Source organism: Ptychodera flava, chromosome 1 (assembly GCF_041260155.1).
Source record: "Ptychodera flava strain L36383 chromosome 1, AS_Pfla_20210202, whole genome shotgun sequence".
Taxonomy (NCBI): Eukaryota; Metazoa; Hemichordata; class Enteropneusta; family Ptychoderidae; genus Ptychodera; species Ptychodera flava.
The window spans coordinates 57,381,063-57,453,151 of NC_091928.1; the positions used below are offsets into that span (position 1 = coordinate 57,381,063).

Genomic DNA, 72,089 nt, shown 5'->3' on the forward strand with positions numbered 1-72,089 from the left:
TGCCAAATGTAGCCCCGTCTTCTCTCGCAATGCCAGCTGTTTTACCGATCGAATTTCAGTAAAAGTAATATTCGCCTTCTTTTGCTGTGCCATTCAATCCTACATCGAACTCACCTTTTACGCTACCACCTACAGAACCATCGTAAAGATATCCTAATTAACAGGTCTACAATCCCTACTTGTCAATAAGCCGAATTTGCCATATTACGTATAAAGTCAAGTTCTATTTGGAAAACCACCATATAAACGAACATTTTATCAGAAACCTATGTATCAACAAGAATTCAACATGAACAACTTTGTTTATTATCAAGATTATAACTTCTCATCCAGGAGCATGTTACAAGAATCCATTCCACGAGTATAAGTTTCACATTTGCCGCCACTGCAATCCCCATCACTACTATCCCCACAACCAAAACAGCCATCCAACTAAAACAACTGGATTGTCATTGAAAAAGTTACTATGCCATAAACTTTTGTACGACAGACTACTGCCGATACATTTGGTTTGAATATTCTAGTTTTGAATTCAACAAAGCACGGAAGATACTATTGCTGTCTATGATCATCGAGTCATGCGTCTTTTGTTCAGGTTTCAATAGTCAACTGCTCCACGTGTGTTTCTTCAAATAACGTTGTTTTAACTAGTATGGTAGTTGAATTTTTTCCTCATGAAAATATCATTGAATACTCATAGAAATGTTCCATTTCCTTTATTACAATAGTTATATTAAAAGTTATAGTAGTGCCATCGATCTTCTGTTTGTGAAAAAATAAAAAGAATCGTGCTTGCTTTGTATGGTGCATTTCAAAGGATTTCACATTAAATTGTCTTTCCTGAAATCTATTTATAGTGTATGCTTTTAGTTCCGAGCTAAGATTTGGCTTCAAAAAGTTTGACGTTGTTTCTGCACGTATCAGACGGTACAACTATTTTGTTAAAATTTGTAATCACTGTTCAGAACAGTCTCTCCGCGCAGCTGAGTCCGTTTGCATCGTACTTTGAAAGAGGGAATTTCATTCCGAAAGAGAGGTTCCGGTCGGAGACCACGCCAAAAACACCGACTGAACATCGATTTTAAGGCAAAAAGGATAGTAGGTTGGCCGCCCTACACACTGCTTCAATCAATATAGCAAGGTTGCTCCAGTGTGGGTCGCCCAACCTAGTCACTCCTGCAGTGCATGTTGGACCCCCGTCATAGTTGCTTTTGACTGGAAGCAAGGTCTACCTCAATTGTACGCAGACTTGACTTCGTGCTTACTACTTGATCACTACTCGACTTCAATATGAGAAAGAATACTTATAAATGTTACTTCATGACGTTTTCTCTGGGATCCATGAGTACAATTGTATGTCATGCTTGATTCGGAAATGAATTCGATCGTATACTACTCGATAATCCGTCTTCGAGACATTAATTCAATTTTTATTAAAAATATATTACGTAAATACTGAATAGTTTTCTGATATTATGAGTAAATAAATAATGATTTCTACCACATGTAATGGAAATACCAGCGAATGGAGCAAAGTTGGCATGATGGGTTGAGGCCGATAGGCCGTGACACACCGCTACCACACACTGCTAAATATATATGCAACAATTTTTTTTTTGACACTGAACCATGTCCTACGATCTGGTTGGCGGCTATATTGCGTTAGTTTCGTACATGTCGCTGTTCATAACCAAAAATGGATCGAGACAGCAGAATAGGGGCACAGATTGAGAGTGCATAATGCGAGTGCAGATTGATAGTGCGGAACGGGAGTGTAGATTGATAGCGCAGATTGAAATACGCTAGCGCAGATTGGGGCGCAGACTATCAATTTCTGATGTCTTACATACCTGAAAAGCCGGTAGGGAGAATACGATTGTGCGTGACAAGCCGAAGGCAAAAAGAGTCTCAAGCCTTTCAGTGTCAAAATGAGTCGTGGACCAACTAAGGCCGATGTATGCTTTAGTTGGTTTGATCAGTGTCCACTGCGATGTCCACGTTGTAGCCAAGCTCTCCGTTCTCTAAGTCCATGATTCTAGCAGGGAACTGTATGTTAGGTTGAGCTGTAGATGTGACAATCGCAACTTACAAAATAAATGGCCAACGAGTAGCTGTGATGAGCACCGATATAAGACAAGGGAAATGTCATTTAGAAAATACCAATACTGATTGGGGTCTTGGTAATTACGATGAATTTAAATGATACTGTGTATGTTCATCATGGAAGCATTAACATGAAGTACAGAAAAGTTCTCTTCTTCCTCTGTGAATTAACAAAACAGACATGTTTCGAACAAATCGCTTGTCCTTCATCAGTGTCAACACTTGATCTGACAGAAATCCAAATGCAGGCATTTAAACAGCTGGAGGTGTGAACAAACTTGAGGTGTAATAATATGAGAAAATATGAGATCCCGTCCATCTATGGTGACATCCTGAGAGTTAGTGGACAGTTCAATGTCCACACTTAACACATTTTCTGTGACAATGGAACGTTTTCACACCTCCAGCTGTTTAAATGCCTGCAGTTGGGTCTTTGTGTCAGATCAAGTGTGGACACTGATAAAGGACATGTTCGAAACATGTTTTGTTAATTCACAGTGGAAGAAGAGAACTTTTCTGTACTTCATTGAATTTAAATGATTCCTGAACAGTCAAAAAACTTTACTGTTACCATTAAGTAACAGGAGGACCACGCCTTTTGGTTTCTATGTATATTACGCCTTGTTTTGACATCCTCAGAGGTCAAAGTACACATCACAATCAATGACCATCTGCCAATCTCAATCATAGCTATCTTTGAAAGTTGATAATTCAAGATAGAATGGCCAGAAACCTGTTACATCTCACGAAGTCTTTCTGAAATATAATATTAGAGAACATCAAACATTTACAAGTGCAATATGTTCATGGCAATAATCAAAGAGTCTCTTTTTTCATAAGACTGCGTGTTAAGATTGCACACCGGGATCTCCGTCCTTAGCGATATTAGCATAAATTTGCATAATCAATTTTCCGTTGGGAATTAAAACATCACGTTATCGCGAGAAAGGCGTTCTAACGTGTGCATGCCCACTATTGTAAACATTCTGAACGGGACCACAACCGGGTAATATAACAACTTTGTTTTTATGTTCTCCTATGCATTCTACACCAATCTGCTTGCTTGCTCGATCAATGCAATTGTTATTCAAATTCATACTCTTCTGTCAGGTATTTGACTGTCATATTTGGAGCCATTTACCGAAAATTCGCCAATTTTACGAGCTAATGTGCGGTGCCATGATCCTTTATTTTTTATCCTATGCCTTTTTCAAACGCTGCGCCGGATGGTGCCGACATCGTGACATGCATCGCTTTTACTTTATTGATGTACAAAAATAGACTATTTGTGTACATCCATTGTACTTTGTAGAAGTCTATGTTGTATACGTAAGTGGTAAATGCTTCACAGGATACGTGGCTTCAGATTCGACTATAGAGAGTTAGAAAGAGTGATAACGTTATAGATTTTCCTCGAAACTTGAATCAAAAAGAGATCTGCCGAAGTAGATGGATTATTCTGATTACTCACCTTTCCCGCTGGTACCGTACATCACATAACTCTACTAATCGCCTTCATCGAAGCCTCACCCTACCCCCGTTGCTCTGTGACTTCGTGAAATTGATGGCATGCCCATTTGTGACACTTACATTGGTTAACATAGCAGATGATGGCTCGGTTGTGCCCCACTTCGCGATCATTATTACAAGATGGTGCATGAAAGAACCGTCCACCGTGTGTCAAATGTTTTTTCCGTGATTATACCATGGTGTTTTTTCAATTTTTTTTTGGCCACAAACTATGTAATATATATTTGATGTTTCATTTACTAAAATTTGAGATGAACACGGAGTCAAATTACTAATCACATTTTCCTCATCACCGCGGCTGTGAATTCCAAGCGCTTAAAGTAGCAACAAGCATGTTGTTTAGCTTCCTGGTCATGTCGTACCAGGACGCACAGAAAATAAACTGATCTTTTGTAATATATAGACATTGTAGCAGTCTTTTGATAGGGGTGAATTTTTCTTCAAAGCTAGAAAAAACTATATAAGCAAATTTGTATTTGACATGCATTATAAGCATTGTTTTGAAATATCTCTCTCTTTCCAGAAAAGTTACATGTTACATGATCCAGAGGTCAATCTTTAGATTCACTTCACTCCTTATTTCATAAGATGTCCTTTCTCCCTCTAATAGCAATTCAAATTTACTTCCACATACATTTTTTTCTTTCAATTCCTTCTATTCAATTTTTATGAATCCTGAAATTCAGCGTTTGAATACCTCTATGAACGAGGCATCTATTTTAGTAAAACTTAATAAAGGTGAAAATATTTTCTTTGTTTTTTCTCCTATAATAGTATTTGCTAATGTTAACTGGTCACTGAGTATTATCATTTATGTTTTGCATCATAACTGTCTACAAGAACTTTCACTTTGAAGAAGTCTATCCTCAGAAAAACATTGACATGTTTAAGAATGGAGATAAACAAAACTCATTTCCACAAACTATCTACTTCAGGCCATACAAAACTGAGGAAGGTGACTAGTTTGAATGGAGAATGCTTTATTCACACTATAATATTAACAGACTTTAAAAAATTGTACCTGTGTGTGTACTGTTGTAGCACTCAAACATAAATAGTTTACATCCACATTGAGTAAGCTTATGGCAACGACAGGCTCTGTCACAAATATTGTTCCCTTGAGTAATCGGTACCTTACTTATTTATTTACAATTGCCTCTCAAACATTCAGATAGAATGTGCTTTTGGAATTACAAAATAAAGCAAAATAATAAAAAGCATAGACCCTCGAGTCTATCTATGTTTCAAAGCAACAATATAAATATATCTTATGGAGCATTTGGTAGGCTGACCGGTTTGAAAAAGAGCTGAAGCTACCTGATAAGGATATTAGGGAGACGATTTTGATACTCCTGCATATTTCAAGGTTAACTCCAATATGCATCATATATCTGCAAAATAATGTCAGCAAACATTCTTGATGAGGACAACGTTCACACCCTTTGTCCATGTTTCCATATTTTACTGAATCCTTTTAAAGTTTTTTGGCAATGTTTAGTATCCTAGTTTGAAAACCTTCAAATACTCACAAATTTACGTACACCTCTTTCCATCAGTGGAAATTAAAATAATCATAGATTCACAATCTATTGTAGTATCATTGCTTTCGAAATATAAATTTCAGAAACCGTAACTCAGAATATCTGTAGCTGAATTTAATTTTTTTTCTTTTTGCAGTTGATTCAATTCAAAGTTACTGCAGGAACTGTAGGATCTTAAATATGTTGAATACAATTGGACAAATCAATATATCATATTATAATAAGCATAGAGCATAACACAAGAAAGTCCAGCAATTATTTGTACGATGTTGGTAATAGACATCAAATCAGGTCCAATAATCGTTATCATTCAAGGTAAACTATGAAATTTACCAGGTCCAAGGAACATATAGATGATGACAAAGGCAATGGGGCCATCTTGAACCACGAAATAGTGGTGGTACCAGGTGTCCGGAATGGGTAAGCGTACCCTGCCCGCTAGCCGCACCCGTCAAGATTGACCCAAAGCGACAAATTCATTGTTATTTGGTGAATTCACCAAATTACTTTTGTGAGTCAAAATTTGGTATGCTGTCACTCATCATTTGAGAAACAGACAGGTCATATTTTGATACAACATCTCCGTATCTACCGTAGAGCTTCTTAAATGATTTCACTAATCTACTTTCTGAGAATCCTTGCCTCGCTAACTTTTGAGCTAATAGGCTGTCTAACTCGAAAGTCTTCATATGAAATTTGAAAGAAATTTCACTTTTATACCAAGAAATATAAAATATGTGAAACTTACAGGTATCATTTTCTTCTGCAGCTGTGATATAATGACCTTCATCATCAGAAATATAAGCCCTGTGCATCTGAAATGTGTATAAAACACACAAGATTAATGCAGACACTTACTATATGACTTGGTAAACACAATCACTACCATCACAATCATTTGACTTGTGTACTCATTGATGTTTTCATACGATCGTGTGTGTAGGAGTGCACATTCTTAAAAAATGCAGCTTTCAGATCGATATGATTGTACAAATATTAGAATTCAACATAACTACAATTCAATATCATTTGTCATTTTGTATTAAAGATTTCTGACCTTTACATATTTTGACCTTGCTGAATATTGAACATATACTTTTTTTAAAGAAGAAAAGTCCATATTATTATATTTTGTTCACTCAGATTTGGTCAATATAAGGTAATTCATCTCCGCTTACGACCAACCATCCTCATAACAATGCTCATCAGCTCAGCACACGTCACAGCCATGGCTCCGAGTCCTCATCCGGCCCAGGTGATTCGGATAATCAACGATCCTTGAGTTGACCTCACCGCGGCAACGGAGTTATATTATACAACAGCATACAATACCAGATATGAACTGAAAATGCTCACGTGTTTCATTATATATTGCATTTATGTGCAAGTTTGAACCTTTGCTACATGCTTTGCTACATTTAAAGTGTTATGATCAACACAATGAATTTCACCACAGATCAATTCTAAAGGTCATTAAGTATTCAAATATGTAATTAGCTGAAATAAAAATAACTAATTTCTTTGAGTACTGTCATTGTATCACAATATAGCATGTGTAATTACCTTTGGTCAAGTCCTTCAAGCTCTATATGCCAAACCGTGAAAGCTTGTTAGCTATTTATGCAAATTATGAATTAGCTGACATGAAAATGCAAAATGACTTTCAATACTGTTATAACCTGGTATAATGATCAATGTACACAGCATGTTTCGCCAAATTTTATCAAGTAAATGCCAGTGTATATCCCTAATTTGGAAGGTTCATTAAATATGCATATTGGGAATTGGCTGAAAAAAATGTCAAATGACTTTCAATAATCTTGTATCATAGTATCTTTAATGTACATAGCTAGTTTTGCCAACTTTGGTCAAGTCAAACAGATAAATATCGCTAATAAATGCGGGATATCGGACCGCAGGCGGGCGAAGATTGCATTATAAGCGCGCCACCCAAACTCACTGCATGGACATCACATTTACGAAATCGAAGTCCAAAGTCAACTACGTCATTGTTAGAATAAGAGAGGTTTTCCATCACACGGGAGCATACTACCACAATTTTGCACAGATGGCGTTGCACTGGCATTGAAAAAGGGTGCATGGGAGCATGGGAACGCGGGCAGTTTCCCTCGCTGTGGGTAGGAAATGCATTGAGCAAGACACACTTCCGGGTTCGCAAAAAAACGAGGATCCCATTTACGGGGCGCTCAAATATAACTATTTGCTGTGATACATAGCAGAGAATAACATCAGTAAATAAATGACGGGTTTTAAAAGTTGACGTTTTTTGCGATGAAACAGACTTCTGAAGATAGCTCGCTTGGGGAACACGTCATCCCGGCCGCTGTCCGCTTTGACCCCAGTAATTCACACTGGTTTTGGTCGGCCCCAGGTACCCAAGTCACTTCGACCCCGTCACACTTTTGCCTACATGTCCACGGAGACGATTCAACATGTTCCACAACAAAGCCAAGACAAAAATTGAAATATCAATAAAATGGCTTCACAAAGGCTGAAATACACGATACTCGATGAAGTATGAAGTTTATGAAATGAAATCAAAATGACAACACAAGTGTTTGTCTCGGGTAATACCACTTGAAGTTGTTTTTTCCATACAGTGCAGTATTTGTCAGTGACAAATTAATCTTTGCAATACATTTTTTTGCGATGAGCTGGAAATTTGATTAATATCGAGTTAATGTACATAAATATTCCGTTATTTACTGGGACACGTTTATTTTCTCGATCCGCTATCTGCGGACTACGTGCTGAAGTACATTGACTGTTCATATCAACGATCGTTTCTCCCTCTGCAGAGTTTCTGTATCCCGTTCAACAACGCTGTACCTCGATCACACGATAGTGACGCTATGTAGCTGTGCAGTATTGAAACTTATCATAAAATGGCCACCTCGTCTAACAGTAACACGTATTGTCGGGATTATCGTACGGAAAAAAGACTGCAAAAGTAAGACTTATGAATCTTCATCAGAATTGAACACATCATGATTGTACACGAGTATCAACCGTGAATGCACGTTGAGCTCGGCAGTTACACAAGCATGGTACGCTACATGCATAGCCCTACGAGTATGGCGACAGTGTCCGGCTTTTGCTACGCCGCCTACCGGAGGTGGGAACCGCGTAGCCAAAGCCGGACACTCTCGTCATACTCGTAGGGCTAGCTACATGCACTGCCGCGATGCCGATCGTATGCATTCCAAGGCCTATCCCGGAATTTTTTTCACAAACAACCTCAAAGGAGAGCAAACATACTTCTATGGACAGTGACGAACACGTTTCTTGGCGAAGCAAATTCAAAACAGTGCAGAAGTACATGAAGTAGGTCATGGCCTTGGACTCTGTGCACGAACCTGATTGGACACTTCAATACCTTTGACCCAAAGTTATTATTCATCAGCACTTCCATGCCATGAGGCTAGGTAGAGAACGTATGTACTCATTTCTGGCGATCGAACAGCGAGGGAAACAATCAATTACCAAGGATAAAGCTAATTTGCTAAACGATATTTTATCTTGAATAGTGAGTTGAATGAGTAATAAAATATCATATTTTTAATGTTCAATACGAGGTTGAAACACGGAGGGACCGTGGTTGAAACCAGTGCTATCCAGCTGTAGCCAACCTGGACAAGCACATTTCACAGCGCCCTCAAACAGTCGATTGTTTTCACTTGTCATACGCGGCGTAACAGAAAAATTAAAACTTTCATAACTTCATTAATATCCAAGCCACGCCCACCAAAACCTTTTCAGTTCTAGCCATTTGAATTCTGAAGATGTCTACCAAATTTGACTGAAATACGTTCAGCCGTTTTTGAGAAAATGGACCAACAGACAGACAGACAGACAGACAGACAGACACACAGACACACAGACAGACAGACAGACAGACAGACAGACATCGCTGCGACATATGCTCACGTGTTCACACGTGAGCAAAAATGAAGTAAAATGCTGCACAAATTCCGATGTGACATTCAACGTACGCTTTCCGGACATCGTGTAGGCACATCGAAAACTCTTATTTATAAAAGTAGCGACATCATCAAACTTCCCATACCTTTACAAGAAAAATAATGCCGCTCATTATTTGACTTGTAGTCAATTTCAGCGTACTGGTAGAAGTCGCCTGGCTTCGAGTCCTGCTATCAAGATGGCGCCTTCCGTATATTTGGCATGACCTTCTGCGATCCGCGACGTAGCCTAAACTTCTCATCGCGCTCAGTAACCAAGGATCTACAGAACGCCAGACATTTGGTGATTTCGTTCACCAACATTTGGTGATCGACAGTAAAGGCTTTTCTCATAGCCACCAAATTTTACTTATTTTACAACCAGTAAACAGTCGATGTGTCTACATGTTGACGTGTCGATTTTCTGTCCAGCCTTTCTCCATGGAGGAATATCAGAAAAATGTATGTCCCGAAAAGTTTAAAGTCAGTGATTCTTGAGGGGTGTAAAGCCCCAAGTGAAAAACAAACATCAAAGCATTCTGATCGAAAAAGGAATACGTCAAGCCCAAGCCGGGTTCACTAAATAAAACTCCGGGCAAGTATTTTGGTTAATATGTAACGATTTAAAAAGCCTTAGAAATAGAAGAAACTAATGAGATACGTGTAGCTTTTGTTTTGAAGAAATACACGACAATTTTTTTAAATTTTTGAGTTTGATAACAGCCGCTATAATAAATCTGACCTGGCAGTGTTCTGTTATAATCTGCTGTGGTTTTAACAAGTCAGGTTGCAGCACAACATTCAATGATAGGGTCAATCAGTGAAGAATTTCATATGACTTACTCATTACAAGATTTAAGAAGGTGTATGTACAAAATTTAGCTTGCAATTACTAAAAATTTAATCAACTATTAAACTGTACAATTTGATATAGAGAACTTTAAATGAACTTCACTACATTTACGACCAATGGCTTCCATTAAGTGCACATATCTTAAGCTACTCCAAATCTATCATGAAGACAGATCTCTCACCTACACGTTGTCTTCTGTAGAAAACGATCATTGAATCAGATATGAAACGCTACATAACTACTGTTGTAAAAACCGCTGTCAAACTAATACCAGTTACTTCACAATGATCTCATTAACATTTTTCGAAAATATCAGCATTAAAAAAAGGATTCCTAAAGATTTTGAAACAGAGGCTTTCAACTTTATTTTAAAACTGTCCTAGGTGAAGTCAAAAGTATTGTATTTCATACAAAAAGGATCACAAAGCAAAAGTAAAAATGAACCTTCAAATATGTAGGTAAAATTATGCATATATGACAGTTGTTTTTTCCATAATTCTCATATACATAACAAAGTATGAAAAAAAAAATGTCATTTTCTAAAACACAATACTTTCAGGTGCTTCTCTTATCATGTTTTATAATGTTGACACAAATATTAGCCAGAAAAATATTACGATATTGGACACTGACACTCAATATCAAAGGTATTATCTGCCTTAAAAGATTTCAGCTGTTTTTTTCACAAATACTTGTAATATATTACAGGTGTCCTTTTAATAATAAAGCTTTAACCTGTATTAATACATCAAACAGAAGATTATACTACAATTGAAACAAGTTGATAGTCATCTTTACACATATACATTATTTATCCTAGGACTCTTTTTGAAAACTTACATTTACAGTGACATACAATGGGAGAGAATTCTAGAATGCTGCTTGTATCAACTTCATGGAACAAAGACTCACAAGATTCAACAATTTGGCAGCGGATCACAGATTTCTGTGAGAAGACACTGAAGAAGAAACCTTCCGAGTTGTCTGCAATCTACTGCACTGCCCTTGATGTTGAACTGAGTTTGGAACAAAAGGAATATGCAGCAAGGCATGGAGTTACGTTGATTCCAGCAACAAGACCCAGATGGTCTGATGCTGCTGAAGATCCACCTGCAATCAACTGGCTTCTAAATCATGGTAACTACTATCCAGACCTGAGGAAATTAAATATTGAACACGTAGTTGCATTTTCAGCAAAAACAAAGAATGCTGCATCAGCATTACGTGAGAATCTCTTCCTCGAGCCAAACTTCATTTCGTTGATTCTAAACCTGCCGCATTATTTGTTGCACATGCCTGGAATAAAGATGACTTAGGTCTGACAGGATTTCACAGAACTCTTGTCCAGGATTTTTGTGCAAGAAAGGCTGAGGCAGGAGAAGATCTGAAGGCCTACTCTACTGTACTTGATGTTCAAATCACTGATGAACAGGAGAAAGATGCTGAAAGCTGTAGTGTTATCTTGATTCCAGCACAAAGAAAGGAGGGTATTGAACCGAAATACGATCCCCCAAGACCTGAGTGGTTGATGAACCATGAAAGTTACTACCACGACCTAGGAGAGATAGAAAATATCCAGTATGTAGTCGGACTTGCTCCAAAGACAGGCCGCGCAGCAGTTGATATCCAAGCAACTGTCTTCCCTAATGCCAAATTAGTCCTCATTAACCATGCCTGCCCAGAATCAAACTGCCTGCAACCTCAAGATCCAACGATATTTGAAGAAAAGATGTTGCACATGGCAAGTAAAGCTGACCTAGTGTTTTCTATTGGTCCTGCAATCTATGAATATTTTCAGAATGCATATAGGGCTGAATTACAAGGTAGAGACTTGTCAGAAATTCCACATGAAGAGATTCTTCCTCAACCATTGACATGTTTCTGGACAAAGAAAGATCCAGTACTCAGAGACACCACCAAGCACAGCATACTTACATGTGGTCAGATGGATACACAGGAAGCCATACAAAGATGTAGCGGCATGGCAGCTTCAATTGGTACCGCAGCCAATCGTTTGAAAGCAAGTCATGGCCAACCAAACCTCCTGAATGGAAGATTCAAGGAGTATCTCAAACAGCTGATCGGTCAACAGTGAAAGGTCTAACTGATAAGATGAAAAACCAATGGTTAACCCAAAAATTCACGCAGGGCACTCAGCAAAATCCCTACTGACATCTCTACAACAGTCACATCTGTGCCTTCTGCATCATGCTATGAGGATTACAGCTTTTATGGTTTGGAGGCACTGGCTTTTGGTTTGCCTACTTCAGTCAGTGATGACTCTCACCTTGCTCAGTTCATCATGAAATACCTTACAGATTATGCCAGCACCAGTGTGGTTGAAAGTTCAGAAAGCGATCTGTCAAACAGAATAGTAGAGAATCTGGCAAATGTATCCCTTGCTTTCAGGAAAGCAAAAGCTATAAAAGTTGCCTTAGCAGACAATGAAGCTTTACTTGAAAGTTATTCAAGATTTGCTTGTCTTTTAACCATACCTGTCAAGAAACAAATGGAAACTGATGGTGAAGATCAAGAAAGAAGTAGAAATGTTAAAGGTACGCTTATAAAATATAATATATTTGATTTTGCAGGGCTATTAGGGACTGGTCAGTTTCTCCTACCTGGGGGTTTTATTCATGGGGGTTACCCTGTTTTTTACTTTGGTGATTGGGGTAACCATGTTTTCGAAATGCCCAATAGGGGCTAAGCGTGTTTTTTGAATTTCCATATGGGCTCATACTTACCTAAAATGCATTATTCCAACAATAAATTTTATCATTCAGTTGCATTTTCCGGGCAAACAAATTGAAGGGTAATCAGACATATTTTTCAGCATCCCCTTTACATATATATATATATATATATATATATATATATATATATATATATATATATATATATATATATATATATATATATATATATATATATATATATATATATATATATATATATATATATATACAGAATTATTGAAATTATATTCCATCTTTTGTTTTACCTTTGTTCCACCGCCAAGAAACTAACCAGTCCCTTACTCACATGTGTAGAAAGTTCTTTCTCTCATCTTTGAAACACCCAAGTCTTCTGGACAAAAAACAATCTAAGAACCGGTTGAGTCTTCACAACATATAGTCTGAACATATCTCTGTTAATTTGTCAAATAAATGAGTGAACTGTTTAAATTGTTACTGGTACATTTTGACTCTGTGATGTTACAAAATCTTTTGGGGTAGGAGGTTAGGAGAGTTGTCACTTGAGTTGTGTAGCTTCTGGTAAATAAATTCTAATGAAACCAATGATTTGGTAAATTACATTAACGGTTACTATTAATTTGCAGGTGACCCCACAGGTCAAAACATTAAACAACACAGAAACATGTCACCACAACTGTACATAGACAGTAGTAGGCATACAGAAACAAGTAATCAAACTATCAAAACTGAAGATCACAAAACTAGATGTGAACACGTAGTTGAAGTAAGCGATACACTAGAACCAGGTAAATTCAACACAGATTTGTCATTTGACCACACATTTTGTCATTAACAATTGAAAATATAATATTTCAAATCTAGTGAAGCCATATGACATTTTTAAATTTGGTACACTTACCTCAAATCAAAAAGATTTTATAGAGTATAGAAAAGGCAACGGAGTTGTTGCAAACTAAGCATTAAGATACTTTGAGCTACACATTATTATAAGATACGTAAGCTGCATCATTCAATGTATCTTCCTTATAAGTAATCGCATTGTATCTAAGCTTTATGTCACTGTTAAAAATTATGTTTGTCCATTGAGAACATTTATGTTGAGACTGAACAACTAAACTATTTTCTATGAGTCAATTTGTTACTAAATTGTACTGTACGACAAGATCAACAACTACCATACAATTTCACACAGATATAAATGCCCCTCTTTCAATATTGTAAAATAAATATGTAGGGCCATTTCTTTATTGCAAGTATGTGTATTTCAGTATCCAATACATCATGCTTTAAATTCATTCACAGACTCTCTGGACGTACAAATAGGCTTTGACAGCAATGCTTATCATCAACGTCTGACAGACTTGGAAGAACAAGTCAAAGCTTTGCCAGCACAGCTCACAGAACAGAAAAAGGAAATGTTGAACAAACTTAATGCCGTATGGCAATTATGCAAACAAGCACTGAAACGAAGGGTAGAAGAGTTACTAGCTGATGAAGATGACAGTCAACATTTAAAGAAACTCTGCAAGAAGAAACTTAGTGATGATGTTGATCCAACATGTTTGACAGCAGAGTCCCTAGGTATCTTGCTTAGGTTCCTGGCTCTTTTCAATCTCTACAAACTAAAGCAGATCTGTAGATGTGGAAGTCTGGCCAAAGTATTTGAGCCACTGCTTGTAACAGATGAAATGAGGAAGGCTGCTGACAAAGTTGGAATCAAACTACAGTTAAAGGCAACATACAACCCAGACAGGTTCAAGGAAGTTGAACTCTTCTCATCAATAGTAAGTTTTCATGAATAGAACAGATTGTGTTATAATTTTATAATAATTGTGTATGGTTAAAGGTAAGTTGGACTATTGTTGTCAAAGTAATGAGAGTTCCATGCAATCGACTCCCATAAAACTGTCGAGTTCAGTGCTTGTCATAAAATTATCTTAATGAATAATTCTCAAATTTAGCATGTCGACGTCTTTTGGCCTTCTTCCACATTCTGTCTAGTTCATCATAAATCCACTTTTTAATGCTGTAAAATGCACGACTGCTCCTTAAAATGTTAATGATCCTTAGGTGGAGACCATGACGTCACTCGCATCCCTTTGAAAGGTAATGTGACTCATGTGACTTGTTCATGAAGATGCTACAGTGCAAAAAATTAAAATTTCTAATGCCATGTAGTGGCTGCAGAACAGGGGACACATACTATCACAAAAGCAATAAATGATGTATTACAAACGATACTTGAAATATAATAACCAAAAACAGCAAGGACATGCTTGATGAGTTACATTGCTTAATTTTTCTGTCAGTGCTGTTTCGTTGACATTTGTGAAATGACCACTATGAAAAACCAGCTAGAAACATGTGCAATATTCGGGCATAATGAATATACATGAGCAAACCCTTTTAATCATAGGCCAATCACGAAAGGACCATTTTGACCGACTGACTTAATAATATATACATAAAAATGGATCTTGCAACTAAATAGAAAATGGACAGGAGGCAGAAAGATTATAATTATAATTCTCAGGATCACACAGATGTTGCATAACCCTTAGAAAATTTGATCATTATTTTTCTCCTCTCTTCTAACAAGAACTGCTGTATTATATTATATTATGGGAATATTTTTAAGAATTTATTTATAGTTCTTTTACTCTGGACAAACCGTGAAACTGAGCTACTCAAATAGATATGAAATATTTTGCCTGCCAGTTTACTGATGCAGAATTAGCTAGCTGTGATCTACTAGAGTATGATACATTCTGTTGCTCCTGAGGTTCAGTTCACTGCCACTAGACTGTACTTAATTTGATACTATGCTCAGAGTTTGAAGAACACTAAGATGACATTATCATAGACAAGTTCGATTTGACATGATGTGTAATATTTTCAGTGCCCACTAACAGTGTGAAAGTGAACATGATTTTCCATACACCAAAATCAAACAAGCTATTGCAAGCAAGTCGAAACTTGAGTTTCTCAAATTTCTAGAGATGTAATTATTATTATTATTATTATTAATCTTTATTTAAACTCGATAACTCCATAGGTGAAACACCTCTTTTCGTGGAGGTCGAATTGACAAAAGAAAGTCATAAAACACTTTACAGCACAAACGTGAAAACACAAAAAACACACAAGAACAAATAGATATAAAAAACTACGAAAAGGCATCAGACAAGTAAGTATTATACAATAAGTTGTTACAAGATTTCTTAAAACTAGTCAGTGACTCAGAGTCCCTTATTGATTTGGGGAGATTGTTATATTCATCCACACCCGCAACTGACAAGGTGTTCTGATAGAGAAGTGTACGTGCCTTGGGAACTTTAAGGAGATTCTGATTGGAAGAACGAAGTGATCTAGAAGGGATGTAATTATTGAACAAACTGGTTATGTAGTCGGGGGTTAGATTGTGAGTTGCTCTGTAAATTTGGGCCATACGGTTACAACGGAGTTTCAAGTTAATAGGCAGCCAACGAAGCTGAGTATACATTTGAAAAGTGGAAAGAGGCGGAACAATGTCAAGAATAAGTCTCATTGCTCGTCTCTGTAGACGCTCCAATGCATAGATATTGCTACTGGAAGTAAAGCTCCAAACATTAGAACAGTAATTGATGTGTGGTGAGATGAAACAATAATAAAATAGCTTGCGTGAGTGGAGAGGAAGAAATTTTTTGATGCGTGCCAAAAGAAACAATTAGGAATTGATTTTGCTTTCAATGGTTGAAATGTGTTCACACCAGTCCAGATTATTAGAAATAGTGACCCCTAGCAAACTCTCTGATGAGACGCGGTCAATAGTTTTTACCAGCCAAATTGAGGTTGAAGTTTTCATTGTTAATGTGCCGTCTCTTCTGAGAAGATGTGATAATCATTGATTTTGTCTTACTGGGATTGATACAAAGTTTGTTAGTAAGACACCAATTTTCAACTATTTTTAGATCAGTATTCAGGTAAGTAGAAATGGTGTTTAAGGACTTGTGTGAAACATGAAGTGATGTGTCGTCTGCAAAGGAAGTACAGGATGAATTTTCAAGGTGAAGGGGCAAATCGTTAACATAAATAATAAAGAGTAATGGCCCCAGTATGGAACCTTGCGGCACACCGACCCTGACATCAATAATATCTTAGTTTGTATGATTAAATTGCACAAATTGTTTACGTGTAAATAAGTATGATTTAAAAAAAGACAGGGTATGATCAGAACACCCGTAGGTTTTTAGTTTGGACAACAAGATTGTGTGGTCAACGAGATCAAACGCTTTGCTCAGGTCTAAAAATGCTGAGCCAACGATGTTTCCACAATCGATTTCTTTAGTCCATGAGTTGACCAGACCAACAAGAGTACTTTCACAAGAATGTTTGGCACGAAATCCAGATTGATTAGAAAAGAAGAGATTATGTGTTTCCATGAAATTTACAAGGTGATTGTGAACATGGCGCTCGAGGAGTTTGGAAAGTACAGGAAGTACACTTATTGGCCTGTAGTTACCAGGTTCGTCTATTGGACCTTTTTCATGGATTGGACTAACACGAGCCAATTTCCATAAAGATGGAAACTGACCTTTAACAATGCAGCAGTTAAATGCATACGTGAGAGAAGGTGCTATAGTGTTGGCTGCCAACTTTAAGAATTTGGGTGGTAGTAAGTCTGAACCGGGAGATTTCTTACAATTTAGACAATTGAGATGGGAGAGAATGAAATTAATAGACATGGGAGGAATATCGAAAATCGAAGGAGAATCTTTTTGTTACTGACGAAATCTGACAGTTTGTCAAGATTGACTGGGCTACTGTTACATTTGGAAGACAGCTTATTGATGATGTTAATAAAGTATCATTGAATGTATTTGAAATTTGTTTATGATCGATAAAAGTATTTGTACCTGATCTAAGTTTGGTTGGCGTACTTGACAATTTTGGTGGAGCAAGTTCGCGAAATGATTTCAGTACTTAGATATATTTATGTCACGAGATGAAAGGAGGTTGTTGTAGTACTGTGATTTGGATTTAAAGATGAGGTTTTTGACTCTATTTCTTAAATGTCTATAGTCTGAGAAGCGAGATGTCCTTTTGGCTGTATCACGTTGTTGATTAATCTTGATATCTCTTCGTTCCACCAATCAGGACGGTGCAGGTAACGTACACGTTTCTGTTTTATAGGAGCATGTTTATCAAGAACAGACATGAATAAGTGAGTCCATATTTCAATGACGTCATCAGGGTCATCAAAGCATTCAATGATGTTCCAGGGGACTTGTTGTAAGTCTGAGAGAAAGTCGTCTAAGATAAATTGTTTCATACAGCGATAAGTGATAGTGTCATGTGCGTTCTTTTTGTGCTGTAACGTTAATTTACGTGTGACACAAATTGGAAAATGATCACTGATACTGTACTTTGGTACAAAGGTCTGAGTTATATTCTCAGTGTGAGACACAAAAATGTGGTCTATCATAGACTTGATGGTAGGAGTAATTCTAGTTGGTTCATTTACCAGTTGGGTAAAACCATAGTCGTTTGACATAAAACGAGACCACATTAATGACTTGTTGTCATTTATAGACAAGTCAATGTTAAAGTCACCGAGGACAATGGTTTCCTTGTCTTCCACGAGAACTGTATCCAGTGTATGAGAAAGAGAGACAAGCCAGGTGCTGATATCAATATCAGGAGGACGATAGATGAACAAAACAATGACAGATTTCGATTTCGGTTGGTTAATTTCAATGGCAATCATCTCGATGTCAGGTCGTTCCAGATCGGTTCGACGGTGGTGGGCTATATTAACTGATATGTAGGCGAGGATACCACCACCTTTCATTTTTGCACTGGTCGTCTCCGATCTATCACGTCTTATATGATTAAAGCCATTTATTTTTAAGATATTGTCTGTTATTTTAATAATATGTAATGCCGAAACGTCTTGGGTTGCCGAAATGACTTTGGATATGTAATGTGTGTAACTGTAGCTTTCCAGAAATTAACAGGGTAAAAACAGATCAGCATCTGTAGCACTTTATTTTGAGGATATAACACGGTGTTTTGCTAAACATGTGCCTCTCTTCCAATATGATCGGAACATTTGTGCGATATCCCAGTAAGTTTACCAAGATCCAGTCCATTATAAAACACTCTGAACAAAACTTTAATCAAACAAAGTTATCCTTGGTTTTCGAAACCAGTGAATTTTTGTTTCATTTGCCTGCAGGAGATGGTGGTGGAATTCAACCAATGGCAATCTATGATGTCTTGGAGGCAGACGATGTCGAACAAATGCAGATATGGTCAACGTGAGTAAATTATTATTCCGTGTCATTGAATGTTTAGAGTTCGAGGTTGTCTGTCACTAGAGCTGAAGCATTAAAATTGAGGCAGCCATGGTCAAGTTAGGAGAAACTTGTCTTTGTTTTTCTGCGTAAAAGCTTTTTAGCATAATGCAGTGAAAATTAAAGTAGTATATTATAGCTTTGATTGACCATGTGAGTTACAAACGTTATTCAGAAGAAATCAATGCACATGTAAATACGCATAGATATCATTTCAGCTCATTTTGTTATTGGACGTGGAAAAAAGTTTCAGTACTGTATACCTAATAAAGACGAAACGTTCAACCAAAAGGATTAAACAAGCCATAGTTCTAGAGATTCCCTTCTATTCACCTTGATTTGTATAATCAGAAATTCTTAAGTAAGTCTAACATGTCTCCCATGGGGAGACAAATCAATAGACTGGCTTTAAAAATTCTGAAATTCAATTTCAATTCTAAATTTAGATGATTGGGAAAGTTGATTGAGAGAAGAGATAGCGTATTTATAAAATTTTCCACTGAAATAAGATTGTGTCTTCAGCCATACAGAATAACATTATGGAAAGTGAGGAGATTAGTTGCACCTGTCTAATGAAACACAAAAATATTGAATTTTTTCAAACAGAAAAACAAAGAAAATAAACGCTGACTTTTCTCGGATATTGAATGCTTCAGTTTGTCGTAACTTACTTACCAAAAGTATGGCATTTATGGTACATGCACATTTGACTTTTATGGTCGTTTAATGGTCATTTTGAATTTATACTGAAATATGCATTTAAGACTTGCAATTTATCAATTATCTTAGACGCTTCACATTTTTGCTTATAGGAAAAAAAATTAGTAAACTAACATCGTTGGTACAAGTCAAACAGAGTTGTGGTTATTTATTATACTGCGCATACTTGTGAATATACTAGTACTTGATTTCACTTGTCACACAGGATCACAAGAGGTTACAATAAGACTCCTTTTGTGTTTTTTTACATATACTATATTCTACAAAGACCATAGTACACCTGACAGGTGATTTTATTCTATAATCATTGCTCTGAGAAATATTCGTAAATTTTCACCTTTTCAACTCAAAAATACGGGCAGGCATTGAATGCATTCGAAAGGTATTCATGTTGACAAGTAGGATAATAGATATGGTCACATTTATAGCATTCAAGTGTCAAAGAGTTTTTACCAACCAAATGTACAACAATACCGTAATCTTTATGTTTTACAAGGCTGAGGAAGCTGGTTATGTCGAAGACAGCATCACTGAGATTTCTCCGGATTCTCTTAGGCAGGGTAGGTACTAACTATTTTTGGGAAGTATTGGGTTATGGGTATCTCATCCTGTAACTGGGTACGTCTGTTGGATGAGTAATAAAAAATAAAATAAAATAATATAACCTCTCTCACTGTGGACAGAATAAAATCATCAACCCTGATGATGAAGTGAAATATTGAAGTCAATGATATTGTACAAGAACTACTGGTATGTAAGCAATTTCTTGATTGCTTCTTTCAATGACATTTAGCTATAAATAATTGGAATAAAATCTCTTATCATTAATATAATTTCAAATGACATCAAACATGACATATCACTGACACAGGAATGCATCTATGTCACCTGGATATGATGTAAACCTAATTAGTTGCAACCTCTTTTTTTAACTTCAGTTCCTTTTCTATCAGAAAATGATCCAGCAACGTTGCTACTAGAAATTGACCCAACACTGGAAGTTGAGTCAGCCACTGAGACTGGTTTACAGTCACTATTAAAATTTGAGAAATGTATCAGACAGAAAGGGAGGCAGTGTGATATGCTCCAAGTACTAACAACAAATACAGACACAGTTCAACATATCTTATCCTGTAGACCGGAAGTCTTAGTACTACTGGGTGTTACAAAGTATCTCTTGACTGATGCAGCAAGTCAGGACCTGTCTACTCAAGGTAACAATAACTGATGTTACAATTAATCTTTGAATGTAAAGTCGACATTAGATCATTTAGTATTGTTGCCAAATGAACGGTTTTACTCAACATTTTGTTGCCTTAATGTATATCAGATTCGTACAGAGACATATGTCAACTATTTTCGGTGGTAGGACATCATAAAGTTTCATAAAGATTCAACAAAAGTGGTCTTCTGAGGGCAAATAATATCACAATGTTACTCATGGTGAAAGCTCGATGCACCTTTTCCACTTTCAAAAACAAGGAATGTGTTGTATGTTACAACTAGCTCTAAATCTTTTTATGATCTACGACAAGACAGTACCTTGCGTAGCCAAAAATATGTATTTATGAAGCTGTTGATATGAAAATTGTTTAATTTCAAGACCAAGAGAAGGGCCGCTTGTTTACTGCCATTATTTCAATTGTATCTTTATAGAAAAAATGCTTTTGATCGGTACATTAGGGAGTATAAGGTTTGCAATTTTGATATTTCAAAAATGCATTCATGCATTATTGCTTGCAAAACTAAGCTTCAGTCATGTAACGTTAGTTTGTCTTTGCAATATTTGTTCCTCTTTTTCATAACAGAAATGGAGATACAACTCAACAGAGGTGGTACTACAGTTCAAACTTCACAAGTATCAGATGACAATGTCACTTTACTTGCTAGAAGTTTACTTCCATGTCAAATTAGCCAGTCCCAGATCACAGAGTACATACTTGAAGAGCTATTAGCACAAATAAGTGAAAAAGATTCTGAAATAGATCTTCAAAAGTCAGTTCTACAATATCAACTAGATGAGGCTAGATATGAAAAGGCCACTTTAGAAGTTCGTTGTGAAGAGTTAAGCCAAAAGGTAGATAGAATGGGAAAGGCACTAATCGGACAACGTTTTGAAATGGAGTCAATGCATAAGAAATTTTCATCTGAATTGAAAGAGAAGAAAAGATCATCAGTATTCTGGAGCAAAACTGTCATGTCTTGACGAGAATAACTCTACTTGAAAATACATGGAAAGGGTAAAATTAAAGTCAAAAGTCAATATACCGAAGATGGGGAAGAGACAAAAGGTAAGACCTTATGAGTCTGTTCTACTATTAATGAGAAGAAAGACCTGAAAAGTAATGATTAGTTATTATACTTTGAATTGGGGATAATTAATCATAATGCAAAGTGACTTTGCATTTAAGATATTGAAAGAATGCAAAGTATGTCGAAGCTTTCAGACCAAGATTTATTCAGCATTAAATCAACAGTGTAACACAAATATGCCTGTTGACAATTTGGGTTACTAAAACCAAATGTTAATCTGAATTGCTGAATAGATGCTGTATTGACAAGAAAAATAGTAGGGGTGTTTCAACAACTTGCAAGTAACAATCAAAACAAACCGTTACCAAAAATGCTAACACAAGCCTTTAAAATTCAGACAAAATTTATTGTAGGATTTAAACCTAATCTTTAAACCTGTTTTCAGATGTCATTGGCACTACTCTGGATAATGCTCAGAGTAAAACAAAAATACCTGACAACGAGGAAGACAAACACTGCGAGAAAGTATGGCTTTCAGGGATGGAAGTGAGATGGAGACAGCCACACCAACACAACCTGAGATGACCGTCGGAAAGGGAAGTGAGGTGAAGACAGCCATATCAAGGGAGTCTGAGATGACTGGTAGGGATGGAAGTGAGATAGTGACAGCCACACCAAACAAAACTGAGATGAAAGTTAGAGATGGAAGTGAGATCGAGACAGCAACATCAACACAACCTGTGATGATTGTCAGGTATGGAACACAGACTGAGACTGCCACACCAAAACAAGCTGAGATGATTGTCAGAAATGGAACTAAGATTGAGACAGCCACAGCAACACAGCCTGGGATGATTGGAGGGGATGGAAGTGAGATTGAGACTGCTACACAAACTCTTCATAATATGACTGGCATGGTTGGAATTCAGATAAGGACAGCAACAGTAATAAAACCTGAAATGACTTTCAGGGATGGCAATAAGATGAAGGCAGCCACACTGACACAGCCTGAGATGATTGGTAGGGATGGAATTGAGATGGAGACTGCTACACCAACACAACCTGAGATGATTGGCAGAAATGGAAGTGAGATGGAGACAGCCACACAAACACAGACTGAGATGACTGGCAGGGATGAAAGTGAGAAAGAGACAGCCTCGCCAACACAACCTGCGAAGACTGACTGGGATGGAAGTGTGATAAAGACAGCCATATCGACAAAACCTGAAATGACAGGCAGGGATGGAAGTGAGATGAAAACAGTCACACAATCAGAGCCTGAGATGACTGGCACGGATGGAAGTGAGATAGAATCAGCCACACCAACACAGCCCGAGATGACTGGCAGGGAGGGAGATGAGAAGGAGATTACCATGCCAACACAACCTGACATGACTGGTACGGATGGAATTGAGATGGAGACAGCCACACAAACACAGCCTGGGATGACTGGCAGGGATGAAAGTGAGAGAAAGACAGCCACCCCAACACAGCTAGAGATGACTGGTAGGGATGGACGTGAGATAAAGACAGCCACATCAACTAAACCTGAAATGACAGGCAGGGATGGAAGTGAGATGGAGACAGCCACACAAACACAGCCTGAGATGACCGGCAGGGATGGATGTGAGAGGGAGACAGCCACCCCAATACAACCTAAGAAGACTGACTGGCATGGAAGTGAGATAAAGACAGTCATCCCAACATACCCTGAAATGACGGGCATGGAGAGACATAAAATAATGAGAGAAATGATCACTACAGCAACAAAGCTTCAGACAGGTAACAAAGTTTAGTGTTGATTTATATCTACATTTATTTAATGTTTAGAAATATCAACAAAAGTACCAAAACTGACACAGAAAATATATACTCATGTTCTAAAGATAGTAAACCATCATGTTCAAGTTTAGGTTTGACCATGATTTAGCAAAACATAAGGCAAACACTTGAATTTCTTGACTCATATAGTCTATGAGACTGTCTTCATGGCTTGTTGGAGGAAACATGATTTCTGAAAATTTCAAAAGAATTTATTTTAATGGTAAATGATATGTGGATGAAAGGAGATAAAATTCATTTATCGATATCATTGGAGAATAAGGGACAAGGGTTTTTCTTGGAAGAACACCTGGGAAAGTAAAATATTAGGACAATTGGTCTCACACTCTCTCCTATTGCATGGATGAACGCAAAGTGTATACTTTCATACAATGAAAGCAGTCATAACTGATGAATATGGTGTCATAAAATGTATAACTGGCACAATATCTCAAATAGATGACTCACTTCAAAGAGAGCTGTTTTTTTAATTTCTTCGTGAGTGAAAAATGCATTGAAGTACACAATCAGACTATAGTAATGATACAAAGTCGCTGTCTTTTGACCTTTCTTCATTTTTCGATGACTAAATCCCTGGTCAAATCAACAGGTGACCCAAATGCTGACCATAGATGACTTCGAATATCTGTTAAACCACCTTCTTGCTCTTTATGGCAAGGTTCAATGTTTTTTAAGGACGTCGGCGCGATTTGAACATAACACAATGTTTGAACCCCAGCACATAAATAATACTACTATGCATACTACGGTACTTTACGTCAACCGTCAATGTAGAACAACAGCATGAGGGGCCTGTGATCTGCATACTAACTTCAGCACAATTGATATAGAGGAGCACTCGCATAAACTAACGAACGTCTTACAAACTAGTGTAAGACAGTGAAACTAAACAGGGTATTTGCTTGTAAGTTTGATTTCACTAATGAATGACACAGACTGTGAAAACAGAAATAAAACCATAGACCCCATCAGTCTATGATAAAACTAACTAGTGTAAGATTGCTGTGGTGATAATGAAACAGGTACAGTTACTGATAGAATTTCTTTGCATTTAGTCATTAGCAAATCTTGATTTACCGAAAAATCTTTGTTGACTTTGAAGATTTTAGGACATTTACTTTACATTTTGTTGTTTTTTTTCAAACACGACACGGTCACTTGTTGAATTTTGAAACTTCGCACTTGGACTTAACAGTGTGTGGTGTTGCATAAGTGATATCATCACAGCGCGCCAGGTTCTGTCGGTCGATACGTATTACTCGCGATTGGAGTTACTGCTAGACACACAAGATCTGTTCAAATGTTATTGGATGGGTATTTCTCTGACTCAGTCGACGTTGGAGACATTCTGAACATTCTGACATTCTTTCTCCTGTCGTACATCAATGAGAGGATGGTGTTGTGACAAGTTATTGGCCATTCCATGATAGAAATGACATATTATGATATTTTTTGTGGATATTTTCTAGGAAAATGAGGACGTCTGTTGATCAGTCGAACGTGATTAAGAAGTGCATCACCATAGGGCATAGGGTTGACCAGCGTCTCTGAAAGCTCAAGATCGAGTCTGTCAGCAAGGTTTTGTAGGCCAAAACCACTAAAGATGAGGAAATTTGAGAGAGTTTAAACTAAATTGTAATTTAAGATGAGATTTTAGAGCGATCATGTGTGTTTATGTAAAGTAAACTTTGGTATCACGGCATTTTTCACCGCATATCGAGACATCCAAGATGGCCGCTGATCATTGGTTTGTGTGTACAAAATGTACAACACCGGACGTTTTGAATTGTTGACTTCCCGTCATATTCCTTTGCTGTAACATATTCAATATATCACATATATAATTATTCATTTAATATTGTTGTGTAATTGCCCAGCCGAACGGGCACCCCCGCTCCGACTCGCAGGAGAAAGAATAACCGGTTTTGTCAGTGTTGTTGATTGCCACCGGTTCCAAGCCGTACTAGTACCTCCGCCACTCCCCAGACCAAGTCGATCCAGCCTCTGATCACTCACGGCCACCGTACGCGGGGATCTCAGTCGATAGAACTCAATCGTCCGAGCGAATTTCACCAGGGGTCACAAGAACTGCAAGCCACGCCGCCTTCAGCAGTCCTTCCACGCCAAAACACCAGAAAAGTCCTATTTCGCCATGCGCACTGCATCTGTCGATATAGAAACACCACCTCGTTATATGAGATTCCCCTTTCCCACCCTTTTTTTGTTCCCTCGAAAATTCCACTCATTGAGTCCTACCAACAGGGCAAAAACTTTGCCTACATGCAAGAGCCCTCTGTTGTAGTAAATACGTAACATCAAAAGAATAAGGAAGTATGCCTGTTGTCGAGCATTAGTCAGTCTACAGCATCTGTCATGTAAAGTTGATGGTAATTACAAATCAAAGTAATCATCAGGCAATCACTACTCAAAACACGTTTTGAACTAAAAAGGTGGCAGCCGTGACACAGTTGCAACCTGCACTGGTCAACCAACAGAAATAAATCACAAAGTGAGAATTATCACCGTGACATCTCTTAGGTAATCACTGTACCTACAAACATGTTAATTGCAGTCGGTGGTGTCCAAATTATATACACCCTCAAGCTTACGAAAACAATAGGAAAACAATGATATGTATCTACCATTGAAGGCCAACACAATGCCAGGGCATATCCTTTGTCTCATGTCAGATTTTTGACAATTTTAAAAGGAAATAAACATGGACTCCTACCGACACATGATTCGAGTTCAATCATCGTTATACTAAAAACAGATTAACACCAAGTATATCATCAATTATCACCAAGTAATATCATCAACTGGTCGTTTTGAACGGTACTAATATCACTGTCTATTTCCACAGTGGTTTCATCTGGAGACAGTGGTATCATGTCCGCCACCCTTGGTCTCCACACCAGCACTTTCACCTGATTTACCAATCTCTTGTCGTTGATCTAAAGGTAACAACTTCACCTTTTCCAAGCAATAGTCCAACGGTTTCCCAGTATACCTCTTCATATTTTCTTAAAGAGGCACTCCCATTTGGTAACATTTTTAAAACACATTTTTTTAATGCCAACGGTCGATATTTGATGTGGCTACTGCGCGCGGATCGTGAGATATCGATAAACACATGTCATTTCCCGAGCGTATTTTTCACATTCCGAAGTTTTACAATCGTTCTGATTATGACGCGAAACCCACCAAAGTTTTGTTGTTGTGCTGATTGATGATATTCTGGGGAGTCCATAATAAGTTCGAACGACGCAATTTTACCTCCCACTGTGAAGACTTTATATACAGCATTATGCCTTTACCACAGGTCAGTTTTTGAAAACTTCTTCTTAGCTTTGTCGTTGTCATTATTCTAAATCAGTTGTATTATATTTTTAACCAATACCACATAAACATAAGTTTTTACGTGTTAAATATTAGCCGCCTCCGATGACTACATTTTGTCGTCTGCCACACAGTACGCCGCGCGCGTGGTATGCGTCTATGCATACCACTCGGCGGCCGCTATGTATCAACCGCACGTAACTGGGCTAGTCACCTATGCGAATTCTGGTGGAATCAGCAAAAATTGTTTTTCGTTTTATCACCAAGTCAGTAAGACTCAGCTTTCTCCCACGGGGCATGACCGATCACCAAGGCAAGTGGTACTGTGGCGTACAGCAGCGTCAGTGTAGACTCGTACTCCATAGCTTAGTTGAAAATGGCCCCAGTGCCGAACGTTCGATGTTCGGAAGCTGAATTTAGGTGGGCCACCGGAATTCAAACTTTTACTTGTTTGAAGACATGTTTTTATCGATATCTCGCGATCCGCGCGCGGTCGCCACGTCAAATATCGACCGTTGGCACTAAAAAAATGTGTTTTAAAAATGTTACCAAGTGGGAGTGCCACTTTAATAAACCACTAAGGTAGAACGGGAAGTTTCCTGGATCCTGTACACCGCATCTGAAATCTGGCTCATAACCAGATACGGAGCCCCGAACATCATTTGCAATTTAGGGGCATATCCCTTTCTCTGCCATTCATCCCTAAGCCATACAAAGTCACCAACTTTTAAACCTGTCTTAGCAACATTACTTCTGTCACCTCGCAGTGGCATTGAGCCGTTCAGGTGCATGCTCGTGTGTGTTTTGCAACTTATCTCGTAGACTGATTACAAAATCCGTGGAAACACCTTCAATATCATCGGGAAATTCAGCAGCTAATATTGCTTCCAGGGGGAGTAAGTCTCCATCCCAAACATCAGCATATTTAGCGTCCCCACTGTCAATGGATGAGGTGTACGCCGGTATGCTGAAGTAGCCAGACTCTGATTTTCATACTAATCACATTGTCCCTCCTTGGTGTCCATATATGACTATATGTACGCAACAAAGGAATGATTTAAGCATTCTATCTGACTGTCACTTAGCAGGTGACGAGTAGTAGTATACGTCTCATGTTTTCCCGATAAAGTACACACTTCCTTAAATTCATTCGACACAAAATTCGGCCCCAAATCACTTTGACACTCCAAGGGTGAACCAAAACGGCTGATGAAATTATCCACCAAAACCTTGGCAACGGTAGAGGCCTCCTCATTAGGGACCGCATAAGCCTCCACCCATTTGGTGAAATAATCTCCTACCACAACAATCTTACAATTTCCACTCTTGGACTCAGGGAATGGTCCCACCACATCCAGTGCTATACGCTCCATACAAGCCCCTACAGTGTAAATCTGCAACGGTGCACGCTTACTGACCCGAGAAGGCTTATTACGAGCACACACATCACACTGTCTTATATAAGCACGCATATCAACGCTCATACCGAACCAGTAGTACCCTAACCTGACTTTTGCTAAAGTCCGAGTCATACCAGAATGACCCCCTAGCTTTGAATCATGGATCTCTGCTAGCAAAGGTGTAACATACACATTTGGCAATATCAATTGCCATCGTACAGCTTTTCCGTCAGTAGTTTCATACAACTTGTATAGAATTCCGTTGCGCATGCGCAGCTGTACATACGACGCCCAGTATGTTTTAACCGCTGGCGATTTGGATGAAATTTCCTCCCAAGGAGATCAACATACTTCATAATGACTCCTATGTTTGAGTCAGCAAGCTGTTGACGTCTAATCTCCTCCTTGGACCAGGGGCACACAAGGGACAAAACTTCATTACTATCCAAGCCAGTAACCTTCCTTTGAAACTTCTGGGAACTAACATCAGAGTGGACTTTCTGTCTCTTGAGACCACACACTCTACCTTTTTTCCCCTCTGAAACATCACTGACCAGCTCACATCCAGAATCTAGCCCTCCAAACAATCATGGGTCACACTACCAGGCGAATGATCTCTCTTATCATTGCCACCATGATCCCTACCACATTGTTTACATGCCCTAACAGGCATACAGCTAAGGGCATCAGCATTCTGGTGTTGCTTACCAGCTCTATGCTCTATTTTGAAATCAAACTGCCCTAACACTTCCAGCCAGCGAGCTAGCTGCCCTTCCAAATTATTGGAACAACAGCCATGTCAACGAAGGATGGTCAGTGCGGAGAAAAAATGGTCTCCCAAGCAAATAATGCTTAATATGCTTAACATAGTCACAACCACCAACAAATTCCCTGCGAGTAATACAGTAGTTTCTCTCACTTCTACTCAGTACATGACTCGCGTACGAAACAGGCCTTAATTCGACTCAATACCACTCAAATACTGGTCAGACTGGCATCAGTATCCAAGACAAATGGTCCTTCCGACGAAGGGAACGCAAGCACAGGCGCCGTTGTCAGAGCCTCTTTCAACCACCGAAAGGCCAACTGGCAGTCCTCAGACCACTGAAACACAGCACTTTTCTTTGTTAAATCATGCAAAGGCCGGGCCAACTCAGCAAAACCTTGCACAAACCGTCTGTAATACGACGCCAAACCCACAAAACTCCGCACTTCAGTCAATGACTTTGGTACTGGCCAATCCTTTACACACTCTATCTTTTTGGGATCAGTTGTTACTCCTTTCTTTGACACTCTGTGTCCAAGAAACTCAATTTCCGATGCAAATAAAACACATTTCTTTGTCTTTCACTTAAGGTAAGCTTCCTTCGCCTCCAAAAAACTATGTCCAACCATTCCCACTAAGATTCGAAAATCACCGAAAATACCGAACAATTTCTTCATTAACCTTTCAAAAGTCGCTGGTGCATTACAGAGGCCCATCGGGAGTACTGTCCACTCTAAATGTCGACCAGCCGAGGTCACAATGGCAGTTTTCTCTCGGCTGCGCTTATCCTACTCTACTTGGTAATAACCCATCTGCAGGTCCAGAGTACTAAAAAAAAAAGCATTGTACATATCTTGTATGCATGGAATGGGCTGGGCGTCATTGACAGTCACCGCATTGAGTCTACGAAAGTCCACCACCAAGCGTTGGCTCCCATCTTTCTTGGCCACTAAAAGACAAGGCGAAGACCAAGGAGATTCAGAGTCAACTACAACCCTTTATCAACCACAGACTGTACTTGCCTCTCTATTTCATTTTTCTTCCAATAAGGAGGCCTTAAAGGAGCACCCTTAATTAGCTTCACATCCTCTGTGTCAATGTGATTAGTCATCCGTCCTGCCAACATCCATAGAGTTCTTATTAAACACATCTGATGTTCAATTAACAATTTAGCTACCTTTTGCTTTTGTTCTACACTCTCCAAATTTTGAGCAGTGCGATCATACAAGTCCTTCAAGTGCGCTGGCACCTGTGGCATGGCATCACCCTGTGTTACTCTGTTCCCAACCACAGCATCCTGCAAGCAACTAGAATGTTCTCCGGGGGCGCACTCTCCGACCCATGTCTGTCATTATCAACATTAAATTGGAAGGTCTAATATCCAGACGCAATATAGCGAAGGTCTGTCCTTTCTTTATTTGGCATACGTCAGAACCTGGGTTAAGCACCAAAACAGGGAGTACCTTTGACCCAGAGGCAGCAATGCACCCACAGTACAACATCCCATCTTAGAATGACGTGTCAGGGCAATGGGTTCTATGATTGCTGTCAACTGAGACACAACCTCCTCTGACATACCAGCCACTGGTACCTTCGTGGCTGACTCCCTTTCCAAGGTCATTTTACTCCCTATCTGTTCACTACGAGAAAAGGAAGAAATCTTAACAGGGACGATTGCCTCATGACCTGGGGGTACATATTCATACGACGCCACTATAACCGACATACAAATGGTCTCATATTTCTGTTAGCTGTGGGTATATCTCCCTACCATCTATGGTCACTGTGCCTTTCTGTAAATCCAATTTACAATCAAACAACCGCAACAGATCCATCCCAAGTAACCCTGCACTACCATCTATTAAGTCTGCTATAAAGATAGGGTAACTAACAATTCTCATGCCAATGGTAACACTGAGGACTGCATACCCCTTTAATTCCATAGCCGAACCATCAGCCTGTATCATCTTGATACCATCTCTGATTATCTTTGGCCTTCTGTTCTCTGGTATCTGACAATACCACCTGTATGCGATGATAGTATATTAACATATATATTTACATCTAACATATCAACATCGATATATTAACATCTAGCATCATCATTCGTTTATCACTAGTATCACTACACAGTTTCCCATCTTTCTGTCTCTCTCAAAGACTTTTTCCATTATCAGTACTAGTGCAGGTCTCGCCCACAGGCTTACCTATAGACTGTTTCCGGGCTGAACAACGACCTTTTTGTCCATCCCTGTGGCGTTTAAACCCTGACTTTTATTTTCTTGAGCAGTCACAACTCTCTTACTCTTATTTGGACAATTCTTACGAATGTGCCCACTCTGGCCACAAAGCCAACAACCACTTTTCACACTAGGAACTCTCACTCTTTCCTTTTTCAAGTCAGCCACATCGGCAATTAACTGTTCAATCAGGGAACAAAGGTCACTGACCTCAACCTCAACCTCAGCTGTTTTCCCGCCAACTGACCGATGTCCAGTCACTTTACCTTTCCCACACAATGACAAGTAATTCTCTTCAGCTACAGCTGCTTTTACACAATCTTTAAGTTTGGCTTTAGGGGATCTCCCAGTTTCATTTATTTTTCTTTTAATGGTTTCCTCGCAACGGCATTAAAATACGCCTCAATACATAACCACTCTCGCATTTCACCCCTTGCTTCCGGTAGGCATTCTAAACAGTTTCCCTAACTACCTGTGCCAAATCTCGTAGTGACTGACCTGGCTGCTTGCGAATATTGCGAATGGCAGGACGATACGCATCCACCTGTCCAGCAAACCAAAACTGTTCACGCAACAATTTAAACAATCCATCAAAGTACAAATCACCACCGTGGCCTATGCAATGTCCTTTAATCTGGCCAACATCACCTGCAATTTACTATGATCATTCCATCCATTTATTGTAGCACAAGCTTTAAAATGAATTTCGTACTCAGCGAAATCTGAAGTACCATCAAAATAATCTGGGTGGATCGCACCGAAAGCCACTGAACGGCCGCTTCCCTTCGTATCTCTCCCATCAATCAATGGCAGAGACACATGACCATCAGCTGACTTGCCTTCCGGTAATGGTCCATCACCCCTGCTCGACAGATAAGGCGACCCACTACTCTCTCCACATACGCGTCTACGCGACTCTGTGCTGCTGGTCAAACCATTAACACTGTCTAAAATAATAATAATAATAATAATAATAGTAATAATGATAATAATAATAATATAAATAATAATTAATATAAGTATTATATAGAAATAATAACGCGAATAATAATAGTTTCAATTTCCGTGAAAATTTCACCATAAAGGTATTTTGGGTCAAAAAGACCAAATATGATATCGATTTCAGTGCCCAATGTTTCCATGGTAACCATTTTAGGGGTCGAAAATTTCTGTTTTTCTAATATCCCATGAAAAGTTACTTTGATTGTTATGAAAATTACCTAGTGGGGGAGTTCGGGTCAGAGAACACAAAAACAAGACTTATCTTAATGTTTCGAGTTGCCATGGTAACTATTTTGGGATGAAAACGTTACTTTTTCCCTAATTCCTATTAAAGAACTATTGATTGATGTAAAAAAATTGATAATAAGGGGTTTTTCTTGTTAACACACCAAAAAAATCACACTCATTTTAATATGAGATGTTTCCAGGGGAACCATTCAGGAGTAAAAATTACCAGGTTTTCAAAGATTCCACCTAAAATCCTGTGACCAACAGAATCTGTTATATCAAAAGGATATTTAGGGTTAGAAAGACCAAATATCCAGTGTAAATATCCAGTAATCAACATAAATATTATACCAAAGGGTTATTTTGGGTTAGAAAGACAAAACATGATATGCATTTTTAAAGCCCTATGTTTCCATAGTAACTTATTCGCGTTTTAAAATTTCAAAGTTTTTCCAAATTCCATTAAAAGTAATCCCAGTTACTATGCAAATGCTCTCCTAAGTGTATTTATCACAGCATGAACTCCATGTTCATTTTTGTTTCATGTTGCCATGGTAACCATTTAGGTAACCACAGTTTTTTTATTTAAAACCGTGCATATTTTAGATCAGGGGTATCTTTTTTCGTTAACCAGACAAGAAAAGGCTACTTTACGAGATTCTGCCCATGAAGTGAATTTTCTAGTCTTTTGATGTGTATACTTGCACACCTTTAATACCCAAGGAAACAGGTATAATGAACGACAGTGGGACTCAAAAGTTTTGTGACCTATTAACAACCCGTTTCACTCTCAGAGTTTTATGCAAATTTTAAAAGTCGCCATGACAACCTGACAACAACATGGCCTTTTCAGCACTGAGACATACTGTAGCAGGGCTAAAAATTGGCCATGGCCCTTCTGCCGGGAGGAGGCATAATTTCTGTGTCATTGTGATTGATACATTATTATCAAAATGCAACGAGAATGCGTTTTTATTGGTCATCGTTTCCTGTGCCTGTCATTCAAGTACGTCAGTTCAGATATTGAAACTTTGTTGCAAAGTTCCACCGCACGGCCGGTCGCCTTCGTAATTTCCAGAACAAAGTCACATTATGTGCCCAGCTGGGTTTGACTGCATTTATCTAGCTCGTCCCAAAGTGACGGACGGATCTTTCAACCTTTCAGCTTGGTGAAAAACGCATTTGTTGATTCGCCAAAGGCCTGTGGATTCGCTTATTTTTGCACAAGTGCTACATGGACATAAGAAAAATACAACCATGGTCCATTATGATGAGAGTTCTCGAATCAAAAACTGTAGCCGTGCTCAAATACAAATGTCTTCTCATTAAATTACGTCATTCTTGATATACAAGAGTTAGCATTCCAAATCTGTCACCCTGTTTTTTTCAAAGTTTGGAGAAGGGCAGCATTTCCATCTGAATGATTGAACGACGTGAAACGCAAAATTCCATCGCATATTATCCGGCAATATGTACACTGTACAGTAGAAATAATATATACGCTCCAGGTACGTATATCTATAAGCTTATACTCCACAAAATGGCCACAGGCGGCGTGAACTTTCTAAAAGGATTTCCTAAACGTCCTACTTGTTACCTTAGAGACTCACATGTGATGTCCTGAAAGTTCTCTGCAGTAATTCCAGTTTCTGTCAACATGCAAAGCTGAACGACATGATTATAGCACGAGACGTAGTGTGCAGACTACACATTCACGCGCACGTTCACTCAATTGCTCATGCTCATATTGGCAGGCTACACTGGCAAAAGAGTGCGCATACGTAAAGTTATGTTTGTAGCACAGATCTCGCGGAAACTCATGCCTTTGATCTATTTCCATCCCAAAACTTCCTTGATTGCTTACAGTTAATGCACATTAACAAATAAAACCAACAACGTCAGCATAGGGAGAGGGATTAAGGTTTTCGCCACAACTACAAATGCCACGCTGAAGATACGTTTACAAGGCCAATTACACTGGCATGGACTCTCAACAGTCGCTATGCCTTGTTTTCTACACGCCCACGACTGCCACGATGGGCCTGCATTCAAAGGCTACGCTGTGCAGCTCAGCAGCTGTGAGCACGCGCCGCAAGACACAAAACTGTTAGTTTTTGCAAGTATATGAATATTCATAAGGGTAGTGATGTCAAAAGAAACACCTACCTGGGCGGAGAGAATATACGTAACACAATAAGAAGTCACCCCTATTGACAAAATTAAAATAAACAACACCTCTTTTTCAGAATTCCCACAGCTTCAATGAACTGTTATTAGATTTCTATATAATACTTATAGCCCCTAAACTTGTAATAATAATAATAATAATAATAATAATAATAATAATAATAATAATAATAATAATAATAATTTCTTTGTAAAGCGCCAAACTCCACAGGTAAAAAGTGATCAGAGCCGCTAAAAGAAACGTTACAATAAAAAATGGATAACTAATAAAAATATAATTGATCGAGAAAGTTAAAAACAAGCAAAATCATAAAAAGTCTAATCAATAGAGAAAGCCAACTTAAAAAGGTGTGTCTTAAGCATACGTTTAAAAATATTAAAATTTTTAGAAGAACGAATATTCACTGGGAGCTCGTTCCATAAAAATGGGGCTGCAGAACAGAACGCCCTATGACCATACCTTTTTGTCTTGGTCATGAATGTATTGAGTTTAAAATCTATGGAAGAACGAAGTTTGTGCCTAGGTACATAAAACTTATTAAATCTCTAAGATATTGTGGACCAGCACAATATAAACATTTAAAAGTAATAGTTAAAATATTGTAAATGATACGCTGGTGTACAGGTAGCCAATGTAATTCCTGAAGAAATGGTGTTATATGATCAGAACGCTTTGACTGAGTTATAACTGTGGCTGCTATATTTTGAACATGCTGAATGCGATTAATATAATACATTGGTAAGCCATACAGCAAAGAATTACAAGAATCAATACGTGAGGAGACAAGCGAATGGATAAGTTGTTCAGTGGCAGATCTGGATAGGTACTTACAAATGAGGGCAATGCGTCGAATATGGAACATGGAAGAGCAACAAATATGACTGACATGAGATTTCATAGTGAGACTGGAATCGAGAGTGACGCCAAGGCTCTTGCTTGATATTGGGTTAAAATTAGCGCATCACCTATTCGGAGACTTCGCTCAAGACTTGAATGAAAGTCAAAATTCTTAGAGAATACAAATTCTGTTTTATCATCATTAAGGCATAGAAATTTGAGGACATCAAGGCTCTGACGTCTGGGACACAGGATTCAAGATTACTCAAAGCGACATGGTAATTTTCACGTGGAAAAAGACATGTACAGATTTGAGTCATCGGCATAAAAATGATAATCACAACCATGACGAGCAACTACGTCGCCTAAGGGGATGTGTAAACATTAAATAAAATTGGGCCAAGGACCGACCCTTGCGCTACACCTGTTTCCAGAGGATAATAGGGTGACTGTATAATTACGGCTTGTCTTCGATCGGAAAGATATGACTTAAACCACATCAAAGCATTATCAAGACACCGAATCGATGGTGCAAACGCTCTAACAAAATTTCATGATTAACCGTATCAAAGGCGGCAGAAAGATCTAACATAACTGAAAATACATTCTGCTTAGAAACAAGTGCACATAAAATATCATTAGTGGCCTTTAATAAAGCTGTTTCACTAGCGTGTCCTTGTTTCTGTGCCGATTGTAAGGATTAATCTAAAGAATTTGAGACAATATGAGCTTTAAGTCTACGAGCGACAATTCGTTCGAGAACCTTTGATAGGAATGGGAGATTCGAAATCGGGCGATAATTCTTAAGAGTGTTATGATCTAGTGAAGGTTTCTTCAAAAGAGGTTTTACGACTGTATCTTTGAAATCGTATGGCACAATGCCAGACTATAATGAGTTATTAAAAATATGTGTAATCAATGGTAAAAGAATAGTAAGGATATGCTTATACTTCAGGATCTTGGTGGGAATAGGATCAAGACAGCAGGAGGATGAGGGCGATAAGCGAATAATCTCATCAACCTAGGCCTCATCAACAGTAGTGAGCTGAAATGAATCCAGACGACACCCAGGTCCTGAAGCAAAAAGAGGTGTATAAAACTGGATATTAACATTACCAATCGTTGAAGCAATGCCAAGGTTTATGAAGAACCGAGCAAACCGATCCGCCAGTTCAACAGAGTGATTATAGTCAAGCAACGTGGGTGAGTTTGAATGTTGTTCAAATAGACTGGTAACTATCTGGAAGAGCTTCTTCTGATCACCTGAGCAGTTTTCAACCAGGCGGTTTTAACCAATTGTACAACCTTTGTTCGAAGTTCTCTATAAATATGACGATGAATTTCTGATCGTGACTTTCCCCAGGTTTTCTCAGCTTTCATCCTAGCTTTCCTCGCTTCGATGATTGAAGTCGTGATCCATGGGACTGTTTGGCGATTTGGAACAACTAGTATTCGCTGAGGAACATGATGGTCAAATGTGTCACGAATGATGGTGTTAATTAAATTTAGCTTGGCTGTTACGTCGACGGCTTCAACCATCTGATTGCATTGGGAAAAAGCTGATGAAAGTTTGGATGCGAACATTTCAGCAGAGAAAGATTTCAAACTTCTTGTGTTAATACGTCTAAAAGTGGTCATGCGAGTCACAGCAGTATCCATCGAGAAAAATAATGAAGCGGAGTCAACTCCCCATCATATGTAATCGGTTCTCCATGACCTCTACCACGTCCGACCGACCTCTCCGGGGTTCTCTTTGAACGTACAGGCCAATATTTCTGCAAATCCGCAGTAGACCTCTGTCCCGGCATTATACTCGCCATACCACTGTCCTTGAAAACAATTTCACCTTCAGCGCTCTGTTCAACCATGCTTCCGTGCCTATCAAGTCCCGTCGCCATAACACACACACTCAAATAATAAACTGTATAAGGGCCCGGGACTAAGACACCCCTGGAAAACAGGCCGACACAACAAGAAGCACAATGCAAAAATGTGAGAATGTCTTCTGTGTGCAAATGTGGCCGCACATTTTGTACATGGTAACCCGCACTACATACCACTCCCCAGTCGAGCTCTGATGGAGAGATTTGTTTCACACGCTCAAATCGTGCAGGACCACACAAACACTCGAAAACTCACTCTATCTGCACTCTCACAGGTGACTATGAACCAAACAGGAAAAAGTGACATGCCGAACATCCGATACTGCTAACCATTTGTCGTAGAATTTCCCAGCTGAACAGGCACCCCTTCTCCAACACACCAGACGTTAGCATTGTCGATTGCCACCGGTTCCAAGCTGTACCAGTGCCTCCGCCACGCCCAGGCCAAGTCAACCCAGCCTCTGATCACCCACGGCCACCGTACGAGGGGATCTCAGTCGATAGAACTTAATCGTCCGAGCGAATTTCACAAGGGGTCACAAGAAATGCAAGCCACCCCGCTTTCAGCAATCTTTCCACGCCAAGATACCGACAAGAAGTCCTATTGTGGCATGCGCACTGCATCTGTCATCAAAGAAACATCACTTCTTTCTACGACAATATTTATTGGTTTCTGTTCATTTACAGGCAAATTTTGTTGTGTGTTCGTCAAAAAACATTATCAAAGTTCAGTCCTGATCATAACATGATCGTTATGGTGATAACGATCGAACTTCAGGCCCGCTTGGTTATTGAAAGCGTTCAGATGCAATGCAAATGTCATTCTTATTGTACCTCAAACATCCCTTATTTTATTTAGTTTTTGAACAGATTTTATTTTCTCAGAAGTTCAGGTTATGCGTTTTTGTTGTGAAGTTTTTTTCTTAACTAATCACAAGGTAGCTAATAACAGGGAGAATACGGGCTCTGATTTGAATTGTCTGATAAGGTGGCAGCCTGTCGCAAGATATTTGGTCAAATTAGTTGTATGTGTTTACTTGTAATACCAAACCCTCTCAAACCTGTCCTCTTAAACTTTAATGGCAACATTCATACAAATATGAAAATATCACCGCTATTTGAAGACACTTCACCAAGGTTTGCCCTAGCTACAGGCACAACAAGTTTCAAAGCAATCAGAATAGCTAATTAAGAGAAAACAATTTTTGACTTAAAATGTGAAAAATTACCAAACAAATGGAGATATAAAAATTTCAACATAATTTGAAGTAATCTGACAGAAGTTAACTCTAGGTACATGCATGTAAAATGTCAAAGCAATCCAACGCGGACTTTGGGAGAACATGATACTTTTCACGAAAAATTGGACAAATTGCGATCCAAATATGAAAATTTTACCATATTTTAACAATCTGCTGAAGGATCAACCCAAGGATCATGCAATATATGTTCGAAGCAAAACAAAAAAGAATTTTGGGAGTAAATGATTTTTTGACCTCAAATGGGAATATTTGCCCCAAAAATCGAATATGAAAATTTCACCAGAATTTGCACAAATCTGACAGAGGTCGACCCAAGGATCATTCGCATAAAGTTGTTTAGCAGCCTAGCCAAGGGAAGGAGCAGTTTCAGAGAAGAAAATTGTCCGACCAAAGTGGGGAAAATTGCAACAGAAATACACCTCCAAAGATTTCACCACAATTTGAACAAATCTACCTAAAGTCACCTTAAAGGACCTGCATACCAAGTTTCAACCAAATCTCACATTTGGTTACAGGGTTTGAGCAATTACCAGGATTTTTTCCTTGTTTCACCTCATTTAAATATTTGTTACACTGACACGTTAATTTGAACAAATTCATGTCTATTTGAACTAATTCGATTTATGAGCTTAGAAGAGGACGGACAAACATACATACATACATACATACATACATACATACATACATACATACATACATACATACATACATACATACATACATACATACATACATACATACATACATACATACGTACATACATACGTACATACCTACACACATAAAAACATACATGCGTCTGTGTCTCCGTCCTTTTGTACACACACACACACACACACAAACACACACACACACACATGTACTACCATACCATACCATACCATACCATACCACACCTTACCATACCATACCATACCTTACCTTGCCATACCTTACCTTACCTTACCATACCATACCATACCATACCATACCATACCATATCACACCATACCATAACATACATACCATACCATTCAGACACAAATGACTTAAGATAAGCTCTCTTTGGTGTATATATACATATACCAAATGTGAGCTTAAAATCATACAATCAAAAAGTATGGTAGCCTCCCTTTATGTTATTGTGATGGCAAGTTCTCGATAGTCACAAATCAAGTAAAATCAAGTTACTGATAACAAATTTCGCTCAATCACTACAAACTTTCTAGAAATCAAAATTTCTCTTGTAACTTATTATTTCTAAAAACTAATCTGTAATTATTATAATTTGTTGTACCAGATATAAAAAAATTCAATATTTTATATAGTTTTGTCCCCCCAAAAGACTGACCACTTTGAACATGTCTTTCTTAATGTACAAAGTGTAAATTAAATTTGACCAGATAGCCAGAAGGTTTTGACAGTGAGAAAAAATGCTTAGCTTGCATTTTGACACATCAATTGTTTGGCTAACAAGTGTTTAGGTTTCCTAGCCAAGGAGATTTCGGGGTTCAGGATAAACACTGTCATAAGATTGATCATGATATTTTTAGAATCCGGTTTTGATGCTTGTGAAAAAAGTGTGGGAAACTCCTTAATCAAGTCGTCAGTTTGATTTTGTCAAAAATGTAACTGATGTAACTGAAAACAGCAAAGGAAAAAGAAAAGGGGCGCAAAAGGAAATTACCACCAAATCACCGAATATATGACGACTACAGACTCTTCAAAATGGACAGTCTCTTTGGCAATCACAATGACGCGCATTGCTTTCATGTCGCCAGAATGTTCATCAAATCATCTCGTATTTTGTCCATAGCAGTTCACTATATGTATAAATAAAAGGCCAATAGAAACCTGTTCATACTTGTTTAACCTCTTTTAATTCAGGACTGAGCTTGACTATTGTAATTTATTCCATGATGCACATGTTTATGGGCAGGGCCATCTTGATGACGATGGTCAAAACAGGACAGTAAAGGAATGTGGTACCATCAGTATTATATATCCTTCATTACAGTGTCAATTGAAAAACACAAAAGTGTAGAAAAAATTCATTTAAACTCTTGAAAATACAACACAGTTATCATGACACGCATTTATATACATTAACATATTTTGACTCTTATAATCAAATATGATTAATAATCCAGTCTAGAGTAATTGTGGTTGTTGATAAAAATGGAATAGTGTCGCCATGGTAAAATGATATGAACATTTATTGGATGGTGATATTTATATACTAGAAAGTTTGGGTGAATGATTCACGTCATCTACTCTCGTGTACAGTCTTTTGTAGCCACATTTCTATTTGCGTTCTACTTATCCTGTTTTGACTTTTAACCTTTCAGGAAGTTGGTCAAGAAAAATTCTGAAGGGTCATCAAGGACAGAGGTTTAAAGACATAACAGGTCTGGCATTCCACAATGATAAACTTTTGGTGTGTGACAGCGACAACAATATTGTACACATTCTAAACCAAGATTACACATGTGAAAAGGAGTTGGGCAGTTCGGTGGTCAGTTTGCCAAGCCATTTCGTCCATGGTCCATAGCCGTGTCTCAGAACAACCTCTACTTCATCCTTGATGATAGTAATGTGCAAATAGTTGTTTGTGATAAATATGATGAAGTTATCAGAATAATTACCCTACCTACAGACTCAGATCCCTGGTGCATAGCTCTTGTGAAGGGGTTTGTTATTGTCACAGAGGTCAAAGGTCACCGCATCCTGAAGTACAGCCAGGATGGACAGTATATTGCAGAGGTTGGTGGTGAAGGTGATGGCCAAACACAATTCAACCACCCTTCTTTGTTGCTGTCAACAGTAGGGATGTCATCATGGTGTCTGACTGTTTGAATCACTGCATTAAGTGTTTTGATACTGAGTTCAATTCCCTGTACCAAATCGGTCAGAATGGTGACGGCGATGATCAGCTGGACCACCCTTATAGCATTGCCGTTGATGGCGTTGATCATGTTTATGTTTGTGATTACTACAATACTAGGATTTCGATGTGGAGTAAGATGGAACGTGGAGAGGTCATCTATTTCATGGTGAAGTGAGTCTGCCCTGCTACATGGCAGTGACCACTGATGGTGCTAGAATTGCTGTTATAGGATCTCGCCGGAACGAAATCATAGTATGTTCTAAGTAGACAGAAACACCAAGATAATGTTTATGTCAAAGCTTCATCAAACATTAAAATTGGTTCAAAAGTTCTGACGCTCTAATTTTAATCGTCACTCTAGCATAAAAATGATCGATCCGTACTGTTTATATCACCCTCAAAACAAATAATGTGTTATTTCTCACATTGCGATTCAACATTCTGGGCGCAAAATATTGAAAATTGTTGCTGCTACGTCTCCAGAGTTTTAGCATTCAAAGTTTCAGACATTTTCACAGACAAAGTTGAGGAACTTGGCAAGAGGTGTACGACAATCAATGGTGATTGTCAACATCACAACACATGAGTCATGTCTAAAATCAATATTAGGCTTATTTTCTACATTTCGAAATAGAATTTTTAACTGGAAGATAGCCGTCTTTTCATGACTTGGATACAAATATGCCATCAGCGAGTTGTTCACGAGAACTTGTACTGAAATATTTGAGTCATTTTGTCAAGAGGTGTGTTCTGCATTGCAAGCTGCTTATTTACAAAGCCGATCCCATCACATCTTTACTCGTAGAAAATGGCGAATTAACAGATGTGAGCGCGCTATGATGTTGAAAAAAATAATCTCACAAATTATATCATCTGTCATCTCACATCCTGTATGATTACTCAAGTGAAAATGATAAACCAGAATCGGTACAGACATAATATTGATTAAACGCCGGCTTACTTTGCAAAGACAATTAGCAGAGGTCGCATTAAGGCAAAATTCATGTGTATTTGACGCAAATTTAATTGCATTGACCAAAGAAATAAATGGGCTGCATCAAAATTGAAGTGTATGTCAAGGTTACATTGCTGAAAACTAGTCTGTATAGTGGTATTTCATAGAAGTGTCAGGGTGCTTTAACTCGGCATGTACCCACTTAAACAAGGTTTGAGGCCGATGACACAAAATTTCCATCACTTGAGAAAGCCGACCATACCTTTATGAACAAAATGTAGCCAAGTAAACACTTCAGCAGTTCACATAAAGTTGCAACAAAGTAGGTAATTTTCATGGTTTTTTATGAAAACCAGGCAGTCATAACACTGTAATAAATGTGATTGGTCGAAAGTTTACAATAAAAGTCTAAAGTATCTTAGTATTTTGTCGTTATTTTCTAGGTTGCCATTGGTGATATTAGTTTCAATATTTGAGTGAGAAATTCAGTATGCCCGTGAGAAACCAGTGACCTCTTCATGATAACCTTTCCACCTTCTGAACTCTGATTGAAATGCTCAGTTCAAAAGGTGCGCGGGTAGTTAGAAATACTGAGGAGGTTGTAGTGCATAGAGGAACTCAAGGTGAAGCCATCGCGTTAGCAGGAAAATCAAATTGCAGGCACCATTGATAGCAATAAACCATAGATTACACAAATTACAAGCCAGAATGGTAAGCTGCTTTTCCCTTATGGGTTTTTGTCGGTTCTAAGAAAGTTTAGCGAATGTTTTGTCCATTTTTACGTATTCTCGTAAAAAGATTATTTTACTGGAAATGGATGTGGCGATTTACGACTGTCTGCTTTCATCCGTCATATAGGCAATGAAGATTTCGACCAGAAAAAGTGTCTAGAGGAAGTCGTTCACCAATCCCAGTCCCTGTCATCTTAAACAGCTATGTTGAGAACAGAGTCTTTCATGGCCAAGTCGAAAATTGCTGACCACAAAGTCGCAAATTTAATTCAGTTGCAACGGCTCAATCAGTGTTCTGCTAGCCAATTCGTACACTCACCATGAATGCATTGTAATGATGCAGAATGACCTGTGTGGATCGCTGACCACATCGAAAACAGTTCTGTAACATCCGTTATCATTGACAAAACTGTCAACCTCACCATTCAGAAGAAATCGATTATTATCTATGCATTTTGAAAGCAGGCAGTCACAAAACTGAGTGAAGATTGCTGCCGGGGAGTCGACGCTGAAACAGTCACTTACGCTGTTCTTGCCTCCCTACAGTCGCAAAATATTGACGTTCGCAAAGTCGTCGGTTGGGGGTCAGATGGCGCAAGCGTTATGACAGGTCGTCATAATGGTGTCATGAGTGCGGTGTACAGCGTCTAATCAATAAATGGTTTATTTACACTGTGCTGCACACCGTGTTGCCTTGGCTGGGTCAGATGCTACTTAGGGTGTGGCAGAAATGACCATGTATTGCAGTGTCATAAATTCTGTGTATCTGTGTCTCGAATATTCTGTATTGAAGTACAAAAGTTGCGAACTGAACAAAGCGTTTGACAAGTCCGAGTTCCAAAGTTTGAAACAGCCGTGCTCTGTCAGATGGCTGTCACTCTCTCTTGCAGTATAAGCCGTTGGTGTAACTGACCGACTCTTGTCCTTGAACTTGATGAAGACGCCAGTTTAATTATGAAACGAGTCATCGTTTATGACATAGCCCTCACTTTTTAATGGTACTTTAATTACAAGTCCTCCAAGAGGATAGAATCCTGTTCATTAACTCGGTTTGTTATTAAATGCTTAATAGCTAAGAATGAGTTCCATGTCATAACGTAAAACCAATCTGGGCTACCATCCTACTTACAAGAAGTCATTAAATGAGTCAATTAGTAATTAATCGATACGGTATTGCCAAACGTTTTTTGCATCCTATGATAACAGATTATCACTTGTACCATATTTCATAAAGTTTGATGCAGCGTACTAACACCGTTAAATTTCTTTATTCACTGTTAAGGAAATGTGAGCTCAACATCTGTACAATGATTCATGAAATTTGATGAACCATTTCTTGACATATCAGCCTAATTACGGAAATTCAATAAAATAAACAAATTAGCAGTTAATTTTCATGATACTGCTACATATCATGAAACAAACTGATGTGCATATGTATGACATAGGTCAATGTCCTTGTGCAAACTTTGAATGATATTGGTTGAAATATGTTTCTGTTATTGCCCCGGACATGAAAAAAATTCTTAATGTAATGGCCCCAACGCAGCCATTTTAGATCGTATTGTGAAGCCAATCGACATGCTTATGTATGACAAATGTCAATATCTTCGTACCAACTTTGAACAAAATCGGTAAGGATGTGTATGAGTTATGGCTCTTGACATAAAAATATCGTACAGAATGGCCGCCATACGGCCATATTGAATTGTAGTGGAAAAAATCGACGTGCATATGTATGACATCGGTCAATGTCCTTGTACTAACTTTGATTAAAGTCGATAGAGACGTGTATGAGTTATGGCTCCAGACATGAAAAAATCGTAATAAAACGGCAGCCACACGGCCATAATGAGTTGTATTGTAAAACCAATCAACGAGCATATGTATAACATATGTATAAAACGTTGACAGCTCAAAGCTGACGCTGTCGCTGACCTCTGCATGTCCGAATAGCAAATGCAAATTTATGCGCATTGCTTTGTATTTCCTGAATAAAAATAGATCAGAATGTTTAAAGAGAACCGTATGGCAAAGCTAGGCATTGCTTCAGTCACGTAGGCACTATGAATTATGCATATGATATCACGGTCGATTTCATCATCCTGTTAGAGATAGGCAGCTCACATTTCCAACGACATCAACTATACTAAAATTCTGGCCGCAATATTTTCAAAAAGACGGAATTTTTTTAACAGTGTACTTTTTATATCTGTAAGTTTAATTTACAATGTACAATGGAGAAAATCTTGATTTAAAAAATATGTTTTATGTTCATTAGCATGTCATCTAATTCACAGCGATTTCTAATGACATTGTTCAACATGACGGCTGGTTGGGAGCCGTGTTCTGACATAATACCATATGATAGAATTCTTGTCTGTTTCTCCTGTCATGTAGATTTATATTTGGTGGATAAAAATTACAGAGGTTGATACATCTATTATTTTAAATTTAAACCAATACCCTAACACATGACTATTTTAAAAATGTATGTGCTAAAATTTAATCATAATGAGACTGAACGTTTTCATGTTTTTATCCATAATGAAAGTAAATTTATTCTGAGCAAAATCATTATTACATTTTCTGAAAGTTGTTGACCAAAATAACATGCCTTAATGCATAATTATTTTAAATGTATGTACTAAAATGCAACCATAACGTTTTTGTTTTTATCCATGATGAAAGTAATTTATTCTTAGCATGCGCACTACAATGCAATGTGACTACATGAATATATTGGCATACATTTGATTTTGAGTGTTTATCTATACAGGAATGACTCCAACCAAGCTGTTGAGTTAAATCATTCGAAGAGTTCAAGACTGGTTTCAAAAAATTTAACAACAGTATTAGAGCATGTCATCGACAGAACTCACGGGACAACTAGTTGTACGGTCAGTGGTTGGAAAAGTTTTCTGCCATTTTAGAGAGAAGAAAAAGAAAAACGAGAATTTTAGTGATATGATATAACTGTGACATTAAACATGCCAGTGCGAGGCAGTTCAGAAAGTTTTATACTAATTTAAAGCGTTATACTCTAATTTAACGTTGTAAATTAAGCTTTCAATGGTTCAACAGGAATGTTAAAAATTTGTAGAGATATTTTGATGAACATAGACAGGACATTTTTGAGGGACCCAACCTCTTCAGTGTATATGTTCACTATGTATATGTATTAATCAGTGACCTTTGACCTGCCTGTGATGTCATGACATATGTTTGTCACTTTTTTCACCAACTGAATTCTGCTCTCTTTGCATAGCGGTCACATTACTACAATTTCAGAAGTATCCTCCGAGCTCAAAATCGATGGGTAGACCATTACTTCAAATAAGGCGTTTCAGGTGAATGATATTGATATTTAAAGTGAATGTACTTGAGTCTTTTCGAACAAATATAGTTGTACTATTTTCTAATTTATTCCCACCAACAAAGCACTCAACATTCAAATCTTTACTACCTTTATCAGTATTTATGATAATAACACAAGATGTTTTATATCTGCGTGCAGATATCCCTTATTAATTATGAAAGTCATTCTTTGTAGCTAATTTTATGCGCCTAATAAAAAATGTACCATTCTGAAGTATTTTCATATTGTCTATCATATTTTATTGGCCATTTGTAAAGTTAATACAGCTGACTCATTTCCTGCAGCCCTAAGACCCAATTTCTTCAAAGTTGTGTCCCAAACGCTCGATGGGGTCACGCTAGCAGTATATGAGCAATAATTCGCCCCAGAATGTAACATTCTTTGTAGTGTATTATCTGATTTCATAATTGTAGTAAGAGGACTGATCTTGAGGTGAATTGGTAAACAGAGTAATATGATGTATGGGTTTTCAGGCACAAGCCAATTGGTCAACTTATATTTGTTATCGTAACAGTTGAAATAAATCTGAATAAAAAACCTAGCAGCTCAGTCACTCTGCCTTCAATTACATTTTCCAATATATCTAAGATGTTACACGGTACATGATATGGACTAAATTTTTATTTTTTTTTCATCCCATGACAGAGCAAAGGGAGTGAGATCAAGTGTAGCTTTTGGTGGCTATATTGTCGTCTACATCTACTAGACTAGAAACCTCTACAGAGTGATTATGATCCTGAGCGGCAGCAGGAGCTCTCGTGAACAGTTTCTCAGCATCTTCGCAAAGGACTTAATCCTTATTGCGGTTCCTTGAGATTTTATGCCATTATTAACTTTGATGTCATGCACATCTTCGAGCTCAAGTTACTAGTGCTAGACACACGTTTTGTATATACACCGAAAAATTCAATAATAACTAGAACTTGTAATGAGACATAGAGATGGTCATTTCGATAGAAAGCCAAATGGGCGAACCCAAGACTGCTAATTTTAACCCTAGCATTAACACAACAGTATTTACTAAAATTAGATTAATATAGTGCGATCTTTTATTCATGGTATAACATAAGAACGACGAATAATATACTTACATATCAGGAAGGCGGTCAACAGAAGAAGACCAAAGCAATACATCCAGGTAACTATAATATTGATACCCTCAATAAGGCAATTGGGATGCCAAAACGAATATATTTTGAAAAAAGTCTGCCGACAAGCCGCATTTATCTAACACTTGCTAAAGATGTTAAAGTCTTTTTAATGCTACAAGTAGCTTCGCTGACCTTATTAGTTTTTCAAAAAGCCCCGAGGACAACCCCGTGGTAAAAATTACCATAGGTCAGAAATGAGCACATTTCTTGACAGTCACTACATACATAGTGCATTCAGATGCTGTCAATGTGACTGGAAATTACGTTACAAGTGGCTCGGGTGAATATACAGGGGAAAATCTCAGGCTGTCAAGAAATACTTACCATCCACAATACAAAAGAAATAAGTGCATATGACATTAAAAACAGCTCATTTTCCATGCCATTAAGACAAGGCACAGCAAACATGAGTTCAACGGGTACAATGGATAACAGATCATGACAGATATGTAGTCAATTTCAATAACTGGCCAACTAGCTTTTGTATAGAACTGCCGTAGAGAATTTTTAACAAATCACAAACCATCCTATAATGAATCTATATATTTTCTGTTTGTAGTAGAGTTGATAATATCCGAGAATTTTATAGCAGATGCTGACGCTGACACAGTCGCCAATGCTGCTTCGAGGATTTCCACATCTTGTATCTTTTAATTCGGCACCCGTGTGTGCATCTTTAGCTTGATTCTGTCTTTCCAAATCAGCCTTAAGTAATCTTTTTTCTGACCAGACATTGCGGTCATGTTCAAATTTTTCAAGGGCCTTATCATGTCGAATTTTCTCGTCAATCAGAGCACTGCCACTCCCACTTAGTTTTTGTCCAATTATGTTTCCAACCGTGAATGTTGTTGCATTTAATTCAGCTCCGAGAACTGTCATTCCTGCTGCTGCAGCCATAGATTACTGTATATACATTACAAAGTATAAGGTTCTGCAGGAATAATATTTTTCTGTTCAAGATCCTTAGATGCAACCGTAGCAGCCATTGTGCCCCCAAATTTTGCTAATCCAGTAAGACTTGGCCGGCTTGGATCACTTTATTCCATTTTCAGAAATTTGCTAGAGATTATTAGAAATCCCATGGTAAGTCCCATAATCATAATTCATTATACTTGTGTTTACAACTGTTTTAGTATCCATTTAGGTCCTTGTTGTGTATATAATAGTATTAGACAAATAAAAAATAGCTCGTCCGTCACATGCAAAGCAGAAAGACAGGCTTTGCCGAGCTTGGCGTGACTAGAGATCCAATACGCTCATTTTTTTTCTTATGTCGCAGAGGAATCCTTAGGTGGACAAATATGCCTAGCCCACCCCGCCCCAAATATAGTGCTAGTGCAATTTAAGGAAACTAATAAAACACCTAGGTAAGATAACAATTATTATACTCGCTGTCCGACCCTGAAAAACTAGTTGTTGTGTCGCTGGCCCGACATCACATACAGGGCCCGTCTCATAATATCCTTTGCTTTCTTCTTCTACTTGTTCTGTCGGTTCCATTCTGCCAATTTCTTCTCGGCCGCTTAGTAACTCTCCCCGGGTGCTTTGTCGGTAATGTAATTTTTCTCAATGTTCCGCTTGATCATCGGTTCCGTGGCTGTCAGCTGCGTGGCTGTCAGTGAAGCTGTTAGCAGAGCTGCTTGCGGTGTGGCTGTTTCGGTTTGCAACGTAGCTGTTTTCTTTTGTGGCGTGGCTGTTTGCGAAGCTGAATCCATTGATTTCAAGTATTATCACATACATAGACCCAGTTATCCCTTTAGTATGACGTCACACTATAGGTATATTACTACGATGAATCCATATTCCACATGTGGTGGATATGGGACCCGGACTACTTTTAAAACTAATAAGCTGTTCAAAATTTATTTTCAAATCCTTGAAATGCAAAAATGGGAGGGTAATGAAGAACAAGGAAATATGGAGTATTAAAATATATGTGTAAAATACAAAATACCGTCGATACTAGAATTTTTAGAATTTGTGTTTCTTCGTCGTTGATTTGCAATTGAAACTCTTGATTTCTACGCCACAGACATTTAATACGCTATGTTACCGGCATTTTGTGCTGTCTACCTCGTCAAAATTGCTCTTGTCGATGTCCATCGAACAACATAAAAAGCATAGCCGATAACCCAAGACACGTACCGATCATTCTGAGGCAACATTGATGCGTTCCATTATTTCAACATCACGATTAATGCTGCCGCGGCAGTCAATGAGTCGAGCCCCTGGGGCAAGCCGAGGAAGCGACGAGCGTTCATCATTTCTGACAGCAATGACGATATTCTGGACTTGTCAGAAAAAACGCTATTTTATTTTAAGAGCGACGAGTTCACAAGGTTATCAGTGCGTTTTAAGATGCAAGCTATATGTTTTCTCCATGCACATTGTGCATCACGTTTCCTGTATTGTACCTTGTTGTTGAACTTCCGTCGTCTCGCGTCTGAGCTAAGAAAGACTCGTTGCTTGTAGTCTTACCGATTGAGTTAGAGCCGAACACTGTTCTTCATTATATTTAAACAAAATCTTTTTATTCGTCAAATATTCAACATACAATAGATAATTTCGTAAAACAATAATTGTTAATTCTGAAAATTTCATACAAACTTTGCAAAGCAGAATTCTTTGAATGATGTTCGAATATTGACAAAAATAACCCGTTCTCGGTAGCCGTGCTAGTGTCGCTACGCCCTGCTTGCACGTCCAATAATTTGATGAATGAATTTTCACTAAAATGATTTTATCGTAAGTACCAAATATATACCTTTCCTATTTCTGCTTGATTCGAACAGAAAAGGCCCTACCAGAGACGCTAATAATCCATAAGAGCAGCTTCGGCGTGCTCTAAGTTAACCACGACATGTTAAGCTGAGCGCAGTCAAGTCAGCTGTGACTCTTTCCCAGTAATCATCATTCCTTAAAGGTTTATTCACGGAAGACTGGGTCTATGCATGTGATAAATATATAATCCCCCCATATTCCTCACTCGTGTGTCTGCGTCACGGACTCGTAATTCCCCGTGTAACGGCCGTATCCCCCTCGCCTACGGCTCAGAGGGAAACGGCCGCTACACAGGGAATCACTCGTCTGCGACGCAGCCACACTCATTTGGAATACGGTGGGATTACGTATAATTATTTTATATTTTTTTAAAGTCTAGCTATGCGTCCTGTTATTTTCTTCATTTTACTGTTAAGAATAAAACCATGTTAAAGATCAGTGGCATAGCAGTGTACAGTTGCGTCAAGGAGATTTACAACTCTGTAACAGATGCAAGACAAAACGTTTTCCAAGTGACATGGCGTTAGCGGTGGACCTTGGTCTTGATGGTCATGGCGAGGATAATATCCTGACCATTCTGAAAGAAATATGCAGCATGAACGAAAAGCTGAAGAAAATAGATATTTTGGAAGCTCATCAGCAACAGGTAGATAAGTCAATGAGTTTAATCAATTCCATGTACGAAGAAAATAAGAAAAATATGGAGAAAATCAAAGCTGTAAATCGTGCTCTCATAGAGGACAACGAAAAACTCAAAACAAGCATTTCCGACTTAGAAAGTAGCTACGACGACTTGGATCAATACACAAGACGTGAAAATATCGAAATAAGAGCCATACCAGAGCTACCAAATAAAAAAAACGATTCAATCGCTCTGAAAGTCGTTCCACTCATTGCAAAGGACGTAACCTGAGCGGACATTGATGTGTCACATCGTATCAAGAAATGTCACCCACCTTGTAATGAACATACCAACACGCATTTCCCACCCTCAATCATGGTATGTTTCACCAGCAGAAAAGTCCGCGACTCAGTCTACAAGCAACGTAAAAATCTATCACGGTTTAAAACATCCGACCTTCGTTATGAAGTGGAAAACGACATATTCGTCAACAACAACTTGACGCCCGAAGAAGATTTTTATTCACCAAAGTAAATACTAGACGGAAGGAATGCGAGTGGAGATACATGTGGACGCAATATGGTAAAATCCTAAAAAAAGAAAGATGACCAGTCGTCCACTCATTACATTCTAAATGAAGAGAGTCTTACTAAAATTTCGACAGCATAACGTGTAGTTTCACTCAATATCAGCGAGTCAACAGACTATTCCTTGCCATGTAACTACAATTGCAAACCAAATACTCTGGATGAATTCTGTGGCAGTGACTCTCTTTGTGGCATCATCATCCCTCGGTATATACCCATAAAAGTTGAAATGGCAAGGGCAACCCTCATCTTTAAAAAGGGCTGTGCATATGAAATGGCAGTTATAGGCCTATTTCTGTATTGCCAGATTTAGAAAAATCTTAGAATCTGTTGTAAATAAACAACTCAGTGGGGTTTTTTTGGAAAAATTTGACATTCTAATTGACAGTCAGTACGGCTTTCGTGAGAAGCATAGCAAAAAATCAGCGTTAGCAGATCCATAGCCGAAATATCTAAGCAAATTGACGATGGTGGACAAGACATTGGGCAAGACAGTGGGCTGTAGTTGAGGAAGTGATGTGGAATGTCTCTCTTACTGGCTGAGCACAGTCAGAGATAAATTAAAATCACGTATTTCACATTTCCGTTCTCACACTAAAGATGTAAATACTTCCTCAGTATTAGATGAACGTCTGTCAAAGCATGCCTCGATGCTTTACACAACGAATATGTTGTAGTTCCTGTAGACAAAGCTTCAAACAACATTATCTTTGTCTGTAGAAATTAAACACAATTGGAGCTAGTTTGGGATAATTGGATGGTGAAGCAAGGTCACTTTAAACTGGAAATGTAAGCTCATCTGTTTTTGTTTTTAAGTTACACACTCGCTTTCTATGATTTATTTGTTAAAATTCAACATTAGCTATATGGTACCTAACACTTTGAGAAATTTGAAAAATATGAAGATCCAATTATCCCAGATTACTTCCAATCGTATTATTATTGTATCCAGTGTATAATAGATGAATTAAACCTTCAATCAGATAAGAGTAATACTACCTATACTACCTATACTCTTTCCTCCCTGTATGATGAAGACATTTTTTCAAACTATACATCTTTGCTCAATGAATCTCGCATGCCTTTGAAAGAGAAGGACAAAACTCTACCTATGTTGTATTGGATACCTTAACTGCTCAAGAACCCTTACAAACAATGCTTAATTGCAGGATCAAGCAAATGCACTACTAACATTTGTCACATTTATTGACTTTAATTTTAACAACCATAAAAAACGGTCTTTTTCGATATTGTGACAAAATTTATGAAACGAGTGGGTTGAATCAAATGGGGATACTAAAAAATTCAGAGGAATGTTGCTTGATTTAAGAGTCAAGAAAGGCAAGTACAGGTCAATCCGAACATTTGACTTTTCCACATTATACACCACTAGCCACGATAAACTTAAAACAAAGCTGTCATCTCTTGTTAAACAAGCTTTCCTGCATAAAACATGGCAGTAGAAGATACTAATACATTACCATCAAACATAGGTCAGGTTATTTTAGTAACAGCAATGATGCCCAGCACAAATACACAGATGAAGAAATAATTAACATGCTTAATTTCTTAATCGACAACATATTTGTTAAGTTTGGTGGTATGACATTTCAACAATCTATCGGCATACAAATGGGTACAAATTGTGCACCCCTTCTTGCTGACTTATATCTGAATTCATATCAAGCATAGTTTATACAATCTCTCTACAAAGCAGGGTCTAAAAACGTTGCAAGGCGTTTTAACAACACGCACAGATATATTCATGATCTGATTAGTCTAGACAATCCAGACATATCAAATTACTTACATCATTTATCCTGATGAGTTGAAAATCAAAGATACAACCGAGGGTGAAAACTCAGCTTCATATCTTGACCTGTTCCTACAAGTGGGTACTAATTGGCTACACATTAAGCTGTATTACAAAAGGGATGGTTTCGATTTTGAAATCATAAATTATCCCCACTTGTCAAGTAATATTCCATCTGCACCTGCTTATGGTGTGTACTTATCTCATCTTCTCAGATATTGTAGGGCTTGTGTTATGTAGGTCATTCCCCAACACTCATTAGCTGAGTTTAATTAGTCCAGAACATTCTCAAGGTCACTGTTCTTTACGACCTCACAACCTTGAATTCAGTTAGTCATGTTTGGAACGTTCTGGAAATTTAATTAGTTGTGTAAGAGAGAGAATTTTAGAGCAGTAATTAGCATGTCAATAAAAGTTCTAGATTGTTCTTATATGCTCTTATATAACCACGTGAGTATAAATAGGGGACCGGCAGAGCTTTCAGATGGCGGATGACAATCTGGGGGCACTAAACGATATAATTCATGAAAGTGGCAGCCAACCCGACAGACTTCAGACAGATGAAGGGCGGGAATTCATAATCCTTAAAATGCAGAAATGGCTTAAGTAGTTGGGCCTTCATTGGTTTCCCACATACAGTGACAAAAAAGCCAGTGTTGTGAAACGATTCAATCGTAATTTAAAGATCCTGAAGCGGAAATAGTACTTCACAAACAAACAGACACTATCGGTGGGTAGATCCGGAGCCTGTTCTCGAGAAATACGACAGCGTCGTACATGGAAGTATCAAATTGAAATCAATCGACGGAACAGAGAAAAATGATTGGCAGGCATTTTATACATTATACAGTCATGAGATGGCGGTCGCAGACGGCAACGGGAACAGCTCCCCCCCCCTTTGCGTTCAAGCCAAGAGGATGGGTCTGAATTGGCAAATACAAGGGCGTTTTCGAGAAATGATATATATCAAACTGGACAAAGGAGATCTTTAAAGTTACAAAAGATATCTAATCAGCCGGAATGCAGATGCCGCCTGTTTACAAGATCAAAGATCTGAATGGAGAGGAAATACTCGGCACTTTTTAGTATTTTGTGCCCTGTGGGCAAAAATTACTAATGTGATGGCGTGGCCTATATGCCCAACATAGTGGGCCGTATGCCGTGGATGCAGGTATCTAAAAAACGCTTCAGTAACGTTTTCTGAAATTTGGTCTGATGGTCACTTTAAAATGTATTTCAAAAGGTCTTTTTTCTTTTTTGATTGAATCATTTCAAAGTCACTTTTTCAGCTTTGTGTGAAAACCGGTATTTTCAATTTGTTCCCAAAACCACCGATTTGATCAGTTTGATGTTTGGCATAGGTGTTCGTATGGTTGAAATGCCGTCAGAAATGTTCAAAGTTTGGTGATACATGCCTTGTGTTATTTTAAAATAATATTTTTATCCATTTTATTTTATATTTACTTGATTTTACTCAATTTTGCTAAATGTACCCTCTGTGCATGCGCACAACTGTAGGACAAAATCTGAGTTGAAGAATCGAAACGGACGCCATCTTGTTTCTCGGTCTGGTTACATTTTTTACGTTGTAAACGTTTCAGTGTGTATTTGAATATGTTTCGTAGTTATGAAGTTGACAGTGATGGTACTTTTGCCGCTGTCGTGTAATTTTTGGTACGAAAGGCGCCTTCGATCGACTGAAGAATGATGGCCTCCGTAGGCGATAATCACCGGTACGGGCAAACCTATTTTTGGCGGCAGGCATATCAGTTCTACTGAGGAAGCAATCCACTGGCCCGTATAGGTCAGGACCACACTTAGGGGAGAACCATTTGTATTTGGGGGGTATGGAGGATTTTGAAGTCAAAAATTGTCACCAGGTGAAATGGAAGAAAAAATTATGCCTGTAATGGCTTGAAAAAAAAATTCATAGCAGACCAACGTGAAAAAATCATCACAATGCATCTGAAATGAGCAAAATTTTGGAATCTTCATTCTCATGTATTCTTTGCTGGTGTGCTGCCATAGGTTGCGCAAATATTTTTACCACTAGCAATTTTTTTTTCCAGCACTTATGATATAAGCATGCACTACTTTGCACCTCAGTTCACTCAATGTTTTCCTTCTGTTTTCTGACCCAGGAAATTATATTTCAGGATTTCTCTTGCAACATCTCAATGGCAATATCTAAACGGGACTATTTGACTTCTGTAAATTGTGACAATTTAAAACACAGGACAGGAGTAAGTAAATTAATTTTAAAACAAATATATTATTCTCTCGATATAAATATGTTAGAAAAATTACAAGTTGACAATGAAAATTTAAGGAACAACGAACATAATAAAATACAATGTGTGAGCCTTGTTTCTCTGACCACAAAATATAACATCTCCCCTGAGAACTAAAAGGAATTGACTGTTTTAAAGAAAAGCAGGTATAGTACTGACCAGAGTTGATTATGCCAGAAAAGTGTTCTATAATTTAAAGCTAGAATTTCCATTTTGTTTTTTTTTGTTTTTTTTGTTTTTAATTTTAACTTTTTTTATTGAAAAAACAAACACAAAGACTACAGAAAAGACCAGAGAAAAAAGAAAGACAACACAGAAAGAAGAAAAACTATCCATCAAAAAAGTTCACAAAATCTCCCCCTTTTCAACATGTATCCTTTGTCTATCTTTTGACATTGCTACATACTTTTCTGTTTTGTAAACATAATTCACGTACAATTTAAACTGAAGAACATTTGGCAGTGAATTAGCATTTTTACATCTAAAAATATAAAAGCGTCCCATAAGGAAGATGAGATTTATAAGTAAACTAGAACTCGATCACGAGTCACCAAGTATACAGTAGATTGCATTAAGCGTTATGGCATTTAGTGTAACCATTTGAAACCACTCCTTTACTGAAATCCAAAAACGATTTACATAAATACAATCCCAAAATAAATGATAATAATCCTCTTCAACCTCTTTGCAAAAATTACATATCGGTGAATTAATCAGTCGCCATTTATAAAGTAATCGATTTGAGGGAAGAATCTTCATTATCAACTTATATTGAAAATTCCATAACTTAATATCACTATTTAATTGGAATGCAAGCACTAACAACTTTTTCAGAAATATTATCTCATCAAATAAATCGTACCAGTTACCAACTATGTGTGGAGGAAGGTTCTCAGGTGTTTCTATATTTACAAAGAAAGTGTAAATCTTTCTGTTAATTTTTAAACCAGACAAACATTTAGGATTGCGAAAATTAGGCCTACAGACCTGTAATTTTGATGAATGTGAACCCTGTAAAATATTCTTCCAATCTGTTGGTATTGCAGACAATAATTGATTGTACTGAAAGCGAGTACAGATATTACCATACATTGTGATGACATTTTCATAACTAAAAAACTTACAATTATCGTCGAGAAGATCGTTAATAAAAATTATACCATTCTCAAAAAAGCGTTTCCTCATTATTGGCTTGTCTCTAATACGTATTTTAGAATTATAACAGATCAGTTGTTGGCAAACATCTACCTTGTCAACAACAGTGGTGAAGTTATACTGCAGCCATGCTGAAAAAAATTCTCGTAAGAAAACAGAACTAATGGGCTTAAAGAGATCAAAATCAGTCTTGTCTAAATTAACATAATAAAAAGGAGGACCACCAAAACTGGAAAGTAAATATTTCTACCACTTACTGCAAAATAAACTATTATTACACAAGAGTCTAATAAACCAGGCAGTCTTAAGTGTGAGGTTAAAACACTCAAATTTGTTAATTTAAGACCCCCATTTTCATAGGAGTTTTGTATAGTACATCTCTTAATTTTGTCTCGTTTACCTCCCCACAAAAAAAATTAAAAATTAAAGTATTGTACTTCTTGAAGAAGTCGCTATCCGGTGAAGGAGAGACATAAACAAATAGGTAAACTGTGTATTAACCAAAGATTTAATACTGTTACTTTCCCGTAAAGAGTGAGCCCCCTACCCTGCCATGGCTGCAGTAACTTCCTCGCCTTTTCAAACGTGGATAAAAATTAGCATCAACAAGATATGATAAATCTCTTGGAATCTGGATACCAAGAACATTAACATCACCATCCGTCCAAATTAGGGGACATTTGGTATTGATATGAAAATCTGTATTTTTTAAGTAACCCAATACGTAGCACCTTGCATTTATCATAATTAGGTTGCAACCCTGATATTATGGAAAAAACATTCAAGATATCAAGTAACTTACTTGATATCCATTTTGTTTTAATTTGTTGCAATGTAAAATGAATACATAGAACCATCCTGTGATACGTGAAACACTGGGTTAAATTTGAAAAAATGCACTGCTACATTTGAAAGAAAAACTGATGCAGGTCTGACAGTAGAAATACAAGATTGCTGTCACTCTGTCTGAAAGAAATTGCTCCCATACACTTCCTCCATACCCCCTCAGAAACCAAATGGATCTCCCTTAATACGCGCATGCGCATATAATAAGTTAGCGGTTTTTTTCAAGGACTTTGAAAAATCAAACTGACGCCATCTTATTTCTCAGTCTGGTGCGAATTTAGACGTTTTACAGTTTTTAGCGTGTATTTGATAATGTCTTGTGAATATGAAGTTGACAATGATGTTACTTTTGTTGCTGTTGTGTATTTTTTGGCACAAAACGCGCCTTCGATCTACTGAAGAATGATGGCCTCCGTACTCGGTACTCACCCGGTCGCGGTACCGGCAAAGCCATTTCTTTTCAGCGGCAAACTTGTAAAGTTCTACCAAGGCAATGCAACCGGTGACCCATACTAGCTACAGAGCAGGGCAAGAGCGAGGGCAAGCTCAGTATAAGCATGTGCACATAACTAGTTAGGGTCGTTTTGTGTTGATGTACTGTCCTTTCAACACAGCGATAACTTTTAGTTTTCTGTTGCTTATTAGAAATTTGGTAATTTTTTCAGTTGTGCGTTGATTTTGATATCATTGTTGACTTCAGTCGCTAAAGACATCGTGTGCTTATATGTTGACTGATTTGCTTAGGAAGTACGCACACTTCTAACTAGTGTTGTTTATTTCACTGTTGTTACATATATTTCCACTAAAAGACCATCAGAATTTCCTCGTGGCTACTTGAAATCGTGCACTGGCATGCATGTAATTGTCAACATCACTATGCTTGACTCTCGTACTATGAATTACATCGACTGTCAATGCATATTGCATATGTGTGCAACTGCACGTCACTCCGTATCATATAAAAAAATGTAGTATTGCGACGTTAACGTTTGAGCTGCCCGAAGCCAGAATTTACAGTTTACGAGAAAGTTATCTTACATGTAAAACTCAGTTCTACTGTGAACAAAATGCAAGCTATGTTGTAAAACAATCGTGAATAGCAGTATAATATAAATACTTTGTATCTATCACTGTGTCAGAAAATCAGAAGGGAACAAACCAGTCAGAGAAACTGTGGTCAGGATGATGCTGTCCAATTTTAATATTTGTCTCTTGGCACACACCAGATACCTATGACTGTGAGACAACATTTCCATATAATTGTATATTCAGGTTTTATATTTAGTTTGCTTTTCACCAACCAGTTCAAACAACTTTCATTAATGGCCAAACAATTTGCCTTTTTGAAAACTTCACATTTATGGCAATTAATAAATACAAAGGCGTCACAAAGTACGTCGGTGCCCCCGGGCTCCATGTTATTGACAGCATCGATTTAGAGCTGTACAGTGTCAAGCGAACTCTGGAGAAGAAAAAAGTAAAAGGAAAGAAACACTATCAAATAAATTGGAAAGGCTAAGCAGAAAGTTTCAATAGTTTGGAGCCAAAGAAAAATGTTATCAGCAAGGCTGTACACAGCCAGAACTCCTCGTACTAACAAGTGCCGCCATAAAGGCAACACTTGGACAAGTAATTACTAAGTTATTCAATAAGTACTACAAAGTAGGTCCTAATATCTTGAAAGAGGGAGGCTTATCATTATTCCACCTTTTGCTTAGCCAGGTATTTATTATGTATTTACAAAAACATTGTTCACTTATTGCATCCTTGTGGGCTGTATGTGAATGAGGTTGGCAGTTTGCCTCGCATATTAAGTTTGCGAGATCTCATAACGACATCTCATGTTACCAAAATTCGTTCTTACAAGAACTATTTCAACTTTGTGAGAATTTCTGGTTTGAGAACAATATAGTAAACTACCATGAGCGATACACAAGTAACTGAGTATGGTTCATCAAGAAGTCTCTTCATCAGGCCAAGTGCATGTAGGTCAAATGGAGCATTATAAGCACTTATAGTTTCAAGAGCAAGAAGAAGTTTGTGGTGGTTCTTGAGTGACACCTTCGGTTGTTCCAATCGTTCTTGGTTAGGCGGATACTAAGCTTTCTCAAGTACTGTATCATCTATTAAAATCTCTGGCCGCCACCGTCCCTCGCAATTCCAACTCAAAGCCTATGGTGAATCTACGGAGCTGACTGTCTCTGTATAAATCGCGGAGCTGACTGTCTCTATATCTATCGTGGGATTAAGTATATTTGAGAAGGAAAGACGTAAATGGGGAATCATTAATTATCAAATATGGAATCTGTAATCAATACAGAAACAATCAATACAGTGCATTTGGACATCTTATGTATGTTTTAGATCTTTTAGATCTATTTCACATGGTCTGGCCCGAGTCAGAATATTTTTCCCGCAATATTCCCAAAACAAGCTATAAGTATGATCATGAAACTGTCTAAATCATCAAATGCTGATTCTATAATTATTTTCTTCTTGCGGTGACCTGGCAACACCCCTAATTCAAGAAAAAGTCAGGTTTTGAAATATACTTCAGTCACAAATGTAGTTTGTGACAGCTCTCGCGCCAGCTAGGCTTTCAGTAGCTTCTACACCAGCCTTCACTGTAGCCCTTGCAGCGCATTGAAAACTAAGAGTATGTTCTATAAAATAATTCTTAAAATCATCTTTTTCTATTTTTCCATGGTGCTAGAAAAAAGTCTCATCGAATTCTGGTATATGAAAGAAAGAAACCTGTTCATTCGCCAAATTTACTGCATCATGACTCTTACTACTTCCAATCGGACCAGTTATAAATATAACCAACACTTTGTGATATCTATATTATTGAATATTTTCTTTTTGAAAATACTTTTATTATAGATAACTCATAATAAACAATGGCAATCCTTTCTATTTCAGATGCAATAAAACTAATGGAAAGTGGCGGCCGACTTAAAATTAGTGAGGGAAAATTTCAGAAGTTCAAATTCGGAGAATATGAAGATCCTGTAATATATGTAGACAATCTCCAGTTTATTTTTCTTGTCAAATCTAAATAAAAGATCCCACCACATGTTATGAAAAGTGTGTATCTTGGAATAAAACTCTTCAAAAGTTAAAGGGGAAATGTACCTTGATAATTAATTTGGAATATTAAACTGATATGATCATTTAAAGGCTTTCGAGTCGATTTTATTCACTTTCACTCACTGGCTAATAAACAGCAGTGTACTAAAATACCGGAAGTGACGTCGTAAACTTGGTCATTGAAGCAGTCGACGTGTGCAACTGCAAGCTTTTCCACTTATAGAATGGCTACAGAATATAGGAGCCAAGCACTCGGTGTAGATGTTTAAGTCGAGCAGAAATAAAGTTTTTTGCGAATACCACTTTGAGAAGGACTGCTTTTAGCGAAATTTGCAAGCCCAACTACTGATCTGCAAGCCTATAAGGAAAACTGTCCAAGGCATATCAGCCCAAAGTGCGCCGCTTGTACATATGGAACTATAGGTACGCTCAGGCACTAGAAACGGAACGCTGTAGTCAGGACCGCCGGTTCTAGACTAATCATGGCTACATCAGGGTGTTCTGTAACACATTAAAAATGCTCGCACTTTTAGCATTGGCATTACTTTAGCGTCGGCATGATTTCACAGCGTTTGCAGATGTAACACGTGCATGATTCAGGAATTTGAACTTCTTCATCGGTGCTAGAATAGTCACTTTCTGATCTCGAGTCGCTGTAACTTTCTAACGATGTCAGTCTTGGATCATCGATTGCTCGTTCAGATTCAAAGTCATTGCCGATCATCTTCGCCATTATGATTTTCAGTCGAGCGGTGAGGTTTGTGTACCCCGCACGCGTCCTTTACTTGGCGTAGAAGAGCTTGGCTCTAAGTGACCTAGCTTTGAACTCGCTGTACACAAGATGACGAGCAAGTTTGAACGTCACTTCCGGTTCCCGTGCGTTCAGTTTGTTGCCAATGGGCTAATACGTGCAGTGAAAGTGAATGAAACCAACGCTATTTGTTTATTTTTCACTAAATAACGACTTCATTACCTACGAAGGGCTGGGTAAATATCCTCTTTAACTGATCTCATGTGTCAATGTTTTAAGAGCCTGGCCGCTGTAATTCCAGCCGCCACGTCCCCTCAAATCAAATATTTTACATCATTCTAAAGTGTATCAGAAGAAGGGAAGCAACACACAAACAAAATATTTTCCATTCAAGTTTAAAAAGCTTTCATAATATTTTTGTTACATGCATCGATACAGTTCAAGAAAACGACAGCAGGGGACGAAACAGTAACCCTATTACCAACAAGAGATAGTCCTGCTATTGTAGCATATAAGCTTAAACATGGTAGGAAGATAGAATCATGTCATTTAAACCGCGCAAATTATATAGTATGATTATTCTTTCTTTCACCATAGGCATACTTATTGTTGTCTCATAATAAAAAAAATTGAAGAAGAAACTTTAGATTTAGATCAGATATATCAACCAATGGGTGCTGAAAATGTGTTATGGTGTTATTTTAGGATAATCTATCATATAATTTTTTTTTAATTCTTTAGGATATTTATATAAGATATTTTTAATATGTTTTATGTTAGTTGAATTTATCACAGACAAGGAGTTGCAATTTCTCTCCATAACCAGTTGTGTCCTCGTACATTTCAGGTTTCTGATTTATCCCAATATTATCTTTCCTCAACCGGTCGCCAGGTCGTGGCTGTAAAGTGTTGAAATTTTCCCAACATTTTTCTCAACGACGGTGGCTTTCAGGTATTCGACTTCTGTCCACGACCGGTCGTGAGATCGAAGCTGTAAAGTGTTGAATTTTTCCCGACATTTTCTCAATGATCTGCCACGAGGTTATGGCTTTCAGGCTTTGACATTTCCCCGGTAATTTTTCTCCGCGTACGATATAGTGAGGACGTGGCTGTAAAGTATTGGATTTTTGACAACTTTTTCTACGCAACCGCTTGTGAGGTCGTGGCTTTCGGGTTTTTGACTTTTTTTCAGTAATTTATCTCAATGACCGGTCACTAGCGAGCCCATTTCCCGTGTACTTATAAATAATAAGTTGTGTACATTCCTGTTTATTTACGAATTCATAAATATTTTAAGGTAGAGACACACGTTACATGATACTTATTTTAAACTCGCTTTTTCTCAATAAATTTCACTTTTGGACCCTACACATTATATATCTTCTGTTAGCCTATATCTCAACATTATGAAAAATATGTTTATTTCCGAAATCACAGTGTTTGTGACCATTTCTCTCAAAGATATGCGTTTTTGAGTTTTTTACCTAAAAAAAATTAGGTGTTACAGGACTATTGCGACTTGAGATCTTTTAACAGAAATCAACAATTGAGTAGTCTGGGGAAAAAAAACGGTGTCCCAGATTTTTTCTATTCCCTTTTGTTTCAGCACAATAAGGTGTGAAAGTAACAACTCCAGGTTTTTTGATAAATTACCGGGTTTCGTTCACTTCAGCAAGAATTTCTCTTGTTCTATCAATTTTACCGAAAATCTGAGACACAGTTTTACAGATATGTATTGCTACTGTGACCTGGTAAAAAATCAGACCGATCTGTGCACCCTACTCCAACCTAATTTCTTTTGAAGTTACGCTTGTCAGGCCAAAATCGGAAGAGAGATAATCAAAGATTTGTGTAAACACCCCTATACGTACAAAAATCGATCGTTGATATGACTTTCCGGGCGATTTTTATTCATGTTCACGAACTTGCATCAAGCAGGAGACTAGATGTTTTGTATTTTACATCAAATACCCTTCCTAAGATCATAAATGCTGAGAAATCGGGAGAAACTGACACAAACTGTTCAGACGTACGAGTAATGAGGGCGTTCTATTTATATAGCAAACACTGCTACGGCTAATCTGTTTTATGTCAAATAAGAGTCAAAGCTTGTTACCGTAACTGTAAACGGTTGTCAAGCTCTATCAATTCGTTTCTCTTCAGTTTAGAAGTATCTTTTACGCCCGTCGGAGGCGATTGAGATATTTTACGTTAGCGAGTCTCGGTGGACGCATTTCGACATCGCGGCGTCACGGAAGCCATGGCGGTGACTATTCAGGTTTGTCATTCGACCCGTGCGCCTGTTGAACTTCCCCTCGAAGATGAAAATTTATGCATACGCATTGCATGACACGTCCACCGGTTTCTTTCACAAATGTGTTCGCTTATCGCCGACCTTCGCATCAGAATGAGCGTACTGTGGTAGACAGACTCTATTGCTGACTTTCACGTTGTAGAACTTACTTCAGGGGAGAGAATCTGATAATCAACCAGCTTCTCGACACAGCATGAAGCAGACAACAATGGACACCATCAAAAGCTCTGTCATCGAGAATTTTCATGAATGTGGGTAAGTGTACATTTTTCTGTGCTCGCAAATTCTGGGCTTGTTACCACAAGCAACTTGTTCAGTTAGAAATGGACGTAGGCCTACGTCCTTTGTTAGGCATCTTGTTGAGACAGTTACGTCATTTTTATGCATTATGTGTTATAACTAAGTAACAGTATTACTGCAGTAAGCTTACACATCGTAATTTCACCCATGCAGTAGGAGTAGTTAAGTAAACGTGTATAACTGGGATACTACCTGAAAAAGCTACAGGGGAGGGGAGGAAAATTCCCTCCCCTCCCTAGACAGCTCCCTTCCATGCCGCTAAAATGTTACAATAGGTGTCAGTGCCGAGGACCGATAGGCTTTGCCACTGGTATGGGTAACGTAAACCCCCTACCAGAACATAAACCATCCCACGACCAATCCTCCAGCAATATAAATCATTTCATATTTCTTTTGCTCTTGACTGGGCTGATAATAATCTGAGAATTGCGCTAACGCTTGCGCTGGCCTTGACGTAGAGTTGGCCACCGCTTCTGCTTCTTCCAGGATTTCTGCATCTGTATCTCTTAATTCAACTGCAGCATGCGCGTCCTTTGCTTGATTTTCTCTTTCCCAGTCAGCCTGGAGTAATCTTTTTTCTGACCAGACATTGCGATCATGTTCAAATTTTTCTAATGCTTTATCATGTCGGACCCTCTCTTCAATAAGAGCGTCACCATTCCCGGAAGCTTTTGTCCGATAATATTTCCTCCTGTGAATGCCGTTGCATTTAATACAGCACCGAGAACTGTCATTCCTATAGCTGAAGCCATGATTGTGTATTGTATATTACAAGGTATTATTTATTTTTCACTGTATATAGGTTATTATGTCTGGTCCAAGTAACTTTGGTCTAGGTGCAATTCACGTACAAAATCTCGAGCTCAAAGATCTGAGTGATGTTAAAGTTAACAATAATACTAAGATAGCAGGTAGTCATAAGGATTACGTCCTCTGTTATAAGGACTGTGAAAAACTTTTTGTTTTAGCCTTAGCCGACGTGCAAAGTCACGAACATGCTGTAGAATTTTCCGAACTTAAAGACGTCGATGAAACTGTAATTGATGCCACTCCTTTTGCTCTGACATGGGATTCGGTTTCGGTTCGTCAGAAATTCATGCCTTATAATGTACCACGTAACATCTTAGATATATTGGATAGTGAAATTGCAGGTGGAGTTGCTGAACTGCCAGGAACTCCAAATGTTATTTATTTCGATAGCAATGTTAACAAGTACAAGTTGCTAGATTTTCGTCGTTGGCTTACTCCTAAGAATCCATACATTGCACTTCTTGGTATACCGATTCACCTTAAAATTAGTCCTCTTAATACAATAATGAAGGCAGATAATACACTGCGAAGGTGGATAAATAATGGGGAGAATTATTGTTCATACAATGCTAGCGGAGCTCCAGTAAGATTATTTTGGGACACAACTTTAAAGAAACATGGTCTGAAAAGTGTGGGGAGGGGACAGCTGAATTAAATTTACAGACTATGAATCAACAGATGACAGACAATATGAAAATACTTCAACATGGTACAGTTCTCATTAGATGTGTAAAGTTAGCTACAGGAGACGAGTTTGATGATTTGGTTGGATATTACGCTATGAAAACAGATAACAGAACAACTTGTGATATTATTATAAATATTGATAAAGATCGTAATGAAATGAATATTGAATGTTTTGTTGGAGGGAATAGAGTAGCATCCCTCCCCGACTCCGGAACTACATTTGTATGTAAAGATAAAAGTGTGAATACTTAAGATATCAGTGTTATTTATCTAAAACGACTCATTTTTATCTATCGGGTGAACAAGTTTGTACCGATAGGAACTCTCGAGTTCAGAAAATTTTTCATGAAAACTGTAGAGATTCAGACCTCTGAAATCACATGACAGGTAAGTTAAAGGTCGCTGCGCATAAATTACATGTGCACTGTAGAGGATGGGTCCACTGAAAAATTTCTTCTCTGTGGTCATCAAAATATAACAACAATTTTTTTCCATTCTTGTTAAACCATTCAAAGCTTAATTTACAATGTAATATTTGTGGATAATGTTTAAAATCATTATAAAATTTCCTGAACTGGCTCGCACGAACATGTTTAATGTCACAGTTCTCTTCAACCCAATCAATAAAATTCTCCTTTTTCTTTTTCTTCTCGCTGAAATGGATGAAAGCTTTTTCCAACCACTGACCGTACAAGTAGTTATCCTGTAACTTCTGTTGATCACGTGCTCTAAAACCACGGTAGAAATTAATGAATCCAATCTTGAACTCTTCGAATGAATTCGTGATACTTGGTGGTTCCAGTATCTCGGGGATCACCACTCCTCTCTGGTAAGATCGCTCAACTCATTGAAAATTTATTGGGAGAAATCACTTTCTTGCGCTTTGGAGTTTGTTGAACTTCTAGTTGAGGCACCTCCGGTTCTTCCAGTGTTGAAAATTGATAATTATTTTCAACAACTATATCACGATAAAAGTTCACACAATGTCTAATTCGCTCATTCAGGACTATGTTTCCATCCTGATCTGTTATCCAAATACGAATTGAATTCATGCAATCTGAACCCTTTCTCAATGGCATGGAAATTGATCCCCCGTTTTTAAAATCATAGGTGACCCTTTCACTTATTTGTTTTGTATCCCGGATGGGAAGTATTTGTAAACAGTCAGATACTTTCCCCTGTATGTATTCGCCAGAGCCAAATGAAACATAATTTCCAGTAACATCAACAACATCTGAATGAACTATGTATTTAGTGACTGTTAAGAAATCTGCTCGACCTGGACTCATAGTACTTTTTGACATGGGGTTGTCCTCTGGCCTATCTGAAAAACTGACGAGGTTAGGAAAGCTACCTGTGGCATTGAAATAGACTTTAACATTTTTTGCCAGTGTTAGATAAACACGGTTTGTGGGCAGATGTTTTTCGACATTGATTTTTGGCTGCATCCCTATCGCTTTATTGAGGGTATCAATATTGTAGTTACCCGGACGTATTGATTTTGTCGTCTGATTTTTTGGGTCGTTTCCTTCTTGATATTTTAGTACATTATTCGACACCGTTATGTAATGCCATGAATATATAGTCCACACTGTAAAAGTCTTATTTTAGTAAACTGTGTCATGTCAATTGAAGGGTTGAAATTAACAGTAACCGGTTCACCTGTTTGCTTACAATCCAAATGATCATACTTACTGTATATACATTACAAAGTATAAGGTTCTGCAGGAATAATATTTTTCTGTTCAAGAAGATCTTTAGTCAGAAGATCTTTAGTCGCAACCGCGGCAGCAGTCGCACCGCCTAATTTTAGCCAAGCGAGTCAAATTTGGACGACTTGGATCGCCCATACTCTATTTTCAGAAATTTTGCTACAGATCATTAGATATCCCATCGTAAGTCCAGAGATTACAATACCGTTGTACATTGTGTTTACAACTGTTTTAATATCCATGATTGCTGACAAGTATATAAAATAGAAAAATAAAAAATAATTACGGAGTTAATCCATCTCATACAATGTAGAGGAGCCGGGACTTGGTTCTGTTCTGGAGGGAGAAAACTTACTTTCCGTCACATTCTCTGTTTTTGTCGCTTTCTGATTTTGGGGAGGATCTTCCCGGAGGGGGCAATTATGCCGAGCACGCCCCCAATATAGTCCTATGCAGTCAATGAAACTCCCACAATTCCTAAAACAAGATAACATTTATTATACCAGCTATCACCCTGTTCTTTCGTTGTAGACGGTAGGTCTACCGTATACAGTTTGCTGCTACCGCATCACTATCATTAATCATTGCTTTTCGTTTCTTCTCCTTGTTTTGCCTGTTCCACTCTGCTAATCTCTTGCCGGCTTCCACTCTCCCTGGATGCTTCGTCGGTAACGTAATTTTCTCTATATTGCGCTCCGTTCCGTAGGGTTCCGAATGGTAGTCGTTGGAGGTGACGGAGTCGTTTCTGTTTGCTGAGTCGGTGTTGAACCGTTTGCTGAGTCAGTGCTTGCGAAGTTGAATCCATTTATTTCGGGTATTATATTAAGCCTGATTTTTTTAAAATTTAAATGTTTACCCGTAATTAAACCGGTGGAAACTAGAGCAAGTATGGGGCCCCACGTGTAGGCTATCCGTCCTGATAATCGTTTTATTTCACTGTTTAGAATAAAATCCTTTTTAAGATCAGTGGCATAGTTTGTTCGATCATCGATTGGAACTACCTGACTTATTGCACGGGCTCCTAGATCTATGAAACTTTGAGTGATATTATCACTTATAAGAGAACTGTATTTCGCTTCATAGACTTTAAATGCTTTATTCACCGTTTCATCTCCCCATTTTTCTACGTCCGCAACTGAAATCTCCTTACCAAAAAATAACTTACTTTGACCACTTGCGATGACACAGAGTATTTTTTCACGTTTCGTCTCTATTATGGATCGAGCGTCCGAAGGCACCGAAGGTAGTGCCGCTGTCGTATTTGCCGCTGCCGATGTCTTTATTAAATTCTCCATTGTTTGCAGTATGTTATCTATTCTTAGTAAAAAATAAAAAATTCGTTTAAACCTGAATCCAAAATAAAGTATTAACATGGTCTGGAATGTTAGTACGATTCCGAAGTATGGAAAATTCTCCTCCATTAAAATCTATCTGTATATACTACTACACGAATCATGAGTACAGACTTATTCCCAGTTGCTTTTCAATTGAATAAGACGAGCGTACCGACAGTACAGCATGCTGATATTCCTCCCAAACCAAACGGGGGAGTAAAACGTGTTCTCATGGACTTAGAAATATATGTAACGCCGACAGATAAATTTACTTTCCACCCACGGGATGTGTTCAAAGATAACGTAATCACTCATCGATCAGCTAAAGAAAGTAATGTCTGGCTGGGCAGCCCGCACATGAAATATTGGGACCAGCAATTAAATTTTGCTGTATGGTGCAGCACTACTGGTTGTGGTATATCATTCGCCCATCTCTTCGATAAGAAATTTCCACCACAAATACGATCATTCTGCCGTTTCCATGTATATTTTACAATACGTCGTATCCTTCATGAAATGGGCGTTGCACTTCCAGACGATACCCCACCCTTCAAAGCCAACGACAATCCATACAATCTCGTCCAATATGAACTTCTATGTACAGAATTTGGAAGTCCAACGAAGTCCGACTTTCGATATCGTGGCGGCCAAAACTCAGGTCTTGGTTATGGTTATGAATATTACACTAATCGTGGCCCCGTTCGACAGCCTGCCGCTATATACAATGGTCATGACTTTTTCCTCTCCGCCGACGGAGGCGTTTATTACACACATACCATTTTTGGAAAGAAAAAACATGTACTGTCCGACAAAGACAGACCACACTATTATTTCTTCCGAAATGATGGAACGGAGGGGCAATATAATAGTTTCATCCCTCTGAAGGGAGACTCCGGACTAACAAAGGCCGGTCTAGCCCGCCTCAACGAAAGCCTTGAAGCCTACGTATATTGCATACTCGGCGCACAAGCAAATATTCGTAGTACCATTGTGGGCGATACTGGCAGTGCAGAGCAAGTCCGAAAAGAATTCGGCGTTCTCCTCGAAGATGAAATTCGCAATACCGACAAAGTAATCAGTTATAGGCGATATCAAGACACAATAATGAATACTGGTGTCAAACTTGATATGGCAGTCTCACCCAATTTACTTCTCTTACCGTCTGAGATGGTTATTCTTTCAGGCCCTGCAATCTCAGGTTATAATAATGAATTGCAATACGCAACAGAATCTATGGTCTTCGGGGTAAATGGAGATATAAACACGGAAGTTCGAGAAAGTGCTATACATGAGATGGAAGGGGAAGAGGATCCCGTGAAGTGGCAGGACGAGCTAACGCGTAAGCCCGGAGGGCCACCTCACAATGACACGAGTCTGATTCCCCTATCGGAACGGAAGGCAGCATCCGTGTCACTCACCGCCGGCGCAGACCCTATTCACGAATATGGCAAAATTGGTTTGTTATCTTTAGCAATATTCATTACATTTATGTACAGTATATAGATCCGATGTCAATGTACGCTACCCCACCATTCAACATGATTGTAACTGGACCAACAAATTCTGGCAAGACGGAATATGTGATGGGTCTCCTCACCGGTCCGTACCTAGGAAAATTTGACTACGTAGTTTTCATTTGTCCAACATTCATGAATAATAAAACGTATAATAAAAGATTCATTTTCACCGATGACCACGTGTTTGTGTTTCCGGTCGGACTCGATGCTGTGGATGAAACTCTAGCCTTCGTACGTGACGAATGGGCCGGCACGAACACTTTAATAATCCTCGACGACTGCGCCTCGTCCAAAGATATGAAAAAGCGTGCCCACGTTTTAGTCAAACTTGGTTTCAGTGCAAGACACGACGGATTATCTGTCTGGGTTCTGACTCAACAATATACTAGTATTAGTAAACCATTTAGGGAAAACATACAGATGTTAGTACTATTTTACACACCGAGCAAGACAGACAACAAGACTATTATAAAAGAATATGGAATGGAGGTGTCAGAACGGGAAGCCGTGGACCTAATCAGACAATTGAAAAATACACCATTCAGTAAACTAGTATTTCATTTACGGCATCCGTACGACATAAAATTTTTCGTATAATATAGCTAATCATGGAAGGCTCTACCGATAGGAACATCGAAGGTACTCTTAGAGAATTATATTACAACCCGAAAACTGGTTTTGGAGGTGTACAAAAATTATATGACGCAGCGCGCGCCAGCGGACTCCACGTTACTAAGAAAGAGGTGCAGGAGTGGTTAAAAACTCAGCTAACTTATAATCTACATAAACCGGTACCTCGCACTCGTGGTGGCCGGCGCGTTTTCGTAACATCGGTGGACGAGTTTTGGCAGGCTGACCTCGTGGAATTCCCTTCATCGTTCGCAAAAGAGAATCGTTCCGAAGGTAAAAACATTCGATACATGCTAACAGTAATCGATGTGCTCAGTAAATATGCATGGGCCAGGCCGATACAGTCAAAAACGGCTGAACACACGTTGCAGGCGCTACAAGACGTGATTAAGAAATCCGGGAGGCAACCCGACAAACTTCAGACAGATGAGGGGCGGGAATTTACGAACCGAAAAATGCAGAAATGGTTGGAGGAGGTCAGAATTCACTGGTTTCACACCTACAGTGACAAAAAAGCTAGCGTCGTTGAACGTTTTAATCGTACGTTAAAAACGATGATGTGGAAATACTTCACATACAGACAGACACGTGAATGGCTCCCCATTCTACCGAGCTCCCATTCTACCAGAACTTCTCGAGAATTACAATAACACCGTACACGGAAGTATCAAAATGAAACCCGTCGACGTAACAGAGGACAACGATTGGCAGGCATTTTATACACTTTACCCTGAGTTGGCAGCCATGG

At 38.2% G+C, this 72,089-nt stretch overlaps 1 protein-coding gene across 1 annotated transcript; it reads left to right on the forward strand.

Annotated features, from left to right (window-relative positions):
- The first annotated feature begins 22,559 nt into the window (after window positions 1–22,559).
- Window positions 22,560–23,828, forward strand: LOC139145837 (mucin-22-like). Its single transcript, XM_070717254.1, has one exon. It carries the CDS (start codon window positions 22,560–22,562, stop codon window positions 23,826–23,828), a length of 1,269 nt encoding a protein of 422 aa, XP_070573355.1.
- Window positions 23,829–72,089: the final 48,261 nt, after the last annotated feature.

Excerpts from the sequence above, each read along its gene's own strand:
- LOC139145837 (XM_070717254.1), top strand. The coding sequence starts at position 22,560 with ATGGCTTTCAGGGATGGAAGTGAGATGGAGACAGCCACACCAACACAA.